We start from the raw sequence: 72,089 nt of genomic DNA on the forward strand, positions 1-72,089 counted from the left end.
TTATTTCTCTATTTGTGTGACATGGGAAATAAACAAAGGTTTTGATCTATATTAGTTAAATAAATAAAAGCCCTTGATAGTCATTGCCAAAAATAAGCACATAGTGATTCTTGTTAACACATGATTTTAGGAACAAACCATGGCAAATTGATTGTGAGTTAAAATTACACCTTAACACACTGTACTAAAGTGGGTAAATACCTTTTCAGGAAAATTACAATATGCCTGTATATTACTCATCTGAATTATGATAATGTATTCAACCTTATATAATATACTTTAAAACTGGTAGTCCCTTTGTGTTCTAATATCTTCAAGTTACAGTTGGAAATGTCTTTAAAATTTCCAAACCAAACTTGCATGTATTGTTTAATACCACATATTACCTGCCTTTAAGTTGTCCATAACTGATGAAGGTTCACAAATCTGTTAACCATTCAGGAAAGGTGGATATTTAAATGTTTAAATTTAAAAGGTAGATATTTAAATATTAATGTACATTGCCACTTACAAGGTGATGTCACCTTGCTAACAGTTTACATTCCTTTTCTTTCTTTTTTTTTAAGACCCAGTACTATAACTTTATATGTTCATAATTTTGTTATAACATAATGAATTTTCTGTCCTGCCCTTAAAGTAATACTTCGGCTTAAAGTGAATTTTGAGATTATTCTCAGTAATTTGATTATAACTATTGGAACTATTTCACATTCCACAATGTTTCAATATCACTTACTTTCAAACTGAGTTACTGTATTTAAAAGATATGGATTATCCCCCAGCTCCAGACTAATGTGAATAGACACCTAGAGATATACAAAGTATGTTTATTTATTAAGAATAATTAACTTTTGTCTAATCAAGGAATATTAAAAATAAAATCTACTTCATTGGGAATATTTTTCACCTTCTCAACCATCAAATTATAATAATTTCACTGTATGAAAATCTGATATCTTTTTGCTGTTAAGAGTATATTGGGGTATAATAACAGGAAATAAACAGCTAGTCTACCTTGATAGTTGATGGAACTACTTTTTGTAAGAATTGGTCTTTTTTTACTATGAAATGATACAGTTAGCATAAGCTGAGAGATTTGTTAAGAAATAGCCAACAAAATTCCATGTTATGCTTTCACAGGGAGTGTCCAAGAGCACCTATTACAGACATTTTGGGCCAATTTGTCTGTTTTTGTTTTATGTAATTTGTTACTCACAAGTGATTATATAGGACCTTGTACATTGAACAGCAAATGCCTACTGGTTAGTTTTAATTATATTATCTGAAAGGACACCTTAAAGGACACATGGTTAGTCATTTCAATTTTGTTTTAATTTTATTTTTTGGCAAGAAGAAGATATAAATAAACAAGATACTAAATCATCTAGTCAAGTACATTCATGTTCAAGGGATTTTTGTAGGTACAAATTTAAACCAAGATTTACTTTTATATTAGAAAGGAGAGTACTCTGTGACATTTAGGATTAGTCAAGAAATCATTCCTTATTGAAATTCTGGTTTAAGAAAGAGTTAAATATATCTTTCTCGTATTGAATCAGCATTCATTTCAGCACGTTTTGAAACAATTCAGAGCCTATTTTATATTTCATATCCTTCGTATTTGAAAATAAATATTAAAATATGTCTATATATATATATAAGGTAGAAAGAGATGAGATAAAAGGATTGAATTAATTCGGAATGTCTTGACCACTGATCTACTTTGGCACCAGGAGCAGATTCTGCTTCTTGTAGGCCTATCTAGTGAGTTGTTGGCACATTCAAATGTGTTCACACTCAATAATACCAGAGTGTGTTGGTATGACTATGATCACCAAAATATTAAAATGGTGTATTTGATTAATGACCAAAGAATTTATTATTTATGAAAACTTTTAAACGAGGTGTGTCTCTATAATAATATTTTTATTTTGTTTGCGGCATGTGGTTAGATATTTATGGAAATAAATAATTTTCTATCACCAAATAGATTTTCAAATATAATGACTTTCACTTAAAAACAAATTAAGTCTGAAGTTTGCCATATATATTCAAGGAAAGTTTGTTTTGACATCCCCAAATTATAGTACAATTGTATTCTGTCTTTTACGATCTCACTTTGTTATCCAGGGGTTAAATGCCAAAAACTTTTTTTTTTTTTTTTTGCTTTGTTTTAGATGTTAGTTTATGTGACTTGCTTAAGTCTGCAAAATTCAGAAGGAAATCTCTGCAGTACAGATTTTGTTAAAAGATTTCCAGTATTTCCTGCATCTGTCGGGTGGAAATAGTACTGTTTTACAACTATTTCAATAAAAAAAAACAGAGGTGCATAGAATATAAGTTTAAACAATGGAAAAAATGTTTGTTATTTTTAAAGTTAAAAAATGTGTTTTAAACTTGGTTCCTGACAAGGTGAAGCTGTTAGTTACTTCTTATCCTGTCTAAATTCCTACAGACCCTTAGTCCTTAAGTTGGAGGTAACTTCAAAGAAGGTTTAATTCATTATCATGTGTGCATTCATATAGATAGCTTAATTTCTAATAGTTTTTCACAGTATTTTTAATTCTTCTATTAATCTATAAAACCATGGTTAATTAGGGAAAATTCTATTTTATAGTATTAAGTTACATTACATCTCCACTGTCACTGAAAATAGCATCATTTAAAATTCCACTTGAAATTAACAGTTAACTTGCATAATTTTGTGTATCTATTTAAAACCCTCTAAAATCCATAGCAATAATAAAGAACACATAATAATAGAGGGGCTTTCCAGGTACCACCTGTGGTAAAGAATCCACCTGCCAATGCAGGAGAAATAAGAGACAGGGGTTTGATCCCTAGGTCGGGAAGATCCCCTCGAGAAGGAAATGACAACCCATTCCAGTATTCTTATCTGAATTCCATGAACAGAGGAACCTGGTGGGCTGTAGTTCACTGGGTCGCAAAGAGTCGGACAGGACTGAAGTGACTTAGCACTCAGGCACACATAACAATAGAGAGTCAGACTTCATTTTTGATGATTGATAACTGACAGATTTCAAGCCCCTTCTCCTGCCCCCTCCTTTTCTTTGCACCATCTAAGCAAGGTGATAACATTTACACAATTTTTTCTTTTAGTATCAGCAAGAATTTTAAGCCTTGCAACTCTCCAACTCAGGTTCTGGAACTTTTCCCTAGCCACAACTCCTAGCCACTATGAAAACTCAATCTACAGGTCCTATCTCATTCATCCCACTTGAACCCACTTATACCTCCGCTATTCCCTCCTTTAGATCGTCTCTTTGAAAAGACACAATACATTTTTACTTGGCTGCCCATGAAAGTATCTCAAATTCTGCCATAATACACAATATTTGCAAACAAGATCTTAACCACATCCAACTTTTTTCAAAAACACAAGTATGATATTACATTAATGACCTCAGCCCCACAGTTGGATTCACCCCTTATTTCTTTATACTAACCTCAGGCCTGCATGCGTATTTACTTCTCATGATGATAGCTACACAGCTGGATTCACCCCCAACGATGACCTCAAAAGTTGGATTCCTCCTGGGTATAATCATCTGCAACCTTGAGTCCCATTATAAAACCCATGAAATAAATATTTTCTGCCCCCTATATTCCCTTCTACTCCTCAACTTTCAGGAACCACATTTAAGCAAGACACTCTACTGAAGGCTCAGATGATGATTAGCATTTTTACCAATAAAATATTTTTAAAATTATGGTTTGTACTTTTTTTAGACATAATGCTATAACATGCTTGATAGACTACATTATAGCATAAACATGCTTTTATATGAACTGGCAACCAAAAAAAAAAAAAATGTCTGTGACTTGATTTTTCATGATATTCACTGTATTGCAGTGATCTGGAATTTGCCCCACAATATGTCTGAAATAAGCCTGTACCTAGATTTTGTTTTATCATATTTTGTCAGTTCTTTTGTTTCTGGATTCTGGCAACTGCCAATCTTTATTCTTTTCTTCTTACATCATATCTGAAAACACTGTCATATCCTCACTTTCTGTTTCTGATTTTGACTTTTTGCTCATCTCTGGTACAGCCTGGCTGTCTGCTTCCCTTGGCTTTTAGCTTCATCCATCCATTCTTTCTTCTGTGGACGTTTGCTCCCCAATCTGCATGGATTTCCTGTATCATGTTGCCTTTTCTCTTCTACACCCATCACCTACACAGTGCCTTCTTGACATACTAATTTCTAGTCTTAGTTCTTTTTCTTCGCCCAAACCTAATGTCACTGAAATTTATCACCTCTAACGTTTTCCTCTCTCAAATTCTGTCTCTGCCAGGAGTTAGGAAGCTTGGCTGTCTCTGGTGGTATCACGATGTGTAGTGTGTTCTTGTTATTTATACCTAACCAGCAGGTGTTCACTCTTATTTTCAAAAGCCCTATTTTTCTATGACATAACACCTAGTACAATCTTAATCCATGTAGTTTGGAGATGAGAAGGTGATTGTACCTCAATATCTTGGAAGACTAAATGGAGCCCCTTGGAGCTGACAAAATTTAAAGCTAGAACTTTTTTGGAAGTATAGGAATATAAATAAATTATTTTCTGGGGACTCTATAAGATTAGACCTAAGCTTAGAGATTCTTTGTAATGAACCCCTGGAAAGAGAGCACTCTCCTTGTCTCTTCACATTGTATACAGGGAGATCTGGACTCGATTTATAGATCTGTAAATCATTACCCAGTGTACTGTAGTATAAGCCAAAGATGTAAGTGAACTCCCTGAGGGACTTGACTATCTTCAGAGTCAGAAATTTCGCCAAATGGAACTTTGGAGGAGTGTCCAGTATTTCATGATTAGGTGGAGGGAGATAAACCCCTAGAAGAAAAGAGAATGGCCAAGATAATTAGGGAAAAACCTGAGAGAGATAGCTAAAATAAGGCAGAGAAATATTTTGAGAAATGAGATATGATCAACAGAATTAACATCTGCTGAGAGACCAAGCAAATTAAAACTGAAAACTGTCTGGTTTGTGGTGATTTTGGCAACAGATACTGCAATAAATTGATAAAAGAATGGGAAATGAGGAAAAGTTGATGGTAATACACCTAGTCTTTCATAAAGCTTGACTCTAAAGGGAGGAGAAAGGTAAGGGAGCACCCAAAGACTGAAAAAGTATCAGAGAGAGAGATTTTTTGAGGATGAAAAAGATTAATGTATGTTAAAACATTGACATAAAAAATAGGTGATGTGAGAGAGGAGAGAGAGAGAGATAGAAAGGAAATTGAGGATAGGAAGGAACAAAGGAAGAAAAAGTGAAAAAAAGTCTTATTTGCTGGAATGAAGTCTCTGAATATGCAGGCAGGAATAGATTTCAGACCACAGATGAAAAAAGAAGATTCTCCGTCTTCTCCACCCTGCATCCCCTGTCCCCACCCTGCTCCTAGGACTGAGATTTATGGCTAATCAATTTTATCTTAAAGTTATCTCCAATCCTGCATACACCAAATAGTTCCTTACCTTTTCTCTGAAAATCTATTTCCTATTGTATCTTATCTCGATACAACCATATATTTTGCATCTACTTCCCAAGTCAATAATCTTACATTCATTCTTGAAATTTTAATATACCTTATTCTTACTAGCTCATTAATCAGCAATATTTTTGTTTTAAGTCCTTATCCTTATTTACTGAATGGAATCAGTCTCTGTGTGTGCTGTCTCTTCATTCATGTCAGAATCTTTGCAACCACATGGACTGTAGCCTGCTTGGCTCCTCTGTCCATGGGATTCTCCAGGCAAGAATACTGGAATGGGTTGCTTTGCCTTCCTCCAGCAAGTCTTCCTGACCCAGGGATCAAACCCACATCTCCTGCATTGCAGGAGAATTCTTTACCCACTGAGACACCTGGGAAGAACAATCAAATCTCTAAGAAGCGTCAACATTCTCTTAAGAATCTCTAGTCTCCTTCATAGACCTTCACAGGCAATCCTTTCTCTATTCATTTATGTTTGAAGAAATTGATTTATGTTGTAGAATTGCTGTATATAAAATCTTAAAACAGGTCCCTTGGTATTTTCATCTCCTTTATATTTTCTTTTTCCAGATTTGTAGGCTCTTCATTGTGTCTCTAATACCTTTCATAGTCAACATCTGTCTATCTAGTAACCTTCTCTTCTTCTGGGAATGCTTCCCATTCTGTTTCTCTCCAACATTTTATGTGGTTGGTGTTAGAATTACCATGTTTTTATATGATGTTGATTTCTAGAAATAGTTAATCAGATCTGAAGTGCTCTAAGACCTATTACGATACAGGACTATTTGGACAAAATTGACAAATTGAAGGAAATGGTTTTTCTTTGATGGTGTCCTTTTAAGGATAGTTCATGGTCTGTAGAAGAATTTGGTATGTAGTCAGAGACCACACACACACACCACACACACACGCACAAATACACTCTCAGAAAGAGAGAGAGAGAAGGATAGAGAAGTTGGCATACACAGAAAGATAGACGAGATTTTGTGAACAATTTCAGGTTATTTACAAGTCTGTGATATTATCTGTTTGTAACACTCAGCTTTAACTGTATGCCTACTGTTACTAAGGTCATGCTCATTTATAATGACTATTTCAGGTGGTTTTTTGTTACTTGCAACAGAAAATCAAGTTTCAAGTTACTGTAGTTGCAAGTTACTTTCTGTTTACTTGCAACTAAAGGATTTTTGAATAACAATCTCAATTTACAACTTTTGGTTGAGAAATATGAAAAAATAAACCTGTTGTTCCTTCATAATTTGTGATAACAAAATATTTTGTGGTAACAAACAGAACTGTTACTATATAACAGTGACAAACGTTTATATCTCTCCTTTTATATATGAGTTGAGTGTCACAGTGGGTTTATTCCTCATGTGATCCAGACCAAAGAAATAGTTGTTATTTAGGATATACCATTCTCATGGCAGAGGGAAGAACAATTAATAGAACTATGAAATAACTCTAAAGCTTCTGTCATTCATGGCTTCATCTCTTATTCTATTGGCTAAACCAATCACTTGACAAATCTTGTCACTATGATGCAAAGTATTTTCATTCCATAGGGAAGTTCTGTAAGCTATACAGCAGTGAACATGATATATGACTCTTATAAGAAGGATGATGAATAATTGCTAATAAGAATACAAGCAACCAAACCTAGTTTTTCCCTACATATTCCATGTTCTAAATTTACATTTTCCATTCATCAAGCCAATTCATCAAAGAGAAAAATAAAAGTTTACTTCTCTTACCTGATCGCAGATATATATTAGAAAAAAATGATAGGATCTGTACTAAAGCCTTCCGAGAATTATTTCTGCTGTTAAAACAGAGGTTGGTTTAAAAAACACTGGAGTTGTTCAAATAATAAATAATAGAAGTAAGTGAAATATCTGTGTGAGGGAAATACATTTTGAGTTTATATCTGCTTATTTTATATATCTTATAACTAGTTAAAATATCTCCTATTTTCCCTTAAGCTCCATGAAAGAAGATATCGAGTTGGCCCAAAAATTCATTCGGGTTTTTCCATAAGATGTATTGGGAAGCCTTAACAAACTTGTTGACCAACCCAGTACAAGAAGCAGGAAGCATGGCATGGTAGTCATATGTCCCTTAGTTTGGAGTTAGACCACCTGGGTTGAAATTCTAGCTCCGCTCTTTGCTAGCTATGTGACCTAAGTTCTTTTTCCTCTCAGTACCTGAACTTCAACTGACTAATACCTTTCCATGGGGTTAATAATTAAGCAAGTCTAGAAAAGGCAAATAACTCAGAACAGCATCAAGCATGGATATAAATCTTTGTTACTGTTATTATTATAGAGACTAAATGTCTTGCTTACAATCACATTCCCAGGGCTTAGCATAATGTCTGTATATAGCAGGCATTGCAAATATTTATGTATTGAGTGGATGGAAGCCTGTATAAATGGATGGAAGCCTGTATAAATGAATGGATAATTATATCTTTATATATATTTTATGCATTTGAATGTACAACAATGTGTGTGTGTGTGTATATACACACACATACATGTAATTGTTTCATCTTTTTACGGTAATATATTAAGGCAAATACATTTAAAATGTAGAAGTAGTAAAAGTCTTACATTTTTAAAGCTACAGAATCATTAATTTTGCAAGATGTCAGAATGTGAAAGGAAATTATCAGTGAAAAGCCATGGAGATGTCTCTGTGTAATGGGGGACAAAAGGAAAGAGGAATGGCTTTTATTCTTCTTTCCTGTCACTTTGACTTTATGTCAGCTGCTTAAAAGGTAGCACTGAAGCGTGTGATTGGTTTCATAAGAGCCTTAAGAATGGTAAAAGAGTGCTCGCTTCGGCAGCACATATACTAAAAAAAAAAGAATGGTAAAAGAAAAATGACTCTTGCATATTAAAGCAAAGGTCCAGGAGACTGACCAGACTAAAGGAGAGGGAGGAACAGACATATCTACATTTTATTGTGGATACCAGTGCTTCTTTACATCCTGAAGCTGACAACCAAGTTAACCAAAAGTATTAGGCCATTGCTTGTGTACAGATGATTCTTTGTGTTAGACACATGTTTGTAGTTTTAGGGAGCTTCGGCAGTGATAGCCAGCTGGAAACTTCTCATAAACAGAATCATCAAATACTTATGCTAGAAGGAAACTCAGGTTGTCTGACTTCGGGTCCAGCAACCTGTCCTTGTTCTACAATTGCTTGGTCTGGTTCTATGGAGCCTGTTAGGCCAAAGAACAAAATATTTACCAAATGTGAAAAATGAAACTCAGCAGTTTGAGCATATAGTATTATTCAGTCAAATTCAGAGGATCTTTTCCTTTTACTGTATTTGGAAGTGAAAGTCATGTCTGACTCTTTGCTACCCCATGGACTCTACAGGCCATCAAATTCTCCAGGCCAGAAAACCGGAGTGGGTAGGCTTTCCCTTCTCTAAGGGATCTTCCCAATAGGGGATTGAACCAAAGTCTCCCACCTTGCAGGCGGATTCTTTACCAGCTGAGCCACAAGGGAAGCCCAAGAATACTGGAGTGGGTAGCCTATCCCTTCTCCAGCAGATCTTCCTGACCCAGGAATCGAACCAGGGTCTCCTGAATGGCAAGCAGATTCTTTATCAACTGAGCTACCAGGGAAGCCCTTGTTTTCCTGTCTGTGCATGTGCATGTTAGTCGCTCAGTCGTGTCTGCTCCTGGCGACCCCATGGACTATAGCCCACCAGGATTCTCTGTCCATGGAATTCTCCAGGCAAGAATACTGGAGTGGATTGCCATTTCTTCCTTCAGGGGATCTTCCTGATCCATGGATCTAACTCACGTCTCTTGTGTTCTTTACCACTGTGCCACCTGGGAAGCCCTTTAATAGTGATTAGAGATTTATTTAATAAACCTTCAGTAAACAGCTTAAGATTAACCACTGGAAAATGACTTTTCTTTTCTTTTTTTTTTTTTTGCTTCTTAAAAGATTATTTAAGCCAAATTTACACACAATAAAATCTCTCAGTTTAAAGCACCCAGTTCAGTGGGTTTGCTGTTCCTGCTTAGTTGTTCAGTCATGTCCGACTCTGTATGAGCCTATGGACTGCAGCCCACCAGACTCCTCCGAATACGGGATTCTCCAGGCAAGAATACTTGAGTGTGTTGCCATGCTGTCCTCCAGGGGACCTCCCTGATGCAGGGATCGAACCCAGGTCTCCTGAATTGCAGCCAGATTCTTTACTGCTGAGCCACCAGAAAAGCCTTCAGTGAGTTTACCTGTTGTTCAGTCGCTCAGTCGTGTCTGACTCTTTGTGACGCCATGGATTGCAGCATGCCACTCTTCCCCATCCATCACCATCTCCTGGAGCTTGCTCAAACTTATATCCATTGAGTCAGTGATGCCATCCAATCATCCCATCCACTATCGTCCCATTCTTTTCCTGTCTTCAATCTTTTCTAGTATCAGGGTGTTTTCTAATCAGTCAGCTGTTCACATCAGGTGGCCAAAGTATTGGAGTTTCAGCTTCAGCATCAGTCTTTCCAATGAATATTCCAGATTGATTTCCTTAGGATTGACTGGGTGATCTCATTGAAGTACAAGGGACTCTCAAGAGTTTTTTCCAAAACCACAGTTCAAAAGCATCAGTTCTTCAGAGTTCAGCTTTCTTTATGGTCCAGCACTCACATCCAACAAAGGTCCAAATTTGCCAACAAAGGTCTGTCTAGTCAAAACTGTGATTTTCCGATAGTCATGTATGGATGTAAGAGCTGGGCTCTGAAGAAAGCTGAGCACCGAAGAATTGATGCTTTTGAACTGTGGTGTTGGAGAAGACATTGAGAGTCCCTTGGACTACAAGGAGACCAAGCCAGTCAATCCTAAAGGAAATCAGTCCTGACTATACATTGGAAGGACTGATGCTGAACCTGAAACCGGCGGCCACCTGATGTGAAGAACTGACTCATTTGAAAAGACCCCGATGCTGGGAAAGATTGAAGGCAGGAGGAGAAGGGGATGACAGAGGATGAGATGGTTCGATGGAATCACCGACTCAATGGACATGAGTTTGAGCAGTCTCTGGGAGTTGGTGATGGACAGGGAAGCCTGGCATGCTGCAGTCCATGGGGTCATAAAGAGTTGGACCCGAATGAGCAACTGAACTGAACTCACATCTATAAATGACTAGTGGAAAAACCATAGCTTTGACTATACAGACCTTTGTTGGCAAAGCAATGTCTTGGCTTTTAATATGCTGTCTAGGTTTGTCATAACTTTTTTCCAAGGGGCAAGAGTCTTTTAATTTAATGACTACAGTCACCATCTGCAGTGATTTTGGAGCCCAAAAACTAACATCTGTCACTGTTTCCATTGTTTCACCATCTGTTTGCCATGTAGTAATGCGACCAGATGCCATGATCTTAGTTTTTTGAATGTTGAATTTTAAGCCAGTTTTTTCACTCTCCTCTTTCACCTTAATCTAGAGGCACTTTAGTTCCTCTTTGCTTTCTGCCATAAGGGTGGTATCATCTTCATATCTGAGATTACTGATATTTCTCCCAGCAATCTTGATTCCTTCTTGTGCTTTATCCAGCCCAGCATTTCTCATGGTGTATTCCGCATAAAATTTAAACATGCAGGGTGACAAAATACACCTTGACATACTCCTTTCCCAATTTTGAACCAGTGTGTTGTTCCATGTTCTATTCTAACTGTTGCTTCTTGACCTGCCTACAGGTTTCTCAGGAGGCAGGTATGGAGGTCTGGTACTCCCATCTCTTTCAGAATTTTCCACAGTTAATTGTGATCCACACAGTCAAAGGCTTTAGCGTAGTCAATGAAGCAGAAGTAGATGTTTTTCTGGAATTCTCTTCCTGTTTCTATGATCCATTTGGGTGTTGGCAATTTGATCTCTGGTTCCTTTGCCTTTTGTAAATCCAGCTTGAACATCTGGGAATTCTTGGCTCACATACTTTTGAAGCCTAGCTTGGAGGATTTTGAGCATTACTTTGCTACCATATGAAATGAGCCCGATTGTGCTGTTTTGAACATTCTTTGGCATTACCTTTCTTTGGCATTGAAAAAAAATTGTTCTTTTCCAGTCTTGTGGCCACTGCTGAGTTTTCCAAATTTGTTGGTGTATTGAGTGTAGCACTTTCACAGCATCATCTTTTAGGATTTGAAATTGCTCAGCTGGAATTCCATCACTTCCGCCAACTTTGTTCATAGTGATGCTACCTGAGGCCCACTTGACTTCACACTGGCTTCACAGGATGTCTGGCTCTAGGTGGGTGATCACATCATTGTGGTTATCTGTGTCATTTACTTCTTTTTTGTATAGTTCTGTGTATTCTTGCTAAATCTTCTTAATATGTTCTGATTCTGTTAGGTCCATACCACTTCTGCCCTTTATCGTGCCCATCTTTGCATGAAATGTTCCTTTGGTATCTCTAATTTTCTTGAAGAAATCTCTAGTCTTTCCCATTCTATTGTTTTTAGGCAAACAGTAAGAATCAGCCATCTACCATCAAGAACAGCATGTAGAATATTTCTTTTACCCCAGTAAATTTCCTCATGTCCTTTCCCCCAAGTTCCTTCCAGCAACCCAAAATCAGCGCTATTTTTGCTTATTCTTAAAGTTCATGGAATTTACATCATGCAGTATGAACTATTTTCTTTCTGTATTTACTCACTCAACATAATGTTTTGAGATTCCCCCCTGCCCAAATTTTTGCATGTATCAGTGGTTTATTGTTTTTAATTGCTTAGTGGGATTCTGTTATAAAGTGTTACACTTATTTTCTTTATTTTCCCATTGCTGGATACTTCATTGTTTTGCATTCATTATTTATTATGATTAAAGTTTCTATGAATGTTTTTATATTGGTATTTTGTGACTGTATTTCTCTTTATTCTTAGCAGTAAAATTGATGGGTCAGAGTGTAGGTATGTTTTTAATAAACTATCAGTTACTTTTCAGAATGCTGATAGCATTTTACACTCACACAAACAATATACGCAAATTACAATGGCTCCATATCCTCCATATGTTGGTATTACCAGTCCTTTAAATTTTAAAGATTTTGAGTATGAGACAGTATCTCATTATGCTCTTAATTAACATTTCTCTAGTTACTAATGATGATTAACATATTAACAGATATATATGTTTAGGTATTTTCATTTTTATGCATGGGTCTATATTACATCTCAATTTAACTTTTATATACTAAATAGAGATCAAAGTTTTTGTTTGGTTTGTTGGTTTCGTTTTTAAACATATGACTATTCAGTTGTTCCTGCACTATTTGTTGAACATGTATTCTTTCCTCAGTGAATTATGTTGGCATTCATATCAAAAAATGTAATTAGTCATACATGTGTGGGTTCATTTCTGTAAACATTGTTCTGTTTCATTTATCTATGACTGTATGCAAATCCTACATTATCTTGATAGTATGGCTTTATGTTGAGTTTTAAAATCAGGTAATATAGTTTCTCTAAATTTGATACTTTTCAAGACCATTTTGGCTATTTTAGGTCCTTAGTTTTTCTATCATTTTTAGAATCAGCTTATCAATTTCTATAAAAAACAGATTTCTTGAATGAGATCACACTGAATCTATAGATAAATTTATAGTGCATTAACATCTTAATAATAGGTCTTCAGATCCATGAACATGGTATATATCTCTATTTATTTAGGATTTCTTTAATGTCTATTATGTTGGAGAGATTTAGTATAGGGATCTTGAACAGAATTTTTAAGTACATTGCTAAATAAATTATGTTTTTTTTAATGTTACCGTAGGTTCTATTTTTTCTTAATTTCATTCTCAGTTGTTTATTGCTGGTATATAAAAATTAAATTGCTTTTGTATATTACATTCCTTAAATCTAACTGAAATCACTTTTGATTTTAGGAGCTTCTAAATGACTATCACTTGGGAATAGTAGTGTAACCACCATTGCAATCAAGTATGTTGTTAAATATGTGTGCAATCAACTAGGCCATAACCACAAATATTTACTTCATGCTACTCCTATATTTTCATAGCTATTCTCTATCCTCTAGCCATCCCTAATTCCTGCCAAACACTAATCCGTTTTCTACATCTATAATTTTGTAATTTGATAGACATTACATGAAGGAATCATATAGTATGTGATCTTTTGAGATTTTCTTTTTGACTCAGCATAATGCTTTTGCAATATATTCTAGTTGTTGTTTATATAAACAGTTACCTTTATTCTTGAGTAGTATTCCATGATATAGACATGGCATTGTATTTACCTGTTTACCTATTGAGAGACATTTTTATTGTTTTCAGTTTTTTTTTCCTACCCTAAATATAGCTGCTGTGAACATTCATACACAGGATTTTTCATTTATTTTGGAAAAATGCCCAGCAATGTGATTCTTGAGTCACATGATAAATGTAGTATAATGTTTCAAAGAGACTGCCAGACTGTTTTTCACAGTGGCTTATCCATTTTACATTCCTATCAGCAATGTATGAGGGACTCAATTTTATTGCATCTTTGCCAGAATTTTATGTAATCACTATTTTGCTATTTTAGTTCTCTAATATATGCTTTGTAAGATCACATCATGTTCGTATTTGCATTTTCCTAGTGACTACTGAAGTTTAAGATTTTTCATGTTCTTTCTTTTTTTTCCATTTATATACCCTCTTTGGTGAAATGTCTTCTCATGTACTTTGCTCACTTTTCAATTATATTGTTTGTTTTTTACAGTTATATTTTAAGGATGCTTTCAAAATCCTAGATACAAATTCTTTGTCATGTGTCATTGACAGATATTGTATAGTCTTTGTATCTACTTAACAGGGTCATTTGTAGGAAAAAGGTTTTTAATTTTAATGAAGTCCTTTTTATCAGTTTTTTTTCTTCTTTTATGCATCATGATTTGGGTTATTTCTAAAAATTCTTCCCCAAGCCTCAGCCCTTAAAGATTTTCTCACACATTTTATTATAGATGTTTCACTTTTAACTATGATCCATTTAGAGTTAAGCTTGTATCAGGTGTGAGGTTTAGCTAGAGAGTATTTTTTTTTAACCTATGTTATATCAGGCAAAAGACTATTTAAAGGCAATTTTCCCTCTTCCTTCATTGAATTGATTTTGCACTTTAGCAAAAAAAAAAGTGTTGATTATACTGGTATATACATCTGTATTTTAAATTCTGAATTCTTTATTCTGTTCCATTGATTATGTGCGTATTGCTCTGCCAGCACTACTGTTTTGATTAGACTAGCTATATAAAAATCTTAAAATTGTGCAGAGGGATGCTTTCAACTTTATTATTCTTTTCTTGTTAAAACATCTATTCTTTCTTTGCCTTTGTAAGATTTTAGAATAATTTTATTTAAATCTATAAAATACCTTGCTCCTTGCTCTAATTTTGGTAGAGATTATCTTGAACATATATCAATTTAAATAAATTTAGTATTTTTACAATGTTAAGTGTTCTAGTCCATGAACATGGTATGCATCTCCATACCATTTACATGGTATGCATCTCCATACCATTTCGATCCTCTTTGATTTTTTTCCAATAAATGTTTTATTTTTCAGCATGCAAGTCCTATACATCTTTTGCTTATTTATTTTTGCTGTTCAGTCACTCAGTCACAACCAACTCTTTGTGACCCCACAGAGTACAGCATGCCAGAGTTCCTTGTCCTTCACCATCTCCCCGAGCTTGCTCAAACTCACTGACTTAGTGATGCCATTCAACCATTTTGTCTTCTGTTGTCCCCTTCTCCTCCTGCCTTCTATTTTCCCAGCATCAGAGTCTTTTCCAATGAGTCAGCCCCTTGCATCAGATGGCCAAAGTATTGGAGCTTCAGCATGAGTCCTTCCAATGAATATTCAGAGTTGATTTCCATTAGCATTGACTGGTTTGATATACCTAAATAGTTATGTAGTTTACCTAGCATTATTTATTTAGAAATATCTAAGTATTTTAAACTTCATGCATCTATTTCTCTTACTATTCATCTACTCCATTCATCAATTTCTCTTACCCTCATTCCCTGCCTCTGACAACTACCAGTCTGAGCTCAGTTTTGTTTTATTTTGCTTTAGATTCCATTTGGTAAAGAAATCATGTGGCACTTGTCCTTATCTATCTGACTTATTTCACTTACTGTAATACTTCAAGATCTGTCCACATTGTCAAATAGTGAGGTTTTATTTTGTCTTTTTTGTGGCAGAATAATATTCCATTTGTATGTGTGTGTTTGTATATATTTTTTAATCCATTCAGTCATGGATGGACAGCTTTAGGTTGTTTCCATATTTTGGCTATTGTGCATAATGCTGCAATGAAAATAGGGTTACATATATCTTTTTGATTTAGTGTTTTCATTTTCTTCAGATAAATACTCAGACACGAAATTTGCTGGGTCATAAGGTTGTTTGATTTTTAATTTTTCGAGGAACCAACATAATGTTTTCTCATTTGGTTACCCAGTTTACTTTCCCACCAACAACTCACAAGAATTCTCTTTCATTTACATCCTCACTGACTTATTATTTGTTGTCTGTTTAATAAGTCATTCTGATAGGTGTAAGGTGATATCTCATTGTGGTTTTAATTTGCATTTCCCTTATGGTTAAGGATATTGAGCATCTTTTTATGTACCTGTTGGCATTCTGTATGTCTTCTTTGGAAAAATGTCTATTCGGATATTCTGCCCATTTTTTTTTTTAAAAAGGATTGCTTCTGTTTGATATTTAGTTCTATAAATTTTTCATATATTTTTAATATTACCCCCTTATTAGATACGTGACTTGCAAATATTTTCTCCAATTTAGTATGTTGGCTATTTATTTTGTTGCTGGGTTCCTTTGTTGTACAGAAGCTTTCTAGTATGGCATAGGCCCACTTATTTATTTTTATGCTTTTTACTTTATGGTCAGATTAAAAAAAATCACCACAGTGTGTGCTGCCTATATACTCTTCTAGAAGTTTCATGGTTTCAGGTATCGCGCTTAAGTCTTTCACACATTGTGTGTTGATTTTTGTGTATGGTGTAAAACAGTGATCCAGTTTCATTCTCTTGCATTTGGCTGCCCAATTTTCCCATCATTATTTTTGGATAGACTTTCATTTCCCTATTGAATAGCCTTGACTTGTTTGTCATCAATTAATTAACCATATACACATGGGTTTGTTTCTGGGTTCTCTACTGTGTTACATTTATCTATGGGTCTGCTTTTATATCAATTCCATACTACTTTAATTACTATAGATTTGCAACACAGTTTGAAATCAGGGAGCATGATGCTTTGTTTATTTTCACTATTTGTGTGGGGGAGTCCATACAAATTAGGGAATTATTCCATTTCTTTGAAAATCATTATTGAAATTTTCACTGGGATTGCATTGACTCTATATTCTTTTGGTAGTATGGAAATTTAACAAATATTGGATTTTTCTAATTCATAAGTTTGGAATACCTTTGATTTATTTGTGTCTTATTAAATTTCTTTCATTAATGTCTTATTTTCAGTATAGGTCTTTCATCTCTTTGATTAAATATATTTCTAGGTATTACTTTTTGATGCATTTGGAGATGATTTCTTTTTATAGTAGTTTATTATTTGTGCATAGAAATGCAACAGATTTTTGCATATTGATTTTGTAGCCTACAACTTTGTTGCATTTTTTTAGTTCTAACAGTTTTTTGTGGTTTTTTTTTTTTTTTTTGAGGATTCTTTAGGGATTTTATGTATAGTATCATGTTGCCTGCAAATAATGACATTTTTATTTCTTCCTTTACAACTTGGATGCTTTTTAAATTTATTTTTCTTGTTTCATTGATTTTTCTAGGATTTCCAATACTATGTTGAATGAAAGTATAGAGAATTAGCATCCTTGTCTTATTCTTGATGTTAGAGGAAAGATTTCATCTTTTCCCCATTGAGTATGATGTAAGCATTAGACTTGTCTTTTATGACCTTTATTAGATTTTAAATGGTTATAGATGGAATCATACTTTAAATTTTGGTTTCCATGTATTTGTTGGTCATTTTGGAAATAAAATTAATTTTGTTATTTTGATTTTGTATTTTGTGATCTTGATGAAATCAGGTATTCTTTCTAGGAGTGTTTTCATAGAGTTCTTAGGATTTTCTATAACAAGTGTGTCATCTGCAGATAAGGACAGTTCATGTCTTCTTTTATGATCATTATGCCTTTACTTCCTTTTATTTCCACCTTCTTGAATGGTCAAGAATCTCTAGTAGTATGTCAGATAAGACTAGATATTTTACCATATTCCAGATTTTAGGGGAAAAGCATTCAGTTTTTTACTACTACATATGATATAAGATGTAGTTTTTTTTGTAGTTTAGGAAATTTGCCTCTAATTTACTGTGAATTTCTATCATGGCCAGGTATTAAATATTGTCAAATGTTTTTTATACCAGTTTGTAATGATAATGTGATTTTTTTTCTCCTTTGACTTGTTAATATGGTAGATTATATTGATTGGTTTTCAAATATTAAGCCAGCTTTGCCTCCCTGGATTAATCTCATTTTTCATCAAGTATAATTCTTTTATACACTACTCAATTTCACTTGCTATTATTTGGTTAAGAAGCTTTGCAGCTATGCTCATGAGAAATATTAGCTTGTAGTTTTTCATGTTTTGGTACTGCCTTTGTTTCTTTTTGTTATTAGAGTAATACTGGCTTCATAAAACAAATTGAGAAATTACCCCTTTTGCATTTTCCTCAAGAGATTATGTATATTGGTGTTAATTCTTTAAACATTTGGTAGAAGTCTCCAATGAAATCATACAGGACTCACTTGGAGAATTTTAAGATTTTGAATTTATTTTCCCTGATATTTTTAGAGCTACTCGCACCTGGGCTACCAGATGCTATATGGTTTTTTAAAGAACTTCCTATTTCTGGGGGCTACAGTTTTCTTCCAGAAAGGGCGTTAATGAAAACAGAATAATAAGTCTGAAATCACTTTAATTTTCTCACTTCGTATCTAATGTTTTGTTATCCTTCTGTAGCAATAGTTTCCAAATATTTTTTTTTCATAAGATAGAAATGTTGAAGTCCAATGTAGAAAACAAATAAAAGATGTGATCAGGACTAGAAGAGTTCTGTCTTGTGTTTTCTCCTAAGGTGTCTCTGAAATGGACAGAACTCTGTGAGACACACTTGTTAATAACCCTTGTTTAGGAAAATACATTACTGTACAGTGAATCAGCAGGCTTGCCTTCCTGAATCATCTCTGCCATAAAATTTCTGACCTCAATTATGTCTCTTCATTTCTCTATATCTCAATACTCTACAGAAAAGAGCATTGAAATTGATCAGACATTCATACCTGGGATGCATGTAATGCATGAAGTTACATTTAATATTTTGCTTGCCTATGGATATATGTTTTTTTCTTGGTATAATATCTATAACTTTCATCAAGTTTCCAGTAAGTTCTATGACCTAAAAATGTTTAGGGAACCTGGAATTAGAAAATGTTCTCTGTTCCATTCTAGTGCTAAAAATCTGTGATTCTAAGTTCATTGTAAGTACAATAAAGCCAGGGTATAGAATAACTTGGAGTTTCTAAAATGCTATGGTTATAATTTGCTTTTATCCATATTCTTGTTTGATTTTTTTAACAGTCTGATAACATAGCAGGGCAATTTTTTAATCTAATCTATAGGAAAGAAAGAGCTAAGTCCAAAGAAGAGAGATTTTTATAGGGAAGCTGACAAATGAACACAGGCCTTCTAGCTTCAGATCCAAATTCTTTTTTTCCTATCTCATCCTGCTGCCCCATATACTCCATATAGGGAAATTTTGAAATGTTTTGAGGATAATTTTATGTTAAAGCAATCTATGTTAGTTTAATTTATTTAGTGTCATGTGAGGTTCACTAAAATTCTGATCCTGTTTTCCCAGTATCTTCTATCTAATAAAATAAAAGACATAACATTAAAATTACTCAACATCACTCATTATCAGAGAAATGCAAATCAAAACCACAATGAGGTACCATAACACACCGGTCAGGATGGCTGCTATCCAAAAGTCTACAAGCAATAAATGCTGGAGAGGGTGTGGAGAAAAGGGAACCCTCTTACACTGTTGGTGGGAATGCAAACTAGTACAGCCACTATGGAGAACAGTGTGGAGATTTCTTAAAAAACTGGAAATAGAACTGCCATATGACCCAGCAATCCCACTCCTGGGCATACATACCGAGGAAACCAGATCTGAAAGAGACACGTGCACGCCAATGTTCATCGCAGCACTGTTTATAATAGCCAGGACATGGAAGCAACCTAGATGCCCATCAGCAGACGAATGGATAAGGAAGCTGTGGTACATATACACCATGGAATATTACTCAGCCATTAAAAAGAATTCATTTGAATCAGTTCTAATGAGATGGATGAAACTGGAGCCCATTATACAGTAAGTAAGTAAGCCAGAAAGATAAAGACCAATACAGTATACTAACACATATATATGGAATTTAGAAAGATGGTAATGATAACCCTATATGCAAAACAGAAAGAGACACAGATGTACAGAACAGACTTTTGGACTCTGTGGGAGAAGGCGAGGGTGGGATGTTTTGAGAGAACAGCATCGAAACATGTATATTATCTATGGTGAGACAGATCACCAGCCCAGGTTGGATGCATGAGACAAGTGCTCGGGCCTGGTGCACTGGGAAGACCCAGAGGGATCGGGTGGAGAGGGAGGTGGGAGGGGGGGATCAGGATGGGGAATACATGTAAATCCATGGCTGATTCATGTCAATGTATGACAAAAACCACTACAATATTGTAAAGTAATTAGCCTCCAACTAATAAAAATAAATGAAAAAAAAAATTACCTGTAAGTTAACCAACAAGGACCTACTGTATAGCACAGTGAACCCAGTTCAATGTTCTATAATAACCTAAATGGGAAGAGAATTTGAAAAATATGGGTACTTGTGTGGGTATTACTGTGGAGAAGGAAATGGCAACCCACTCCAGTGTTCTTGCCTGGAGAATCCCAGGGACGGGGGAGCCTGGTGGGCTGCCGTCTGTGGGGTCGCACAGGGTCAGACACGACTGAAGCGACTTAGCAGCAGCAGCAGCAGTGGGTATTATTGAATCACTTTGCCATACACTTGTAACTAACACATGTGTTAATTAAGTCTACTCCAATATAAAATAAAAATAATTTTAATGCCTAATCTGATAGACTTTTAAAAATAGTAAAATAAATAAAGTTGAAACCACTCTGCCATCTAGAGTGTAGGTAAAATCAGATGCAGGAAAAAGCATCTAAAAACTGTACTTAAAACCTTTTGATTTATTATAAGGAAAATGATTTTTAAAAACTTCTTTTGTATTTGTTTAATTTTATACTCTTAGGAAACATTTTAATCACTTTGTTATAAATACAAATATTAAATTTCCTATTTCCAGCTACTTGCTTCTAAAAACTCAGAGAACATTACTTCTTAGAATAATGACAGAGAATTATTGCAAATTATAAGTATTAACAGGAATTCAGAAGATAAACTGAAGGTCCAAGGGAGGTGATGCAGAAACATTTCACTGCTTTGATATCCCTGTTTCTGAAATGAGTTAAATCTATTCTTAAAAGTTGTCAAGAAAAAAGCTATGTAGTTTAATATTCTAACAGCTTGTACCAGATTCCTAAAAGTTGTTTGTGGAAAGAATTTTGCTGACAAGAATACTTTTTCTCTCTTTTTAAAATTTTAACTCAGAACTCTATCCTGCTGAGTAGACTTTAACAGGAACATAGAAACACAAATTCAGACTTATTTAAAAAAAAAAAAAAAAAAGACTATTCAGAAGATATACTCTGTGAAGCGAATCAAAGAATAGAGTTACTAAATATACTAAAAGGTTTTTAATGGGCTTTTCTCTTTCTACCTCAGAAAATATCTACGCTTCATAATTAGAAGTTAATGGAGAAGGTTATATAACTGCCTTCACAATGACAGCCTGAAATGATTAATTGGATATTCATGACCACCTATCTTGGTCTTGCACATAAAATTTCTGAAATAATATTCATCTTTTAATATTCTGTGCATATTTCTGATAAAGCTATTTGTATTATTCCTGCTTTGAAATAAATTTGTTTTTATACTTTTAGAAGAATTGTGATCTCAAGTTAACTACTTGAGATAATCAGATTTGAATATATACAACTATCCCATATAAAGAAATTATCATAGTTTACAGAGAGCCATTTCCTTTGAGCTTCATTGCTGATAAAGAAAATTTAGAGGGAGTTGCCTTTAAGCTTAAAAAAAAAAAAAAAAGGAGAGAGAAATCCCATGCTTGGGCTGACATCTGGTAAGTAGGAAACTCATCTGCCCTTTGAGCAATGGAATCTGAACTTCAGTGAGTAGAGGTTACAGTGAGTCCAAATCTTTTAAAATTCTCTTTGCCTCATTCAGTATTCAGAAATCCATCACAGTGGGGCTATTGTTGTTGGTATTGCTCAAAAGCTTCAATAAATATGCATGCCAATATTTGTGGGAAAGGTTAGTAATCTTCCTATTTCAGAAGAAACAGGAATACATTTCTTCAAACTGGTGGAAAAATACCCGAAGCTGTTATTTATTTTTATTGTGGTTAAAAACACATCACATTAAAAAAATCTACAATCTTAACCATTTTTTAAGAGTATAGTTTGGTAGCATAAAGTATATTCACTTTATTGTGAATGATATCTCCAGAACTTTTTCATCTTGTAAATTTGAAATTCTCTACTCATTAAGCAACATTTTCTCCTTTCGCCGTCTCCCCAGGCCCTAGCAACCTCCATTCTACTTTCTCTTTCTGTGAGTGTGATTACTTTGTTCCCTGTGTAAGAGGAATCATATAATATTTGTGCCTATGGCTTATTTCATTCAGCATAATATCCTCAAGGATCATCCACATTGCACCATGTGGCAAGATTCCCTTTTTTTTTAAAGGTTAAATGATATTTTATGTTGTGTATACATCACATTTTGTTTATACATTCATCTGTCAGTGGACATTTGAGCTGCTTTCACCTCTTGGCCTTTATGAATAGTGGTGCTCCAAAGCTTTTATTTTCTTTTACTTTTCAAATTTAATCTAATTGTTTGGCTTATGACAAAGCAGATGTGGGAGAATATATTTTTTCAGTTGACTAGGAGTTTTGTTTTCCTGTAGAGTGACCCAGATAAGTAAATATGTATAAATGAATGTTAATAAATGAGTCAGGTACAGTTTTTCTAAGAGCAAAATTAAAGAGGGAAATACTCTAGTAGAGACTATGGGAATTGGAGGGAAAATGGAAATTGGGCCTAGTTGGGAAGGGAGATGAGAAGCAGGGTTGATTTGCTTGCCTCAATAATGTGGTTCCCCATGCAGGCCTAGGAGATGACTCCTCTGGTCCATGAAAGTTAGGAATTTTAAACATGGGGCCTTCACTTAAAGTGGGAGGCCATTTCATCAATGAAATGGCAGACAAAATAAGTCCACATACCTGTTTAGGAAGATAATAAGGAAGGCTTTTGCTCTGGTTAGAAAGGTCAAGTGTCCTCTAGGAATGTGTAACATTTTTGCCTCTTATGTCAGTTTGATATTTGAATTTACACAACTAAGCTGAGAAAATGACACAAAAGGGAGCCCCCCACACACTAAATATTGACAAAGACATAGAGGAACTCTAATTCTCATACACTGCTAGTGGGAATATAAAATAGTATAACCTATGTGGCAAGTAATTTGGCAGTTTCATAAAAACGTAAAACACCTACCATATAACCCAGGCATTCCACTCCCAGGTGTTTATCCAAGAGTATTTAAACATTTCTTCCCATAGAGATTTGTATATAACTGTTCATAGCAGATTATGTGTAGTAACTTAAACTGAAAACCATTCAAATATCCATTGGTAAGTGAATGTATAAACAAACTATGATATGTCCATGCAATGGAATACCACTCAGAAATAAAAGGGAATAAAATATTGATGTGCTCGATAGCCTGGATGAATATCAAACTGTGACATTTTCAATATCAAATATCAAAGCCATTCTGCTAACTTTTAGAAGCTATGCCAACAATAGTACCTACTGTATGATTTCATTTATATAAAATTCTAGAAAATGAAAGCTAATACAAATATAGTTCCTCCTCTGCGAAATTACAGATTAATGGAAAAGGAAGATCTATTTAATAAATATATACAAAAATAATTTTCAGATGGATTAGAGACCAAAGCACAAACATTTGCAACTCTTTAAAACAAAATAAGAGTATATTACAATGACCTTAGAGAAGGAGAATTTTCGTAAATAAGACATTAAGTGTATAAATCAGAGCCAAATAGAAGCATTAAATTTTAACTCTTTTGTTTAACAAGGTTACCATAAACACTGTTCATGGGATTCTCAAGGCAAGAATACTGAAATGGTTTGCATTCCCTCCTCCAGGGGACCGTATTTCATCATATATGTGTATGTATCCCAAATGTATATAAATATGTGTGTGTGTTTGTATATATATTCCCAACAAAGAATTTGGGTCTGTGAAATGTGAAGAAACCTATAAATGATTATGAAAACAAGAACATAATGAAAAGCAAAAATAAAACAATTTACAAAAGAAGAAACCTAAATAGCCAGTGGACATGTAAAAAGTTGTTTAATTTTATGAGCAATCATAGACATGCAAATTAATATATATACATATATTTTGTTTCCTAATAGTTTTTTAACCATTTTTTATTAAAATACAGTTAAGTTGCTATGTCATCTTAGTCTTAGATGTACAGAAAAGTGATCCAGTTATATATATAAGAATCTGAAAAAATATATGTATATAATATATAAAATATATATTCTTCTTTTCAGATTCTTTTCCATTATAGGTTATTATAAGATATTGAATATAGTTCTAATATAGTTCCCTGTACTGTACGGTAGGTCCTTATTTATCTATTATATATATATATATATATAAATGTTTATATGTTAATAATACACTCCTAATTTGTCTCCCCCCTCCTCCCACTCTTCCCTATGGTAACTATAAATTTGCTTTCTATGTCTGTGAGTCTATTTCCATCCTATAAAAAAGTTCATTTATATAATTTTTTAGATTCCACATATAAGTAATATTATACAATATTTTTCTTTTCTCTGACTTCACTTAGTATGATAATCTCTAGGTCCATCCATGTTGCTGCAAATGGCATTATTTTATTATTATGGCTGAGTAATATTCCATTACTCAGTAAAGAATCTGCCTGCATTGCAGCAGGTGAAAGAGATGATCCTTGGTTCTGGAAGATCCCCTGGAGAAGGAAATGGCAACCTACTCCAGTTTTCTTGCCAGGAAGAATCACATGGATGGAGGAGCCTGGTGGACCCCAGTCCATGGGGTGGCAAAGAGTCAGACACGACTAGCATGTAGCACACACTGACCACATACACACAGACACACCCCAACAACATCTTCTTTGCCCATTTATCTGTCTGTGAACATTTAGGTTTCTTCCATGTCTTGGCTATTGTAAATAGTGCTGCTGTGAACACTGGGCTGCATACATCTCTTCAAATTATAGTTTCCCCTGGATATATGCCCAAGAGTGGGATTGCAAAATACTATGGTAACTCTAGTTTTTCAAGGAAGCTACATACTGTTCTCTGTAGTGATTGCTGCACCGGCTTATATTCCCACCAACAGTGTAGGAGGGTCCCCTTTTCTCCACATCCTCTTCAGAATTTATTAGTTGTAGACTTTTTGCATGATGGCTTTTCTGACTGGTGTGAGGTGATAACCACATTGCAATTTTGATTAGTGTTTCTGTAATAATTAGTGATATTGAGCATCTTTCCATGTGCTTTTTGGCCATCTGTATATTTGCTTTGGAGAAATGTATACTTAAGTCTTCTGACCATTTTTTTAATGAAAAAAATAAAAATTACAAACAGACTATTAAAAAAGTTTTAAATATGCAAAACAGAATGGTAGCATAGAATACTTGCATACAGTACTCATGGTGCGAGGATAAATTGGTGCAGCCACTTCAAAGAGGAACTTTAAAACATCCTTTAAATTTTAAGATTTGTATATATCTTAAAATCCAGAATTTCAACTTCTTGCCTTATACACTATGGAAACTCTTAAAAATATACCTTCTAAAACACATACGTATTTTCTTTTAGCATCATATGTAAGAGTAAAATCAGAAACATCCTACATGTCTAGCTAAACTATAAATAAAGGAATTATAGCTTATTTGTTGCCATCAAGTAAAACATGAGCCAGAAAATTTTTCAATAAAGGTAAAACTAAAAAAATATAGGTCCATTAAAAATAGCAATTCAAAACACTATCTAAACATTTTGACCAATACCATGTATTTTTTACCTAAGAGAAGTATGGTAAAAATATAAGATGAACAGTCATGCACTTGATAAAACACTACATTCACTCTGATGGTTACATTTCGAGATGGGAGACTGGAAAATTGCATTAGAAGATGTATAGATGTTTTCAGCTATGTCTGTATTGTTTTATTTCTTAAGAATAAATTTAAACTATCTCAATTCAACACAACATAAAAGTTTAGATTGACTAGAGTTGGGAACAAACTTTGAAAACATGCTTAAACAATAGCAAGAGAAGCTAGAAGTTATCTGTATGACAATATGATTTTAAAATATTTGGTGTTTCCATCACCTGCTTCTGGATTCATTTGAGTCATTGCCTTACAGTGGAAAAGGAAAATGAGCAGTGCAGGCAGCTTGGGTAGTTATGGTTCGAGGATACCCAAGCCCACTCAGCCTTTTATCCTAGCTGACTTTCTTTTGCATGTACTAATCAATTACTTGAAATAGTCATGCAGACTTAGGTTACTCTGGGAAATGAATTTTGCAGGTTATGATCCCAAAGGAAAATTTGTGACACATTTGAAGATTTTCTTGTTTTTCTAATTCATTGTCTAGTAATTGGGGTGGCAAAGTTAAAGAGCATTTAACCAGGACTCAAGAAACTGTTCTTAGCTACTTTTTTGATTAGCTGCTCAATCGTGTTCAATTCTTTAGCAACCCCATTAACTGTAGCCCGCCAGCCTCCTTCGTCCATGGATTTTCCTGGCAAGATTACTGGAGTGGGTTGCCATTTCCTCCTCCAGGGGATCCTTCTGACCCAGGGATCCAACCCACATCTCCACATCTCCTGCATTGCAGGGAGATTCTTTACCTCTATTTTTTTTTTTTTTTTACCTAGTGAAAATTTCTTAAGTTCTCCACACTTACCTTTTTTTTTTTAATGCAGACTTTGGACTAGCTCACCAATAACCATCTTTCTAGTACTAAATGTTTCAAATTTCCATTTTAACATTAATTCATACTATTAGTCCTAAGAGAATTATTGTAATTCTATCTACTGTGTTGACACAGTCTCTTTGTGACAAAACTTTAAGATGCCTAGTTTGAGGTCTCAGATGTTATTGCTAACATTAATTCTCTGAAGACATAATTATATTTAATTTATCAACTAAAGGTATGTTCAGAGAATTTTTATCAGACTACAGTTTAAAGTGTACACATATATTCTTATAAATTAAAGATTCATGTCTAAAGATTTCATTATGAATCAGTCAATTTTCAAGCTGTTCAGGGAATTTAAATACTTCTAGGAAAAGCATTAAATTTTGGTCACAGCATGAGTCTTCCTTCTCCAGACTATATTTCATTGACACACCAAAATTAATTGGTTTTTAAAAAAAATGTTCTCTTCGCATTTATCAAACTGGCAAGAAATTGATCTAATTCATTATTTAACTTTTTAACTTGAAATAGCTTTTACAGAAATTTTTAAATATTTCTTTGTCATATGATTTATAATGTCCTCAAAAATACAAATAGTTCAAGAATATTTGGGGTATGAGAGTTGACTATTCTTTAGCCTAGTATAAATAGGAAAGCTTACATTTTGTAATATTTGTTTAATGAGGTATGTATTACATTAACTTGTAATGAGATGATTTCAAAGATAGAGTTGCAAATACCAAACAATCTGCTACACATTAAAACTAATCCCTTCCAAATGGTTGGAAACTCTGTTATACACTCTAATCATCACTACCACCCCACAAAAATAATTCTGGGATTTACACAATAACACACTTTTTTAAAATTTAAAAATGATACTATAACTTTAAACCTTGTTAAGTGTGTAACTAACTGTATTAAAATGTATCTAAAAGAAACCTTTCCATAATTTCCTGAAGTTTTAGTCCTTATCATACCAATGTAAGTAAAAGGATTTCTGGGAGAAATCTGTTCGCAAGGAAGTCTTTCTCGTTACTAATTGGGGTTTTAAATGAATTAATTCATAACATATGAATCTAAAAGAACAATGTAGGGAGTTTTACACAATATAAAGCATAATATTCTTGTACTGATCTCTTGCCTAATACTTGTGTAGCAAAATCTGTGTTTTTAACGACTGGCAGACTGGCAGAATTCCTGTTTAGGTACAAATGAGCTATGTGTTAATTTTCACTGATTTTTCAGAAAATTATTCATATCATAAGATTAATTTATAAATATAACTTATTGAAAACTAATTATTTTAAATATTTAGGTGTATCAGTATTTCATCATGTATCTATGATTCTTCTGAATATATTTGTTAATGATTCACCACTCAGTCTCAATTTTCCAACTAAATTTAAAGCCTCAGCTATCTTCTGAGGTTCTCAAAAAATAAAAGAAACAAATATGTTCACAATAGTTTTAAAACAGACAAATTTATTATTTTGAAAAAACTTATTTTTCACAAATTCATATAAAAAGCCTGAAAGAATCTTGATGATGACAAAATATAGGTTTTAACTTTTTTGCTTGTGACTGAGTATAAAATTTAATTCCCCAAATTCTAAATTTAATAACAAAGAAATTTTGGGATTGTTCTCAGTTTATTTACCTAGAGGTTAAATGGTCAGTGGAGTTGGGAAAGAATGTATTAGCATAAGCTTCACAATGTTGTGTCCAAATCTGTTATGGCAACTGTATTTGCTATCACAACTGTATGATTTAATTAATGTCACAGTAAACCAATTATTATCACAAAAAAGGCTAATGAGAAATAGTGACAAATGGAACAAAGTTGTTATTTCTATGAAAACTCAGTTAAAAATTTGGAAATATTGCCAATATTAAGGTGAGTTGCTAAAAAATGTTAAATTGACTTTGATCAGAGAACTATACAGTTTAGAGGAAAATATTGTAAAAATCTTAAAACAGCCTACATCCAGAGGGCTTCACAAGTGTCTATATTTAATTGCTTGTTCGTCTTTAACAGTCTGGTAATCACAGATGGTGTTTTATGAGTGTGACTTATGCACAAAGACTGGGAACTCCAATCGTTGGATCTTCACCCAAAGACTCACCCATGCATTAAAGGAAGATGAATGAATGTACCTGTTTTACATATATGTGTGTGTGTGTGTGTTTGTGTATGTATATAATATGTGTGTTTCCAATCTTGATAAACTTAAAAATTAATCTACCAAGGACTGTTTCTAGTCATTTGAGAACAGAGGGTATCTATTTTAAATGCCAGGCAAATTATGGACATAGAGAATGGGATGGTGGAGAAAGTCCTGCACCTTTACACATCACTTTCTGTATTTGTCCTGACAACCTCTTAGGTGCTGTTTTAAATTCTTTAAATATATGAATATGCTAAATACCCACAACATCCCTATTAGACATATGAATAAGAAAGTTGCCTAAAGTAACACTGCTGATAAGTGGCAGGGCTAGTGTTTGTATTAAGGGAGTCTGCCTACAGAGCCTGAAATCTTTTCATTTTGTAAGGGAGATTTTTTTTTTCTTTTTTTTTTTTACATTTGTGTTGAGGTACAAAGTGCATAAAGTATCCATAAAGAAGATATACAGATAACAAATAAGTCCAGGAATATATGTTCAAAATCATTACAGAAATTCACATAAAAATTATAAGATATCACCCCTATCAGAATGGGTAAGAGGAAAAAATAATGATAACTCCAAATGCTGAATAGAATTCAGAAAAAGTGGATCACTCACACATTGCTGGTGGGAATTAAGATGGTTCAGATCTCTAAGGAATAGTTTGGGAAATCTTTCAAAACTGAAAATGAATTTAAAATAAAACTCAGAAATTGCACTGTTGGGCATTTATCTCAGAGAAATGAAAACTTATTTTTAATCATGTTTGTAGCAGCTTTATTCATAATAGCCAGAACTAGAAACTACCCAAGTTTCACTCAGCGGTAAATGGTTAAACAAACTGTGGTATATTCATGCATGGAATACTACTCAGAGATAAAAAAGGAGCAAACAATTAATATGCATATCAACTTGAGTGAAACTTAAGGAATGCTGAGTTGTTAAAAAAAAACAATCTCAATACATACTACATGATTCCATTCAGTTGTATTCATAAAATAATATAATTAGAAAGATGGAAAGCAGATTAGTAGTTGTCAGGGGTTAAGGATGGGGGGGAGGGGGGAGAGAAAGGAGAATGTGGCTGTTAAAGGCTAGGGCAAGGTAATCGAGTTGAGTATCTTGATTATGATGGTAGTTTCATAAGGCTACACCTTACTAAAATTGCACTGACATGTACAAAAAAGAGTGTTTGTGTAACCTATGACATTTGAATAAGTTCTGTCATTTGTAGTCATCTCAATGTCTTGCTTTTGGTATTCTAATATAGTTGTGTAACATGTTCACTTTGAGAGAGGCTGGGTAAAGGAGGCATATGATTTCCATTTTTTGCAACTTGTGAATCTATATTTAGTTCCAAATAAAATGTTTTTTTAAATATAGAAAGCAAAGTACAAAAGTGTGCCATTACCAATATACAGTTTAATGACATTTCACATGTAAACATGTCCTTTTACCAACCATCATACAAATTAAAAAATAGAGTAATCCTAGCACCCTATGAGGATTCCATGTTCCCCTTCCTAATCAATACCCAGTCGCTCAGACTTCTATCACTATTCTGACTTACATTACCACTGACAAGTTTTTGTTGATCTTGGAACGTTGTAGAAATGGAATCCAATAGTATACTCTTATGCATCTGGCTTTCATCCATGCTGTTGAATGCATCAGCTATTGTTCTTTCCCATGGCTATGTGGAAGTCCATTGTGTAAATACACCACATATTTTTTTACTTTGCTATTGATAGATACTTGGGTTGCTTTTCCGTCTTTGGCCATTTTGAATAAAACAGCTATGATTGTTCTTACACATGTGTTTTGGTACACATATATATTTTTTTTCCTTGGGAATGTGCCTTGAAGTAGAATTGCTTTAGTACATACAGCCAAATAATTTTGGATCAATTACATTTCCACTTCCACCTGCAAAATGTGAGTGATCCAATTGTTTTACAGCTTTACTAGCATATAGAAACTGCTATCATAACCTGAGTGCTATACATAGGAGTAAGGAAAAGATGTGAAATAAGCACAAAAGAGAGAAGAAAACATAATTTACTTGGAAAGTATAGTAGGATTGATGATATCTGTAAATGTCCATTTGAAATCTATTGATACTAGTTTTAAAGGAAAATGAGTAGTCCTGATTTTGTGGTTCACTCCATAAAAATTTATCTACTTGAGTGCTAGTGTTGCTCATTGAATTCAACCAACATGTTTCAGGAAAAGCAAGTTGAACAAACTGGAGGCCTTTGAAGTTTGTTTTTGTAGCTAGAAGGTTTGTATTTGGTGACAACAAGGACAAGTGATGCATGCTTGAAAAATTGGGAGTTGCTATCTTTTGGGATACTGTATATTTCTTGCTTAAAAACTTCAATATCTTCTCTATATCTTCTTAAAGTTTTTAATACATCTTTTACAGAGTGTGCAAATCTATGGTATTGATAAGAAAATAAAGAATCATGGCAGATGAAATTGCAGTAATATATCATTGTTTACCCATTAGTATCACCCATTTTGCTTGTATGTTGCTTGTGCTTTTTACTTGTAAAGCCCATTGTTTGATATTCTCTATAGAACCTCACATCGTTTACAGTTTATATATCCTATAGTACATCCATTATGTTCTCTTTCAAAGCTTTTAGAAACATAAAAGGAGACAGCATTGTTATCACAAATCTCTGATTCCAGTTCTCCACATGTTTTTTAAATCTGTTCTATAATCCTGCCATTTGGAAGGTTTCTTTGAGAATTCCATCCAGAGATGCCATTGCCTTTTCATATTTTACCCACTAAGGAGACTTAGCCAAGAAATTTCTTTCAGGGGTAAAAAAATAACCAAGATAGTCTTAATTAATTTTTTACCAATATAATTATTGATAAAGGTATTTCAATTTTCCAGAAAGTCAGCTATTATTTCTTCATCATCATCTTGGGTTTTCATAGTCTTTTGCAAACAAAATTATCTCTACATGTGGATGTGTTTACAATTATGCACTGAAAAAATTTCATGAGTCTTTTGACTGGGCCATCCCTTTAATAACATAATTTTGTTTCATGATACAGAATTCTTGACCAAGAACTTTGACTGGAGTAACTTAAATGTATTTTATTATGCTTTTTCTCATTTATATATAGAGCTCATTTTTAAATTTTGACTACATAGTAAATTGAATTTTTCCAATGCTATTTCAAAAATTTCTAGAAAATACCTTTCTGTAGCTCATGACAACTTAAAATGTAGAATAATTCCTCATATTAGAACAGACCTATCCATTGTACTGGGAGGTATTATGATTTTTAGTGGTTTTAGTAACAATTTGTGCAAAAATACCATGTGCTTCAATCTGTGTATGCCACATGATTTTGAATGTAGTTGGAATAACCTTGTAGGTAAAATATGTCAGCTCAATAGTAAGTTAGTTTTTCTTTGTTGTTGTTGCTCTGTTGCTAAGTCATGTCTAACTCTTCAGTTAGACATGGACTAAAGCCTGGCAGGCTCCTCTGTCTATGGGGTTTCCCAAGCAAGAATACTGAATTGGGTTGCCATTTTCTTCTCCAGAGGATATTTCTGACTCAGGGATTGAACCAATGTCTCCTGCATTGGCAGGTGGGTTCTTTACCACTGAGCCATCTGGGAAGCCCAATGGGAGTACTTCAGTTCAGTTCAGTCACTCAGTCCTGTCTGACTCTTTGTGACCCCGTGAATCGCAGCACACCAGGCCTCCCTGTCCATCACCAACTCCCGGAGTTTACTCAAACTCATGCCCATCGAGTCGGTGATGCCATCCAGCCATCTCATCCTCTGTCGTCCACTTCTCCTCCTGCCCCTCCAGCATCAGGGTCTTTTCCAATGAGTCAACTCTTCTCATGAGGTGGCCAAAGTATTGGAGTTTCAGCTTCAGCATCAGTCCTTCCAGTGAACACCCAGGACTGATCTCCTTTAGGATGGACTGGTTGGGTCTACTTGCAGTCCAAGGGACTCTCAAGAGTCTTCTCCAACACCACGGTTCAAAAGCATCAATTTTTCAGCGCTCAGCTTTCTTCACAGTCCAACTCTCACATCCATACATGACCACTGGAAAAACCATAGCCTTGACTAGATGGACCTTTGTTGGCAAAGTAATGTCTCTGCTTTTTAATATGCTGTCTAGGTTGGTCATGACTTTCCTTCCAAGGAGTAAGTGTCTTTTAATTTCATGGTTGCAATCACCATCTGCAGTGATTTTGGAGCCCAAAAAAATAAAGTCTGACACTGTTTCCACTGTTTCCCCATCTATTTCCCATGAAGTGATGGGACCAGATGCCATGATCTTAGTTTTCTGAATGTTGAGCTTTAAGCCAACTTTTTCACTCTCCTCTTTCACTTTCATCAAGAGGCTTTTAAGTTCATCTTCACTTTCTGCCATAAGGGTGGTGTCATCTGCACATCTGAAGTTATTGATACCAGACCACCTGACCTGCCTCTTGAGAAACCTGTATGCAGGTGAGGAAGCAACAGTTAGAAGTGGACATGGAACAACAGACTGGTTCCAAATAGGAAAAGGAGTAGGTCAAGGCTATATATTGTCACCCTGCTTATTTAACTTATATGCAGAGTACATCATGAGAAACTCTGGGCTGGAAAAAGCACAAGCTGGAATCAAGATTGCCGGGAGAAATATCAATAACCTCAGATATGCAGATGCGAGTAGTTAGAGGTAGTCAAATCTGGAATATATTTCAGATATAGAGCTGATGAGATTGTCTCGTGAACAATATATGGGGGTATAAGAAAGACATCAAGAATGATAGCAAGATATATTGACCTGAGGACTGAACTGGTTGCTAATTAAGATCGGAAAGACTATAAGAGTAATTTACATGGTTTGGTACATATTAAGCTCAGGTTATTATCAGATGGTCAAATGATGATATCAAGCAGGCAGTTGGAAATATAGGAGAGGATTCAGACATATTATTGGTAACATGGCCAAGTCTTTATATACAACTTGAGTACAAAGATTAGTGATTTAGACATCAAGTTACTTTATAGTAACACTACAGTTAATTATACTTTTCCTATTCTTAGTATACATGCTCTAGAATCACCATGTACTAACAGAATGTTTAGCCTTTTAATTTTTTTGACACATGATCCAAGTATCTAACTCAGGTAAGACATTCAGATATATTACAAAAAACTATGTTTTGAACCAGTTTTCTTAAAATTTTATCAAAGAAAATTTTATCTTCCTAATTGTATTTATGCTCAGTTGTTTCTGACTCTCTGCAGTCACATGGACTCATGGGGTCCCATGGAGCTCACCAAGCTTCTCTGTCCATAGGATGTTTCAGGCAAAAATTCTGAAGTGGGTTGCCATTTTCTACTCCAGGGGATCTTGCCAACCCATGAATCAAACCATGTCTCCTGCTTTGGCAGGAGGATTCTTTACCACTGAGACACCTGAGAAATCCATCTTCTTAATTAAGTAGTTTTAACTATTGGTTGAAATGGCACTTTCCATGTTGATAACTACTTTGGCAAATCTGAACTCTCTAAACACATTTTTTAAACCAATTAACACTCAGTAAATTGGTCCAAGGTACAGTTTCATGGTCAGTTCTCTTCATTTAGATTCCATAGTTGTTTTCCTATGTGCTTTGCCCCTTGGAAAAAAAGCCCATCCAATATTGTCTATATGTGTTGCTTTCCAACATGGTCACATTCTCTTAGGTGAAAAGTGGGAGGGCTGGATCTTCTTTGAAATTCTCCGGCTGAAGCAATAGGATTTTCTCTTCCACTCTGTTCTTGGCCTGGAATCCTTAGTGATGCAGCTTCATCCTGGGGAAGATGCGCTCAATGGCTCTGTGGTACTCTTTGAGCTCTGCTTAAGAAGAATATCCACAAAGATGGTGACTGATTTTTATTTTAGTTTGCCCTGTTGTCACACTGATCCTGTTCCTGATGCCAATTGTCTTGCTGTTCACACTGTTCACTGAACCTAGGGTAGGCAAGGCACTAGCTAAGAGGCTCAAAGGAGACTTGAGGAGCCATAGGAACAACAGACATGCTTATTCTCTCCTGGCTGACACAGCCTCTCTCTCCTGTCTGATGCAACGCTGGTAGCAGCAGCCACAACATAGCCGTAATGGAGCCATAACATGACCTCACAAAGCATAGCCACGATGCCGCTCCAATGTAGCCCCATTGCAGCACCAGCTCGGACTTTCATGCTGAAGCTCATACAGGCATAAAGCACAAAGTGCTCTGTGACCAAGTGAGCACCTCATGATGCACACATGCAGTGCTACAAGTGATCTCAGCTGTTACACAACCATGCAGAGTCACTGTTTACAGAACATGGGGTGAGAGGGCATGAGACAGTGGGGCAAGAGAGGCTGACGGGAATGATTTTGTTAATTTCCCCATACCTGCCATTCATCCAGCCATCTTCATGAACTCATTTGCCAGGATGGAACGTCTTCTGAACTTTGCTGTGTACCCTTCACTGTCTCCTCTTCAGAAGTACAACAGCCAGTAGTCCTTCCTCCAAGGAAATAAAAATATGTTCATATTACTACAGTATCATTTGCTACTTCTGTTGAGAACATTTACAGTAGCGATTTTTAGAAAGGACAAATGTTGTATAGATTTCAAAATTCCAATTACAAGGAGAGGCATTTTTCAACTCCCTCCTAATTTTAAAACCATAGACCTTATCTTATTCTCTTACTATGTTGAGAGAACTTGTCTGGCAATAAAGATATTATTGTTATTCGATGCTGTAGAAATTGTTCTTCAATGCTGTAGCTTTTTGTATGTAAAACTGCCAATTTGATAGTTTTTAAAATGTTTTTTGAAAAGAAATCTTAGATGGCAAGTTTGAAACAGAATCCGTTCTCAGCATTTGCATTGTCTACCTTATGATTGGCTATCAGAGGCAGAAACTGATTCTGACTTGCTTATATGAAAATAAAGAATTATTAAATGGATAGGAAGGGCCACAGATTTAATGGGAATCTGGGAACCATGCCGGACACTACAAGAGGGGCTTAGAACCAAAAAACTAGAAACAAAATGACTATCTTTTAACAGAAAGAGTAAAGCTAGATCTTCTGAGGCTCTTTCTTCTGAAGAAGAAAGATTTCTTCTTCTTTCTCATTTTGTATGCCATTCACTCAAGAGAGAAAGGCCTACTGGGGCATCTGATCAGCTTTTGCAAAGTGGCACACATTTGTGTTGCTTGCCAGAGTAGAGCAAAAGTGCTTGCCTTTCTGGTACTGGTATTAGGAAACAGATCGTTGCCCTTCAGTAAGGTGACACATGCAATAGGGAACTCCTGCCAAATAGAAAAGAAGGATGAAAGCTCATCAATCAAAAGATGGTCCCAAACTTACAGATGAGCTCTTCCCCCTTAAAAAATTAAATCTATACATATATACATGTATAAATGTACATATATGTATACAATGTATTACACATTTTAGAAGAAATAACATTCCTTGGAAAAAAGAGATCAATAAGTACATTTTGCAAGACTCTTTCCCTCCTTTTCCCCTTCTGAGTCATAATATTTTAATCTAGAGAAAGCGTATTCTCACTGCTGATTTCCTCAATTGTATGCAACACATTAGTGTGTTAACAATGTGAATAAAATACATATAAATATTTTCCAGTGATATAGTCCTCTATAATCCGCAGGGAAAAAATGTACAATTGTCCCATTATTTCACTTTCCAAATGACAAGAGTGAGGAGAAATTCCAAGTTGCTTATTTTAATAAGGAGGAGACACGTGATGCTGTCACAGGTGCTACATGACCCTGTTGCCCCGAGAAGGCTCCCTGACATGCTTCCATCAACCCTCCCTTCATCAGGGGTCTGCACATTCTGAGGAGACTCTGCAGACAGAGCTAACCTTCCCCAGCTGTGCCCCGGTCTCCCCCTCCTTTCACTCACTACCTTGCCAGGAAGAGGCTCGAGGGTTCCGGCAGTTCCAGCCACAGGGGGTCTGGCTAATTAGATTTCTACTCTAAATGGATTTTTCAAATAATACAGTTTAAAGTTCTGACTTTTGAAAAAGTGCAATTTCTTGTGCTAATGCTACATCTCATATGGGAACCAGAATCTTTAGTCTGGAAGTTTGTGATTAGAGATGAGGCAAAGTAGAGCACTATATGATATCAGATTATTAACCAGGAGATAGACAGCTAGGCAGATAGATGAACAGATAATCACTTGAAGATAATCATACTCCATACTTATAAAATGTCTTTGAGGAAAAATAGTGCTTCCATTTTCTTGTCCTTATATTTAACTAAAATACACATTTTAGAAAACAATATATAGCTATATTTATGATTTCAGAGTCCTATCTGAAGCTCTGTTACTTACAAGGTAAAGAGTAACATAAATGGACTGAATTTGGATTCCAACAGTACACAGTTGAGAAAATAATTCTCTGTTAAGTTTGTCCCTGTGTGTAGGGCCACTCTTAAATTCATTCTTTCCATGACAATGACCCACAATTTTTAACAAGAAACAATTCATTTACAACTTTTAGATATTTTTCCTTTGGACTTTCTTGATATTTATATTTTCTATTAAAATACAAAAGAATAAATTTCAGCCCACTCCTAATATGGAAAGGGTGACCCTTCTAAAATATTTTTTGGCATATTTAAGTTGTGGTGCAACAATACAACATTTTCTAGTGTTTAGAGATGATGTATGGAAGAAAAATATTAGAGAGCAGAGTTGGCTTAAATCCTTCACAGATGTAGTCGGCACAACTTTAAAACTAAAGTAGAAAACAAATACATCCGATGTGATCTAGGTATATCTCAGCTGTAATCGAAGCCTGTCTTTTCTTTCCCTTTGGAAACACTGAGTCTTCCCAGAAGTGGATTAAAAGACAGGCCACCTGCTTCTCATTTGCGAGTTGACAGGTCATCAAACATTAGTGGTTCTTGCTTAGTTCTTAACATTCTTTTCCCTGTTCTGATTTTATTTTCATTCTCTGCATTTCACTGTGAATTAATTTTCATTCCAAATAGCCAAACTCATTCTTTCTTTACGAACCAGCTTGTCCCTTACCTTCCTACCATCATCTTTTCCTTGTTTTGTTGAGTCATTTCTTTATTCCTCCTCTTTAGTGAGTCACTTACACTCAGATAATCCCCACTGAGCCACCCTGACAAACACAAAGTCACTTTATAGCAACTACTCTTAACTACCAACAGGAAAAATAAAATTTAAAGCAAACCTTGTTCTTTGTAAATGGAGGTGTGAAAGGAAAACTGCGCCTTTGTTTTCATAGCCACATTCTCTCGGCTTTTCTTTTTCCAGTTTAGGAGTAGAATGTGAGTGTATCTGACACAGAAGCATATTTTATATCCCCAACCTGAGGAAGAATAGCAGGAAATAGTTTTAACCTAGTGATAGAATGACCAACTTTTGCCTATTGTGGTAGTACATGGTGAAAATATTCACATTGCCGAGAAAAGAACCCTTTCTAGAGGATTTTTGCAAATCAAATATATTTCATCCTCACTAATGCCTTTCCCCTCTCCCTATTAAGTTTCTAAAACTTCATTAAAATGATTAGACTAAGGTTGAGAAGAATCCACTTTCTCTAGATGTTTCAAAGAGGAGCTATTTTTCCTGTTTATTTTTTTTAATTGCTGAACATTTTTTCCCTTTTTTCCTCCTTTGCTTTCACATCATTGAGTCCCAGAGAGGTTAAGTTACTTTGAGTACTTTTTGAAAACTGACAAATGAAAGTTAACCACAGTAGTGGATGTTTGTTCAGACTTAATTAAAGCAATAGAAATTTGATTTAAGACTCTTTACCATTCCAGTTTGAGCTTGCTTCAGTTTGAGCTTGCTTCTAGCAGTACCGAAATGACTTCTTTATAACTAACAGTTTTTGCTCATTGATGTGGCTATGTGAGGCAGGGTCACTTCATGGCTTGGGTGAGCTGGGTGGGGATTTCTGGGTGAACAGGACTGACTGTCATCTCCAGACCAAAAGACTTCGGTTTCTGCAGCCTCAACCACATCAAAACTTGCCTTGGGGCTGAGGGAATGGACACTGAAGCCATTCTCCAGACTCTAGTGGAAGGGAGGTTGGTCCCCTTTACCAAAATTTATTGGGAAAAGAATTTCAGAGAAATTTGCACTCTGATTGCAATGAACACAATGGGCCTCCATGGAGACAGCAAGAAATGTGTAAGGGACCCTTAGTTTAAAATGATGGTATGGTTGACAAAATAATGGTGTCCTTATGATGCCCATATGCTAATCCCTGTGAATATGTTAGGTTAAAGGTCAAAAATACATTAAGGTAGCAGATGGAATTAAGCAGTTGTTCATCATTAACTGATCTCAAAATGGATTATTGTGGATTTTTCCAAGTGGTCCCAATGTAATCACAAGGGCCCTTAAAAGTGGAAGAGGGATATAAAAGAGAAGGTCAGAGTGATACAGTATGTGAAGAACATGTGTTGTTTCAACATTCATGGAGATGACACAGACAGCAATTCCCCTGAAGAACTTCTGGGCCATTTTAACTTTCATCTCCACTTTATATCAGCTACAGTACCAGGAGAAAATCCATGAACTTAACCATCACCTGTAAATGGTCCACCTTAAAAATCATGACTATGACTTACCACGCTTTGACCACATTCTTCCATTCTTAAGTCTCATCCTAACTCTCCTAATATGCCCAATTTTCAAACTAAGAGAACCGCCTACTCCCTAGTTTTTCTCCTGAGCCTATCAGTCCTCTTCACTGCTAATCATCTCCTTCTTTCTCTCCCTCTTTTCCTGCCCCCTTCTTCTTGACACCGATAATCCCAACTCTGCTGCCTTTGACTCCTATGCACAGAGAATAGAAAATCACTTGGCTTTACATGCCTCTCCTGCAAATCCTCATCTATAATCCTGAAAGTAACCTTTTAATTATCCTTGGTTCATTAGTGATAATAGGCTTGCTTATGCTGCCATAGCAAATCCCCAAATCTCAATGGCTTAATACATCAGAGCTTATTTTTTGTTCCTGTTATACTCTGATAATACTTGATAGTCCTTCTTCAATTTATAGCTTTTCTATTGGAAACTCTCAGCCTTTAAGATTTTCATAGCTAGAGGAAAGAATATGGAGCAGGTATAATCTAAACTGTCTTAGACTGAACAACACTCTGCTCACATGAGCCCTGCTAGATATATGAATGTTCGGGAAATATAGAGGACAAAGTGGATATTTCCTGAACACTAAATGATGTCTGGCATATCATTAGCTCCAACTCTATTTTCCTAAATAAATGTTTTAACATTTTAATCACTCTCCTTAAGATCTTAAATCATTTTCTGTCTCCTCCTTCCCCACCTCCCTCACTTCTCTTACCATTTTCAATAGATTGCCCTTTTCCTTCTTTCATGAGAACTTTGGGTACTTTATGTTTGATTTCCTTGTATTTTTCATCCGTCATCATTTCTCTTTCACTCTCATGCCAGTGAATCTACCCTAACCCTTCCTCATCAAGACCATGCATCCTCAATTCCTTTCTATTCTATATCTTTAGACAACCTCTTTTATCCTTGGATCTTTTCGTCAACCCATAAGCCTAGATTTTAAAAAAAAATCTATCCTAAATGCTTTTTCAATATCATTTGCTTTTTTCCCCTGTCCTCAAAATATATCAGAGTTCTGGTTTTTTACCTCTCATACACTCATGATGCCATTGTAATCTAGCTTTTGCACTTACTAGCTTTTTGAAATTTCACCTTACAAGCCCTAAATACAAAGGATATTTCTAGTCTTTATCCCACTAGACTCATCTACTGCATATGACTCTGCTAATCAGCATCTAGTTCTGAAAACTTTATTTCTTTTTAAAAAAGAACACAACCTTTTGAGTCTTTTCCTATCTTTTCTTTTTTTCACTTAATGAATTTTTCTCCACCAGTCTTTTCAACACTGGTATTCTTGGAGGCTTCATCCTTGGCAGCTCTTCTTTTCATTTTGCACTCGCTATGGGAGAAATTGTTCAATTACATGTTTTCAGAGATTGGCTATATATAAGAAATAACTCTAAAGTCCATGTCTCTAGCTAAGTTCACTTACATGACTTCAAGACCTTCTATCCAATTGCCTATTTTACCACTCCCACTGACTGTTCTAAAGATGCTTAAAAAAAAAAAAAATTAGAGAGTAAACTCATTTTCTCAGCACCGTCATTCAGTTGACACTTCTTCCTAAAGTCTATTTCAGTTGGTGATGACATATTCCTCTGTGATAACAAAGTGACATTCTGGTCAACACCTTCCATAGCACAGTTAGAAGCCTTGACCTCCTCTCTCAATCTTCACAATGACCAACCAATGATGAGGACGGTCACTATCACTTGGCATGTATTTCCAAAGTCACTGTAACCATTCCTAGTCCCACTGCTATAGTTGAGATACTTTTCAACTTTCAACTATATTATAGCAATAGGCTCCTCCATGATATTTCCCCTTGTAGTCCTGTTTTTCCCAGTCTATCTTGCATATCCATAACCTAAGGTAATATCAGTCTACTGCTTAAAATTCTTGTTTGATTTCTCACTACCTACAGGATAAATTCCAACTCCGTTAGCAGGACACATAAAGACCTTTTCCATCTGACCCTGTCTTGACAGCCCATCTTCACCTCTTTACCCATTTTGTATGTTACACTCTCACATTATTAAGCTGTTAGAAGACCAGGAGCACACCATACTCTTTCTCCATATTCCTTAAATCATGATGTCGCCTTTGCCTGGAATGTTTCTTCTCCCCTCTGCTTTTGGCTGGATCTTTCTCTTCTCCCCATTTTTCACAACTGTGGACCAACAGTAGATATATACACATGAATATACACGAGGATTTATTTTAAGGGATTATCTCAACTGATTATGGAAGTTGGCAAGTAGAAAATCGGCAGAACCAATGTTCTTGTTTTAGTTTAAAGTCTGGTGGGTTGCTGAGGTGCCAAGAAGAGTCAGTGTTTCCACTTGAAGAGTTGCCAGTGCTTTTGTGGCTCAGTGGTGGGTCAGCCTTTGTGATATATAGGACTTCAACTGATTGACTGAGGCCCACCCACATTATGGTGAGCAATCTGCTTTTACTGTATCTACTGATTTTTAAATGTTAATCACATTCAAAATAGCCTTTCTTGTAAATCAGCTATGCTTTAATAAAAGACCCAGCCTCCCAGAAACACCTAGAATAACATTTGACCAAATATCTGTTCACCCCATGGCCCTAATTATACTACCTAATACTATTCTAATGTATTTTGTGCCTGAACCCTTTTAAAGATGACCTTATCATACTTATGTGCAATTAAAATATATCTATATTAAAATTTAAAAATTTTTCTAGCCATCATGTTCTGTGAAAAATTTTCCTCTAGATTAAGATATTATTATCACTATTTCTATAAAATGGATGAAAATAGCTTAAATATGTTTTTCATAGATTGTTAAACATAAAATTTAAATTTTTACTAGGAATTCCTGTTTTAATTACATAGATAGCTGCTTTCCCTTCAGATAGTTTCCAGGTATTTGGATGAATTGTACTTAATACAAGACTGAGAATGGGTTCAGCATCAATTTTATTCCTTTTGTTCATTTTTATCAATGTGAATGATAGCGAATCTTGTTGTGATATAGCAGTGTCACTTGACTCTGTCATATGCCAAAAATCACACAGTGATCTGTGATTTACCAAAAACAAAAGTCATCTTTTGGTTGACAGCTTGATTAAGTCCTCTAAGTCTGAATCAAAGAGTCAGAAGCCACCCCAGTGTGATAACATGACCTTTCTTAGATTGTGACAGGTAACACTGTATAAAATAACCACACACATGTACCCCCTTTCCTAGTGGTTTGTGAGCCTCATGAGCACAGGGAGAATGTGATATCTATCTTTGTTCCCACAGTGATACATCATATCTGTCACATAGTAGGTGCAACTTAAAATTAAATTTATACATTGTGGTTTGCTTTATAGTAATTTTTATTATCTCTGAAGGTAAATAAATTTAATAATAGGTTTCACATGAGGCATAAGTCAATTAGATAGTTGCCTATATATAAAAATACTGATAATTTTTTTTTAAGAAAAATCCTCTCATTCAGAGATGGAAGCAGTAATTCCTGCATTATTTTACTAGGAGTATCATATTGAAGTACCACAGACTGGGTGGCTTAAATAACAGTTGTTTATTTTCTCAGAATTCTGGAAACCAGAAGCAGGAGAGTAAAGTGTTGACAGGATTGATTTTTTTCTGAGACCTCTCTTTGGCTTGCAGATGACTGTCTCTTCCTGAGTGTTCACATGGTCTTTCCTTTGTGCAAGTCTGCATCCTAATTGCATCTTCTTATAAGCAGGCTAGCCATACTGAATCAAGCCCCATCTTACTGATACCATTTTAAATTAATTACTACTTTAAACGCTTTATCCCCTGATACACTCAGTCATCTCTGACTCTTTGAGATCCTGGAGACTGTAGCTCACCAGATTCCTCTGTCCATGGAATTCTCCAGACAAGAATACTGAGGTGGGTAGCTATTCCCTTCTCCAGGGGATCTTCCCAAATGAGGGTTAGAACCAGGGTCTCCCACACTGCAGGCAGATTTTTTATTGTCTGAGCCACAAAGGAAGCCTTTAATTTCCTCTTTATAGGCTTTATCCCCAAATAGAGTCAAATCCTGAGGTACTGGGGGGTTGGAGCTTCAACTTATAAATTTGAAGGGGCCACAATTGAGCCCATAATAATGCCTAATTAATAAAATGTATGAATTTTACCTTAATTTTATCTTTCTTTTTACTTTTTGATTGAAATCTTATCCACCCCTCCCCACCTCTGTCCTCACTCCAACTACTGAGTTATTTTATGCTAGGGCCAATTCTTAATTGTTTCAGACTGCAAAGGAAATATCTTATTCACCTTCCTGTGCCCTTGTTCTATGCCTGTAGATCTAATTACTAAATGTTATCAAAATTGCTCTTGTCAATGGGAAGCCTTTCTATTTCTAGGTGTATATAAACACTGATCAAAATAAATATAAGTATATAGTTTTATAAAGAACCTGCTAGAAAACTTTACCATGGAACAGATTGTATTCATTGTTTTGTTATTTTTATGTGCTCATCTGCTATCCTAGTTTATAAGTTACTGGAGGTCGGGAACCTATCTAATTCAACAGACTGAGAACCAAACATAGTGCTTATAATATGCATAGTGGCATCTCTATAAGTCTTGAATGAAGAATGATCAGTTAAAAATCATGTCCAAGGTTTTACTGCATTTCAACTGATTATGTGTTGAAATTCCTTTTAGTTGGTGTAAATCTCCTCCAGACTTTTGGTGAGCATAAACGAATTGAATAGTAATTCAATTTTATTTTTGTGTTTAGTAAAGAATGTTCTCAACATCCAGATGGGAGAAAATAATGGGATAAAAGCGTAAAGTTTGAGCCTTTTGAGTTTTCTGTCCTTTCATGTTCAAAGCAACTGATGCTTTAAATCTATTTCCTCAATTTCAGTCATTGTAAGTAAATGTCAGTGTTTCAGGGGAGGAAGCATCTTGTTCTATTTAGAACTTCTTTTCCTGTGTAGGAAGCTGCTTTTTTCCCCTTTATTCCCTCTTCCCAGAGAATTGTGTTGTATACCAACAGACCTGTGTCTTGTCTTTTTCTATTTGCTGATTCATCTAACCAACTATCTACCTTTAAACTTTAGAATCAGCTGGGAAATCACAATAGCTGGCTGTGATACTGAAAAAGCTTGTCTGTTTCAAATTTCTAAGCCAGTTCCTGTAGCTATCTTCCTCATTTGATCAGACATACCCACTGGAGGTGACAGGGCCATAGTGATCAGTACTGCTCTCATTGTGACAATTAGCTTCATTTTTATTGTCCTTCAAGCGTGAGTTATGTGTTCATGGATAAAAAGAGGAAAAATCATTTTACATATATATATATCAAATAATATTAATGCTAAAAAATTTAGAATATAAAGTTAGCTAAATAGACTCCATTCTATGTGGTTATCTGTAAATATTCCCTAGTCCAGCAAGAACTGATAAGTGAAAACATTAGTCTTAATTTACTGGAGATTGTTATCAAAAAGGCAGCAATATAAGAACAAATGTAATTAAATAAACATCTAAGTGCATCAATAATTTTAGAGGCATTCCACAAAGAAGGAATAAAAATCAATTATAAATTAAAGCCAAAATGCTATATGAACACAAAACATGTACAGTAGGCTAGCATAACACAATAATAAAATTCAGATAATTTTCTAACTATAACCAAGAAATGTTAAAAGTTCAATCTTTATCTTCCATGTACAAGATTGCCTATATTTACTGATGTATTTTGGTTGATAACCACCAAACATGTTCTCAATGAAGTGTAGAGAAATAAATCCAAGAGATATATTCTTAAATGTAGGCAAAGTATATTTATCTTTTTGCTCATGAACTCGGCCCAGGAAATTTATGGTTCCAAGCTTTTATAAAAAGTTATCTAAAATAAAATTAATCTATAAAGACTTGGGAGCAAAAGAAATAAGCCTGGTTAAATCATAAAGCTTTGATTAAAAGTAAACAATTGTGTATTTATGTCACCTATAGAAAATATCAGTATTGCTGTTTGTGTAACTATCTTACATTTATAAACTCATTTCCTAAATATTTATTTTAATAATCATGACAGCCCTATTAGCTAGATGTACTATTCCTAATTTCTGTGTGAAAAAAAAATTGAGTTTTACAGCAGTAAGTCAGTAGCCCAAGATCACACAGTTAGAACAAAACTTGAATTTCCATTTGCTGAATTTAGTGCATCCCAGCTTTCTCCCATGTTGCTGTTGTTCAGTCATTCAGTTGTGTCCGACTCTTTAAGACTCCATCCTTCACCATTTCCTGGAGCTTGCTCAAACTCATGTACATTGAGTTGGTGATGCCATCCAACCATCTGGTCTTCTGTCATCCCTTTCTCCTCCTGCCTTCAATCTTTCCCAATTTCCGGGTCTTTTCCAATGAGTTGATTCTTCGCATCACGTGGCCAAAGTATTGGAGCTTCAGCTTCAGCATCAGTTCTCCCAATGAATATTCAGGACTGATTTCCTTTAGGATTAACTGGTTTAATTTCATTGCAGTCCAAGGAACTCTTGAGAGTCTTCTCCAACACTACAGTTCAGAAGCATCAATTCTTCTGTGCTCAGCCTTCTCTGCATTTCAGCTCTCACATCCATGCATGCCTACTGGAAAAACCATAGCTTTGACTAGATGGACCTTTGTTGGCAAAGTGATATCTCAGCTTTTTAATATGCTGTCTAGGTTTGTCATAACTTTTTTTGTTTTTTCCCCACAAGGAGCAAGCATCTTTTAATTTTATGGCTGTGGTCACCATCTGCAGTGATTTTGGAGCCTGAGAAAATAAAGTCTGTGACTGTTTCCATTGTTTCTCCATCTATTTTTCATGAAGTGATAGGACCAGATGTCATGATCTTGGTTTTTTGATGCTGAGTTTTAAGCCAGCTTTTTCACTCTCCTCTTTCACCTTCATCAAGAGTCTCTTTGGTTCTTCTTTGCTTTCTGACACAATGGTAGTGTCATCTACATATCTGAGGTTATTGATTTTCTTTCATGAGTGGCAGCTAAAATGTTTTTTTTTTTTTTTTCCAGTGGGTTTTGTCATACATTGATATGAATCAGCCATGGATTTACATGTATTCCCAATCCCGATCCTCCCTCCCACCTCCCTCTCCACCCGATTCCTCTGGGTCTTCCCAGTGCACCAGGCCGGAGCACTTGTCTCATGCATCCCACCTGGGCTGGTGATCTGTTTCACCATAGATAGTATACATGCTGTTCTTTTGGAATATCCCACCCTCACATTCTCCCACAAAGTTCAAAAGTCTGTTCTGTATTTCTGTGTCTCTTTTTCTGTTTTGCATATAGGGTTATCGTTATCACCTTTCTAAATTCCATATATATGTGTTAGTATGCTGTAATGTTCTTTATCTTTCTGGCTTACTTCACTCTGTATAATGGGCTCCAGCTTCATCTATCTCATTAGGACTGGTTCAAATGAATTCTTTTTAATGGCTGAGTAATAGTCCATGGTGTATATGTACCACAGCTTCCTTATCCACTCATCTGCTGATGGGCATCTAGGTTGCTTCCATGTCCTGGCTATTATAAACAGTGCTGCGATGAACATTGGGGTGCACGTGTCTCTTTCAGATCTGGTTTCCTCAGTGTGTATGCCCAGAAGTGGGATTGCTGGGTCATATGGCAGTTCTATTTCCAGTTTTTTAAGAAATCTCCACACTGTTTTCCATAGCGGCTGTACTAGTTTGCATTCCCACCAACAGTGTAAGAGGGTTCCCTTTTCTCCACACCCTCTCCAGCATTTATTGCTTGTAGACTTTTGGATAGCAGCCATCCTGACTGGCGTGTAATGGTACCTCATTGTGGTTTTGATTTGCATTTCTCTAATAATGAGTGATGTGGAGCATCTTTTCATGTGTTTGTTAGCCATCTGTATGTCTTCTTTGGAGAAATGTCTGTTTAGTTCTTTAGCCCCTTTTTTGATTGGGTCATTTATTTTTCTGGAATTGAGCTGCAGGAGTTGCTTGTATATTTTTGAGATTAATCCTTTGTCCGTTTCTTCATTTGCTATTATTTTCTCCCAATCTGAGGGCTGTCTTTTCACCTTGCTTATAGTTTCCTTTGTAGTGCAAAAGCTTTTAAGTTTCATTAGGTCCCATTTGTTTAGTTTTGCTTTTATTTCCAATATTCTGGGAGGTGGGTCATAGAGGATCTTGCTGTGATTTATGTCGGAGAGTGTTTTGCCTATGTTCTCCTCTAGGAGTTTTATATTTTCTGGTCTTACATTTAGATCTTTAATCCATTTTGAGTTTATTTTTGTGTATGGTGTTAGAAAGTGTTCTAGTTTCATTCTTTTACAAGTGGTTGACCAGTTTTCCCAGCACCACTTGTTAAAGAGCAAGACTCATTAAGAAACAAAGAGAGAAAAACCAAATTAACAAAATTAGAAATGAAAATGGAGAGATCACAACAGACAACACTGAAATACAAAGGATCATAAGAGACTACTACCAGCAGCTCTATGCCAATAAAATGGACAACTTGGATGAAATGGACAAATTCTTAGAAAAGTATAACTTTCCAAAACTGAACCAGGAAGAAATAGAAGATCTTAACAGACCCATCACAAGCAAGGAAATCGAAACTGTCATCAAAAATCTTCCAGCAAACAAAAGCCCAGGACCAGATGGCTTCACAGCGGAATTCTACCAAAAATTTAGAGAAGAGCTAACACCTATCTTACTCAAACTCTTCCAGAAAATTGCAGATGAAGGTAAGCTTCCAAACTCATTCTATGAGGCCACCATCACCCTAATTCCAAAACCAGACAAAGATGCCACAAAAAAAGAAAACTACAGGCCAATATCACTGATGAACATAGATGCAAAAATCCTTAACAAAATTCTAGCAAACAGAATCCAACAACATATTAAAAAAATCATACACCATGACCAAGTGGGCTTTATCCCAGGAATGCAAGGATTCTTTAATATCCGTAAATCAATCAATGTAATACACCACATTAACAAATTGAAAGATAAAAACCATATGATTATCTCAATAGATGCAGAGAAAGCCTTTGACAAAATTCAACACTCATTTATGATTAAAACTCTCCAAAAAGCAGGAATAGAAGGAACATACCTCAACATAATAAAAGCTATATATGACAAACCCACAGCAAGCATCACCCTCAATGGTGAAAAATTGAAGGCATTTCCCCTGAAATCAGGAACAAGACAAGGGTGCCCACTCTCACCACTACTATTCAACATAGTGTTGGAAGTTCTGGCCACAGCAATCAGAGCAGAAAAAGAAGTAAAAGGAATCCAGATAGGAAAAGAAGAAGTAAAACTCTCACTGTTTGCAGATGACATGATCCTCTATATAGAAAACCCTAAAGACTCTACCAGAAAATTACTAGAGCTAATCAATGAATATAGTAAAGTTGCAGGATATAAAATTAACACACAGAAATCCCTTGCATTCCTATATACTAACAATGAAAAAACAGAAAGAGAAATTAAGGAAACAATACCATTCACCATTGCAACAAAAAGAATAAAATACTTAGGAGTATATCTACCTAAAGAAACAAAGGACCTATACATAGAAAACTATAAAACACTGATGAAAGAAATCAAAGAGGACACAAACAGATGGAGAAACATACCGTGTTCATGGATTGGAAGAATCAATATTGTCAAAATGGCTATTCTACCCAAAGCAGTCTATAGATTCAATGCAATCCCTATCAAGCTACCAAGGGTATTTTTCACAGAACTAGAACAAATAATTTCACAATTTGTATGGAAATACAAAAAACCTCGAATAGCCAAAGTAATCTTGAGAAAGAAGAATGGAACTGGAGGAATCAACCTGCCTGACTTCAGACTCTACTACAAAGCCACAGTCATCAAGACAGTATGGTACTGGCACAAAGACAGAAATATAGATCAATGGAACAGAATAGAAAGCCCAGAGATAAATCCACGAACCTATGGACACCTTATCTTTGACAAAGGAGGCAAGGATATACAATGTAAAATGTTTTTTTAGTTTATTTTTGAAAATCACCCTTAACAATGTGATAACGCCAAATGTCCCTTAAATATTTCCTTCCCCCATTTATTTGCCCTACTCATCATTTCATAAAATCATAGCACTGAAAGAGACCCACATATTTCCTTTTGTTTATGAGAAAGAAACTAAGAAAAACAAATATATGTGTCCTAGATAGTCCAAATAATTGTTGGAAAATTTCAAATAGGATTTAGCTTTTCCAATCCCCACTAGGAACTCTCAATGAGTTCCTAGTGAAACATATAATCATTCAGACGTATTTATTGAAATTCTGCTTACTGACGTGGTAAAAAACTTTGTCATTTTTTCTGACATCTAAATGCCTTATAAATCAGCTGGACAGATATAAAATATGAAATAATTAATAAAGTGATTGCCACTGACCATATGCTCACTGATACACTTCAGAGAAAGCGAATAACAGTTTAGGATTTGGTGGTAAAGGAGCCCTAAGTGAGGAGGCTGGCCTTAACTAAACACTTCAAAATAGAATGATTTCTGATGGAATGTGGGGAAAAAGAGAATATTTTAGGGGAGGATAAACAGTCTGACAACCTGTATGCTATGAAATTTTTATAGATATTCCATCAATTTGTGAACAATTTGTTAAATTTATTGTTATTACAAAATGCAGGCTCTGGTCTCCGGTGATGGCTGTCAGATGGGATGTTGAGCTGAGCAGGGGTAAAGTGGACAAGTAGCTGATCAGTGTATGAAGGACGTACAATGTATGGTTCAATGTTTAGCTAACAGCAAAGAGAGGTTTTTTTTCTCTTATATCTGGGAGAACTTTGTTTTGTGAAAATAGACAAGGGAATTTATCAAGGAGGTAAATGGTGCCATTCCAACAGTTGTAGCACAAGACAATTAAATAATAGATGGAATAGCTAATTTTCCAGAGATGTACTAAGCCAAGAGTGATTATGTAGTCAGTATGACTGATTTGTTTGGTGGTTCCTATAAGAACAGACCCAAAATACTAATTTTAAAAAATAGGTTGCCAAAACGGAAATTTGTTGGTCTCATAGGAATGTCTACAATGACTGTCAGGAGTCAGTAAAGATATGAAGGAGATTCAGTCTGGAATATGGCCTGAATTGATGTGGGAAAGGAAACTGGGCTGCCAGTCAAATGGAGGAGAAACTGACAAGCATATTCTCTAGATTTCATTGGAATTTCTGTTGTTGGTTTCAGTAGGGTTTAAGTTACAATGGAATTCAGTCTTCTTGTTGTCCCTAAGTTTCCTTTAGAGAAAACAATAAAAAGTACTTATTTTGGTCAAGCAAACCAAAAATAAATCACAATATCTGAAACTTAAAGAGATGGAATAGTCTTCCCAGCCTGCCCTAGAACTGAAACTTGTTACATTGTCCATCCAATATATTAAATAACATGATCTCCATCAACAGGAATTGGATCACCTTAAATATATGTATAATGAACAGTCTTTTTCTTATTCTTGACATGGTTTGCAGATAAAAGAGCCTATGAACCTACAAGGAGTGAAATTTAAACATTAAAATGAAAACAATGATAGCAATAGGAAGGCCCTAAAGGGTTTTAGTTTTATTAGAATCATGATAGACTAATGAGTTAAGAGAAGCCAATTGCAAACAAAAAGCAGAGAATAAGTTAAGATGCATTTAGTAAAAGAGCCAGGGTCTTACAAAGAAAATAAATGCATTTAAAATAAAATCAAAGATTATTATAAAATGTTACACAACTATATCCCCCTAAAATATTAGGAAATAAAGGAAAAAAGATACTAACAGGGTGAAATTGGAAAGTTAATATGATTACATTAATAACTAAATTGCTGCCGCTGCTGCTAAGTCGCTTCAGTCGTGTCCGACTCTGTGCAACCCCACAGAGGCAGCCCACCAGGCTCCCCCGTCCCTGGGGTTCTCCAGGCAAGAACACTGCCATTTTCTTCTCCAACGCGTGAAAGTGAAAGTGAAAGTGAAGTCGCTCAGTGTGTCCGACCCTTAGCGACCCCATGGACTGCAGCTTACCAGGCTCTTCCGTCCATGGGATTTTCCAGGCAAGAGTACTGGAGTGGGTTGCCATTGCCTTCTTCGCTAACTAAATTGATACTTATTTAAAATAGCCATTACAAATCCTCAGACAATACTAGAGTTTGCAATACAGTGACTTTTTAGTCTATTTTTTAAAAGTATGAGCAGCAGATAAATATATCTTGACAGGGTAAAATAATAAAATTTCTAAGAATATTTAGAACATGCTATAACTAATTATTGGACTTCCCTGGTGGCTCAGATGGTAAAGCGTCTGCCTACAATGCTGGAGACCCGAGATCGATCCCTGGGTCGGGAAGATCTCCTGGCAAAGGAAATAGCAACCCACTCTAGTACTCTTGCCTGGGAAATACCATGGACGGAGGAGCCTGGTAGGCTACAGTCCATGGGGTCGCAAAGAGTCGGACACGACTGAGCGATGTCAATGGCATGTCATGTCATAACTAATTATTAGTTCTTGCTGAGTGCATTTTGCTAAAAATGCTCTTAGAAAAATACTTAGATGGTAACAGGCTCAATATTGCAATCTTTTCAATAAACTAAGGAAAGACTTGCATTTTAAAATAGAATGGAGAACTCACATGACAAGAATGTTGTTTCAAAGAGCTGGTCATCATGATTTTGAGGGGAAAAGTTAATGAGTTTTCACCCTGGCTACAGTCTGGCAAAACTAAATCACAAAAATTTATGAATACACAAAATTAAAATGTAAAACTAAAGTTATAATAGAAAAGTAGCAAGAAGAAATGTAAAGATGGAGAGAAAAAGAATGCTAAACTTTTATTCCTAAATATTTCAGGAACTCATTAGGAAGCAAATATTGGGAAGTATTGAAGATTTTAAAGCAAAAGTAGTAAATAGAACATGAGAATAAAGAACACCACTGTTGGTGGTGGGCTATGTCTATATTGTTGGTAGTGGGATGTGGATGTGTGTGTGTGTGTATGTGCGTGCACGTGCATGTGAGAGAGAGAGAGAAAAAAACTCAGTACCCAAATGATAACAACCAACAGGGTTTTGTGGCTAGATTTAAAATAACCACAAGTTGATCTGTTAAGCTTGGTGGTAAGACAACCATGTAGCTTTAAAAGAACACTCATCCACTGTAGGGTCATGAACTTTCTTTCAGGTATTAACATGCATAATTGTGGATTAGTAGTGTTCTTAAGATTTGGCATTGCATGGCTCATTATAACAGAATCATCAAATCATGGATCAAATCACACATCTAGTTTAATAAGTCTAATATTTATATTGTGTGATATATAAAATGTAGCTGCACTTTGGGATACTAGGATATCCAGAGACACCTTTCAAACTACATTAAGAAAACACACTGCACCATAGTTTTATAAATCTTACATGCTCACTTAGAATAGTGAGACTAAAAAGGAATTTGAAAATAGAGGAAAAAATTTAAAAACCCTTTGGATTCAATAAAGCAATTATGATGTAAGGAAATAATTTAAAAAGTGGGATTGAAAGGGAGGATATGTATATGGGAGGTAGACACCCAAGAACACTGAAAGGACAGATTTTTAAGTGTGCAACCATGGAATATTTGTAATGAGCCTGAAATATCACCATGAGCATAGAATGGGCCTATGGATTCAAGTGGATCTTAGAGAACATAGAAAACAATACGCTATCCTGTATCAGCATCATTCATGCATTTCTTAAGATTCATTGATCTCTGTCTCTTTGCTTGCTAATTGTGAAAAAAGAAGATGCAGAAACAGATGAAAAAGAGTTCCAAGAAAGTATGATTACTCATTTCCCTTCTTTTTTTTGCCTCTTACATTATGGATGGCTTAAAGATGACCAACTAAGTGAGAGACTGGAGAAGCAGCAGGGTGCAAAACTGTATCTGTTATAAAGGAAAAACAAAGAAAAGGAAACGTGTCTCAACTATTGGTGAAGCAACTATTGCTTCAAAATATAATTAAATTTTATGATAGAAGAGAAAATTTGAACTTTGACTCCTTGAGACACTTTTCAAAGGATTACTCTTGACTTTTGCCTGTACCTGTATAGACTCAAGTACTCCAAGCAATGCCTCAGGCTGCCTGAGATCATTCCTGCCGATGAATAAGGAGCACTGAAACAGCAGCCTTTACTGATATCCTACTTCTACCATGTTAATGTAGTTACAAACAAGAGAAAATACTCAAGGTCAGTATTTTGACAAGTTGTAGAAAACCAGGCACACCTCAGTCTAGACAAGTAACTACTATATCTTCCAAATCAGTGGAGTATCAGGTTGTCTGTGATGAAGTGGTGTTGCTAGGCAACAAGCGTAGTCCCTGCTGCTCTTGGTCAGAAGGAGCTGCTGCTGTGGAAAATCATTCACCAAACCTGTATTTGTCTATAAATAGCTAGTACCTACCACTGTCCAACTCAATGGACATGAATGTGAACAAATGCTGGGAGATAGTGAAGGACAGGGAATCCTGGCATGCTGCAGCCCAGGGGATTGCAAAGAGTAGGACACAACTTAGTGATTAAACAACAGCCACCACTGTCTTCCTGCTGAGAGTCACAAATGATAGCAAAACCTATTAATAATATTTAACAAACAAATATTGGCTTTCAGGAAAATTATTCTGAGGAGTCAGTCAAGGGCTTCACAAATTACAAAGGAGTCCATCCAACCAAAAAAAAAAAAATTAATCATTCCTGACTAGAGACAATAAAGAATTATATAAAATCAGAATTTGATTAGGAAGGTCAGAAAAATTACCTGTCTATATAGATATCATCTCTATCATGAAATGTTGAGGTTTAACCAATTTAAAAATACTAATGTGATGAGAATTCTCCATCTATCTATATTAGGGAACACGTGCAAGGTCAAATCAAAAGTCAAATTCTAGGTGATGTCTGCTTGTGTTTTAGCATTTTCTGCAAGTGTTTTCCTAACACTAAGTACTGGATTCCTTCATACCATTTCAGACATGCCTGTCATCATATACTGTCTTCAAATATTTTTCTATATTATTGGGTTATCAGATCAAACACTAATATCTCATTACTTCTCATTTTGCTATCCCTGCTGCATTTTACACTTGCCAATATTAATGATCTTTCTCTTTTGGATATGCTCATGATAATCTTAAGGGAATATTATAAAAATTAAATTGAATATCTTTAATTTATTTAAATATACTTTGTTTTGCTTTTTGTCTTATGACAAAAGCAAATATTATTTCTATATAATGTAGGTAATTATAGTCCTCAGTTCATGACAAACTAGAATCATTGGTCTGTTTTATGTGAGGTTATCAATTTTCCATTCTAGCCCCTGCTTCCAGCCTCTATCACCAATAGGAACCCAATCTAATGTGTTTAATATCTGACTTCTGTATGGGGATACTATATGTGATTACAGTATGTTAGTTTAGAAAACTGAGACTGTGTTATATTCTTGTTTTCTTTCCCACATTTTTCTATGTAAAATCATATCTTTAGAACCTATTCATCCTGATCTATAACACATGCACAATGACTTGAGTGATTTTGATCGCCATGTAGTGTACTGCTCTATGCTTCTACCATATGAGCTTCCCACCCTCCACAAATTACCATGATTAACAGTCATATCCATGGACCTGTGGGAGAGAGTCCCTGTGGACACACTCAGAAGTGGTATTGCTAGGTCAGAAGGAATAGGTTTCTGTGTTATTTTTCAGAAAGGTTGCAATTGTCAAAACAGAGTAATTTATTAAGGTTTTATTTCCCCATGTATTTTTTATTAAACTTAGTATTATTGAGCATATAAAAAAACTTACTAGTTTTTATGGAAAAAGGTAGAACCCCACAGGCATTTCTCTGATCATACTATCAGTTGATCATATTATTCTTACATCAAAGCTACATAGGATCTCCTTTTGTGATATATGCCTATACATATATTTGGACCATTTTTATGTTGTGTTTCCTATAGTTTCTTTGATAACTAATGAGAATTCCTGGTAATGTTAGATATATTATTCATGTTTCTGGTTTAGGCCTCCAGTGGGTTCCCCTTTAGAAGGTTAGTCTGTTGTAGTCTTCATTGAATAGAAACTTTTAATTTTGATATAGCTGTTATACTATTTTTTTATGCCTTTGGTTTGTGTTTCTGCATTTTATTGAAGAAATTTCCATCCCAAGATCACAAATATATTCTCATATATTTTTACTATTTACCTTATAGTTTGACCTTTCCACTTAGATACTTAATTAATCTGGATTTTATTCTTCTATGTTATTTGAAAGAGGAGTTGCATTTTAGTTTTTCCTGTCAGAGAGCTAGTAGTACAAACTTAATCAATTAAAAATGGTCTACTTATTCTCTCACTGATCCCTGATGTCACAGCGATCACATAACACTACCCTCTTTTTGTTCAGTCAATAAGTTGTGTCCGACACTTTGCAACCCCATGGACTGCAGCACACCTGGCTTCCCTGTCCTTCACCATCTCTTGGAGTTTGCTCAAATTCATGTCCATTGAGTCAGTGATGCCATCCAACCACCTCATCCTCTGTTATCCCCTTTTTCTCCTGCCTTCAATCTTCCCCAGCATCAGAGTCTATTCCAATGAGCTGGCTCTTCACATCAGGTGGCCAAAGTATTGGAGCTTCAGTTTCAGCATCAATCCTTCCAATGAACATGCAGGGTTGGTTACCTTTAGTATTGACTGGTTTGATCTCCTTGCAGTACAAGGGACTCTCAAGAGTCTTCTCTAGCACCACAGTTCGAAAGCATCAGTTCTTCAGTGTTGCTTCTGGGCATTATTTTTTCCCTGATTTTATATGGCTGTTCCTGTACCAGTACCATGCTTTTTATTGCTGTGGTATAGTATGCATTAAAAAGAATACATTAAAATTTTTCTTCTACTTTCTCAGAAATTTCTAGGAGGACAAAATGTTTATTGGCTGTGTTTTTCCATCAATATAAAATTTGCTATATTCAAGCATGCAGAAAAACAACCCATTAAAAAAAACTTTATTGCCCACTTTATGGCGTGTCAATGTATAATTGTGCTCTGCATTGGAACCACTCACCCCTGGTATTTGGTATGTTAGTGTAGGAACTGGCAGCAGTATTTTAATATTTGATTTAGAAAAAAATATGAGTATTGAAGCTCAGCCAGCCCCATATTCCTCCACAGTCTATGTTGTCCATCACGTCTCAAGAACTTAATGTGAGATAGTTCATTAGCTCTTAACCAAAATCCTTTATAATACTCTATTTTTTCTTTGCCAATCCTACTCCTTTTTTTTACCTCTACTAGCAAAAAGTATATGAAAGGCTTTGATAAATGTGAAGGTTCTTATCTATTACATTGTCAATATAAAGAGTGGTGTTTGGGGGACTTCCTTCATGATCCAGTAGTTAAGACTCTGCTCTTCCAATACAGGTGACTCAGGTTTGATCCCTGACTAAAAACTAAGATCCCACATGCCTTACAGCACAGGCCCTCCCCACCAAAAAACAGAGTAATGTTTTATACATAATAATAGCAATAAAGCTTTATGTTTATATAATGCTTTATAAGTTTATGCAGTACGAATATATTCCTCCTTTACTGATGAGAACGCTGACTCAAAAATTTTTCTTATCCTAAATTGTAAACAAGGAATCTGAGTCTTAGTGTGGGTCTCTTACTCTTTTGAGATACTAGAGCTGAGTGAAAGGCAGAATAAGAACTGGACCTCAGATCTCTCCTCCTTTAGCATGCTGATGCCATTTCATTGTTTGTACTGGCAGAGAAGCCTTGTCTACTCCAGCAAACCACAGAGAGACCCCTATAATCCACTATAGGTTGCTTTAAACTAGTACCTCTGGGTAAGGAAGATAACCATGCATAATGTTTTTATGCCTGATTTATAAAAGAATATAGTATATCTGTCAGGCAAACCAGATTGTGGTAACAAGAGCATTAATAATCCTCTATTGGTAATATTGTTCTAATATTACCAAGTATTCACTCTCCTTCTTAAATTCTTTTTTCTCCCTGGCTCAGCTTATGTCATATGTTTTCTGGATTTGCACACTTATGCCAGATAAAAGCTTTCCCTCACAGACAAAAGTTGGCAAACACACGTATCAAGACAAATGCAAGAGGTACTATGGCATTTGTGAGGCTCAGAATATTAGGAACATATGATCACTGGTGATAAAGAAAAACTAAAAATGTGCACATTACGCCCCAATTTTCTGAAACTATGATGTGGGAAGATGGGAAATCTTTGATTTGTTGCCTCTAAGAACTTTCTCACCAAAATGAAGATAACAAAATAATTTAAATACGTCTAAATATATTAAATATTCATGAGGAAATGAATGATAAGATAAAATCTATTTTTCATGTTCTTCATTACATCATATATATACAGTGCATTTTGTATATATATACATATATATATATATATTTCCTAGGGACAAGGCTGAGCCCCTGCACCTTTGTAATAATCTCTATTACCACTATCTTTACCTCAATAATTCTTTCCCAGGAGTACTTCTGGGCCCTATGAAAATGACAAATAATGTAGCCTCTTAACACACATCTCATAACACTGCTATCGATTTTATATGTTACTTTCACATTAATTCTTATGTCAAACAATTCCATTGAAGATTTTCCTTCCCTAATCAAGATTTGTGAGCCTGTGAACTGCCCAAGGACAGATTTTGATGACCTAGGCACATTTACCATGCCACTCTGCCTGTTTTTTTATGACTATACCTCTGTTACATACGGTCGGCTTTTAATTGCTCCAGAGCCTTCAGATAACATGCCAGCAGAGTACGTTTCTAACAGGTTTCTCCAGCAACCACATTGGTTCAACATCAGATGCTTTATGTGTGTCCCAAGCAAGATCCATTTATATCCACCCTAGTCAAAATTCATTTGCTTCAACTGTTATTATATTTAAAAGTTTGACATCAGAGCATGACTCAAGGTATAATGATGGAAAAAGGAATTTACAAGCATTCCTTTGCACAGTTCTGATAGACACAAATATCAGTTGCCATGATTTAGTAAGTCTCGTCTACCAACACCACTTCAAATTTCAACCATCAATGTATTAGCTGTAAGTACTTAGTGTTATTATTAGCTGTGAGTACATAGCTGTGAGTACTTATTGGGTGTGAACTTGGAAGCTAGCTCTCACTGCACAAATCACTACATACATAACAGATGCCTTTAGATGAGGGACCAATCACATCACTTCTTTCTAAGTCTGTCAGTGATGGGTCACTGCATATCTGTTAATTCAGTTCACCCACAGACAGCAAAAGGTACAGTTCATTTATTTCCTTGTCTCCCAGTGATAAAACCCATGTGACATTTTACAAAAATGGACATTCAGAAGAGGAATCGAAGTGTAGCAAACAAATGATGAATGATAATACTGGAAGTAAAATATGAATTGGACAAAAATGGATGTGTAAAGAAATGGCTGACCTGGGCATGTTGACATGACCCTAGATGGAGACAGTCTATGTAAGAGCCAGGACTTAGCAAAGGGGAACTTTATATAAATGAAGAAAGTTGTTGTGACAAAAAGGATAAAGACTCTCCAGAGGAACAATGCAGGCAAAACACTTCACATGAAAGCAATTCCTGGAGTTATTTCACAACACTGAAATCACAAAGGATAAAATGTCAGAAGCATATTCAAAGTTGGGAAGAAGCATGATGGTTCTCCAAGACTTGGGGAAAAAAATGGTAGCTCCCTATCCCATTATGTGACAAGAAGAAGGCCAGCACTGTTCAAACAACCACTTGATAGGTTTTTTAAATGTAAAATAAAGCACTGTAATTCTCATTTTTTCAAGTAGTTGAAATTACAGTATAAATATATAATAATTTTCCATTAAAATGTATTAATGTTTTAAACTAACATTAAGAGAATTTTTAATGTTCCAACAAAATTTTTGAAAGTCACAGAACAATTGGAATTTTCCTTTTTGATTGTTGTTATGATCAATTTACACAGTTTCAGTTTATATGTTCATTTTTGCAGTCCCATACTGTGCAAAATGAGGAATACACACACACACACAAACACACACACACGTGAATGTGTGTATCTGTGAGGTGGTGGTGTGTGTGTATTTTGGGATATAAAAATGACAAGTCTTTTCAAGTAAAATTTAGATGTAAAGTTTATAAAATATAAAATGACTAAGCCCACGTATATTTTATATTCAAGTTATAGATTACTAAAAAAGTCATGAAAAGCAATATTTTTATTGACATGATTATATTTATAAAACCTTAATTGGAGCTTCTCAAAGTTTATCTTTCAATTCAAATGTTTTCAATAGAGTTTTAAAATGGTCATATAACCAAGTATTGAGCTCATATCTCTTTGCCAAATATACCAACCTCACTGGCGAGTGCACCTATATGGCAGTATAGCAGCGCACTTTTTGAGCCCTCTTGCCGAAAGGAACAGTAAGTGGTTTCAACAGTGAATTTCAGCCACTCATATTGAATACAATGCTGCAATCCTTTGCCTTCTAGAAACAGGATCTTTAACACATTTTGCCTGCTGTGATTCTGTGACTTAGTTATCATACAGATACGAACAAGCCATACTGAAAAATGGAATGTATATTGCAATCCATTGTGCAAATAAAATGTCACATTTTCCTTGATATTGAAGTTTTGTAGAGCAAGATATGACCAATCTCTATTTTCAGGGTTAAGGCTATCAAAAGTTGTTCATTTGGATACATATTTGCTACTTTAAAAAGCACACACACCAAAAACAACACAAAACCCTCTTGTGGTACTGAAATCTTGTCCACATGTACAGTGAATGCTGCTTAATCAAGAGACTGGAGAATGGAAAGTTCAAACCACTCTAATATTCTTAATAACCCACAGTTACTCTACATTAGTCTTCAAATATTAATGCTTTGCAAAAATAGGCACCAATAAAATTGCTTTTAATATAGTTCTTAATGAATTAGAAGAATTTTAAGATATTCTTAATGAAGAATAACTGTTGTAGACCTCCCATTAACAATGATGGTTAATGGGAATTTCTGCCTGAAGGGAGAAAAATTGCAAGGTTTTAGGATGCACTATTTATAAATAAAAATATAAATATATATGTGCTATTCCAAAGGAGTCCTGTGGTTTAGAAGATTTTGACCAACTGTCCTAAGGAAAAGCAAAAATTACCCAATTGGGTCAAACTCATCCTTAGGCCATGGGGCTCCAGTGTGTTCTGAGTTTTCCTCTCTAAAAAACTGAACTGAACTGAATATCTACCTTACTCCAATAACTCTCTCCTAACCTGTCATCTCTAAAGTTATTAGCTGAACATGGTTGAATTTCAGTCTGTATTGACCCCTTGACAGCAAGATGATCCATATAGTCTTTACGCTGTAAAATGCATTCTCATAATTTCTACTTGTCTCTTAAGGTTTTATGGGTAGGCTTTGAGTTTTATGGTTCAGACTTAATGAAGGAACTGTCTGCTTTTTTTCAAATCCTTCATGCCCTCATAAGCAGCAATCAAATCCCATGTGGCACTTAAGTTAAAAACAGGCAATTTACTAAATTTGTGGCTTGGATATTGAAACTTATCACCATTTACAATTTAAATGCATAACTCTAAAAGGCCTTAGAAATGTGAACTTGCAGAGAGGTAGTTAAGAGGTTACAGTATAAGAAATGGAATCAGCAATCCTGAGTCCACTGCATGATATTTAGAGTCACACAAACTCTATTCTCAGTTTTTTCATCTATTGTGTGTGTGTGTGTGTGTGTGTGTGTGTGTGTTAGTTGCTCAGTTATGTCTGACTCTTTGTGACTCTATGGACTGTAGCCTGCCAGGTTCCTTTGTCAGAGTTCTCCATGCAAGAATATTGGAGAAGGTTGCCATTCCTTTCTCCAAGGGATCTTCCCAACCCAGGGATTGAACCTGGGTCTCCTGCATTGCAGGCAGATTCTTTACCATCTGAGTCACCAGGGAACCCCTTTTTATCTATTAAATTGGTATGATATAATTTATGCTGCATAGTGTTGTTAAGAGGATTAAATGAGATGATACATATATTTTTAGTTAATGGCAGATAATAAGCACCAAAGTATTTTCAGCTATTGCTAGAACTCAATAATTTATAACCAAACCTATAAGTTTTGCCTGGGACAAATGCTAAACCAGACAGTATATGGGGCTTAAAATAGAATCACCTCAGGAAAATCAGCTCAGTTCAGTGGCTCAGTCATGTCTGAGTCTTTGTGACCCCATGGACGGCAGCACTCCAGGCTTCTCTGTCCATCACCAGCTCCTAAAGCTTGCTCAAGCTCATGTCCATCGAATTGGTGATGCCATCCAACCATCTCATCCTCTGTCGTCCCCTTCTCCTCCTGCCCTCAATCTTTCCCAGCATTAGGGTCTTTTCCAGTGAGTCAGCTTTCTCATCAGGTGGCCAAATTATTGGAGCTTCAGCTTCAGCATCAGTCCTTCCAATGAATATTCAGGGTTGATTTCCTTTAGGATGGACTGGTTTGATCTCCTTGCAGTCCAAGGGACTCTTAAGAGTCTCCTCTAATACCACAGTTCAAATGCATCAATTCTTCAGCACTCGGCTTTCTTTATGGTCCAACTCTCACATCCATACATGACTACTGAAAAAACCATAACTTTGACTAGATGGACTTTTCTTGTCAAAGTGATGTCTCTGCTTTTTAATATGCTGTCTAGGTTTGTCTTAACCTTCCTTCCAAGGAGCAAGCGTCTTTTAATTTCATGGCTGCAGTCACCATCTGCAGGATTTTGGAGCCCAAGAAAATAGTCTGTCATTGTTTCCATTGTTTCCCCATCTATTTTTCATGAAGTGATGGGACAAGATGCCATGATCTTAGTTTATTGAATGCTGAGTTTTAAGTCAGATTTTTCACTCTCCTCTTTCACTTTCATCAAGAGGCTCTTTAGTTCCTCTTCACTTTCTGCCATATGGGTGGTATCATCTGCACAATCCTAGTTATTATTATGTGGTTTTTAAATTAGTTTTATTTATGGAAACTGCAATTAACCTTCCTACCCACCCATTCTTAAATCTTTTTGTGTATCTCAACCTATCCAAAATGGCAGATATGCAAATTATATGATGATATTAGCAAATGGTACACCATATCCAAAATCTCTGTGGCCATTCAATTGATTGCTGGAGTGGGTCAGCCCCAAGTATGGTTGGTATACGTGATAATGACAGTAACTCAATTCATCACAGCCAGCACAAATGTGGACAACCCAGTCTCTAGATCTGAGTCCTGTATAGCAACCTTCCTAACTTCTTCAAAGCCTTCATTGCTATTACTTTCTACTAGTGTTAATTTGATTTGCATAAATTTAGGGCTATGAAAGTTCAGTTGTGATTCATATTATTATATGAATTTCAGTTGATAGTTATGTGCTTTTCAGCTAAACTCAATGGTTCTTGTGTAAGTAATCCTTGAGAGTTAAATAATTCTTACCCATGAACCTCATTTTACTCTTCAGATAAAACATTTTCTTACTTTTATAGCTACAAACTCTAGAAACATGATAGTATTTTTCTTCCCAGAGCTAGAAAGATGTAATAAGAAACCAAGCACATTTATGCAACCATGGTGCTAGCAGCTGGATAGTGTCAAAATTCCTTCATTTATTACTTTAGATTTACCAACAATTATGGGCATATTTTAAAGCAACTTTCAGAGTTTGAACATACTTTACTTCTATAATCAAAGTGTACTCCAAACAGATGGATTAAGAAAATGTGATCATTGACCTGTGAACTGACAGTTGGGGGCAATTGTGGGAGAATATGCAAAGTATGAGGGTTGCTGGAAATTTCCTCCTTATACACCAAGTTTAGGAGTTGAAGAAGCGTAACTAATGCTTTTCTGACTAGTGGTGGCAAGCATATTCGTTAGTTGTACGTTTAGTGCCAGACTAGGATAAAGGAAACCTGGGTGTCAGCCTAGTATTTTCACTTAACCTATGGAGTTCAGTGTTTTCTTCTTAATATAAGAGAATTGACGTAGATCGTCTTTAAGATGTGTGCTCTATCTGTAATTCAGTGCTTCTAGGACTTTCTTGACAATTTAGGAGAAACTAATCCTACTTCTGGGATAATAGATCTTATAATTGCATGATGCAACAGAGAAAATTGAAGGAAGAGAGATAAACTCTCTAACAAGATTCAGAACCAAGCCCCTTGATGTTGTCCCCATGCTTGAAAATGTTTGCAGAAGGGACTGTAGGCATTTTTACCTAAGATCAAGGTCAACAGTTGCCACAGTTGTCCTGAGTTACTCTTGGTACTAAGCAGTCATTTGTGTGTGCCTGAAAATCCTTCACATCTCAGCATCTTGGCATTCCTTGGAACCACTTGATACTTCTGCCTCAGTTTCTCAAGATCAGTCATGACACAGTAAGCCATACAGGAAGGTGCACTTGGCATATAGTCAGTCCGTCATTCACTGCAGGATGACCAGTTGAGCTTTAGTGGAAGAATTGATGAAGCTGAATTCCACCAAAATGGAATAAAGTTGGACTATCTGGAAGTTACATGGGAAAGAGAAGTTCTTTTTCTATGTGGGAAAGAGAATTAAAAGAGATTTTAATGTACCCTTTCCTTCAAAACTCTGATTACAGAGTCTAAGCCTTCATTTTATTGTTGTATACTGTCTTCCTTTCTTTTGCTTTTTCATGTAAATGTCATCTTTCTGACCTTTCAGAATCACTAATTGTGTGGCACTTACCCTGAACATATTTTTGAGTTGTATTTAAATGGTATGATAATAGAATTTCTTATTACTCTGCCTCTAAGCTTTGGCCAAACATCCTCAGATGGCTGATAACCACAATCAGAGATCTATTCTTTAGAAATTTGGCCTCACGTATGTGAATCACAAGAGGAGAAAGTAGTCATGACCTCATCCCCAGACACCTATCAAAGGTGAAGAAAAACAGGACCAAGTCATACTGACATCCACGCTGAAGACATTGAAGAGGAGGTTACTCAGTGTCTGCCAAGACCATAGACATGCTTCATCATATGTCCCACTAGGAACACTGAAAGTTCAAACTGAAGGAAATTTTAATATGATTGTAGCTACAGAACAAATATTTTATACCTCCAAGAATAATATGCTTTTTTGGTGAGTTGACATTTCCTGGCCTGCTTTCCTGCATGAAGAAGCTCAAGTTTCAGTACATTAAATTTATGATGCCACTCAGGCCTGCCAAGGGAACTTAAACAGATACTTGATGTCCTGAACTGAAATCGTATTTTTAAAACCAACTCTATTTTGTGTAAAACTGAGCCATGTACTTAAAAAAAAAAAAGCAGTAACTACTCTGCATTTACCCCATTTCCAGATCAGAATGCTGGAGTCTTTTTATAATTGGTTAAGAAAATGTAATTTTAGCCACTGAAAGTTGGACTTCAAATTTTATACCCAATTAGAGGTTTCATTAAGCTTCATGTCATGTGAATTTGATTCCATGTCTATTTCTTTAATTCTTGCCAACTACAGCAGCCTTGAAATACTTGCCTACTATAAAAGTGTCCTTTGCATAGCAATTCCCAAAAGAAATCAAATTTAAACTTTGTCAGTTGGGGTTTTTTGTTTTGTTTTGTCTTTTAATCTCTCTCCTTATTAAGACTATTCTCACCTTGGTAAAAATAATCAATTTCATATGGGTCCTGGTGCCAATGTGCAGCTCCCAGACTGGGAAACTTTTCTTGGTGGATCTGAAACAAATACTGCCAGACTTCCTGGGATCCCTAGTCATTGCGGAATGTCTTTTGTTTCTCATTGTGCAATCTCAGGAGCCCTGAGGGAATATAATTTTTATGTACTGGAAAGTCTTAAGAGCTACAGAGTATTGCTTTAGCGCAAGTCACTAGGCCTGGTGGAAAGAATGGTGACTTGGGAAAAGCTCTAAGTAAAATATCATTTTGTTTTTTGTCTTTTTCTGAATATTCGGGGGGATTATGTTAGAAATACCAACCCAGTAGGAAAATATTTATGCATCAAGGCACAACACATCAGATTAAAGAGAACTGAGTTATTTGAGTTCTCAGGTATTTTCTCAAGGGTCTGAATGCCTTGGAGTTCTCTTCTGTGGGGTCGAGGGTGGGAAACACCTTACTCTTGCAACAAGTAAGTTTTTTTTTTTTTTTACTGTTAAGTGAGGACCTAGCGTAGTTTTTGATTCAATAGTAAGTGGTTGTTATATTTCCTTGATATGTTGTGACTTTAAACAGTTAAAAATATTCTTTTTGTCCATTATGATGTTTTTCACTTTAAATTCTATTTGGTCTTATGTTAAAAATGTTACACTGGCATTTTTATCCTGTATTTTTTATATACATGGTCATTCTTTGATTTTCACACTTTCTACATACACTCTTTTTCATTTTTCTTGTTAATATGATACCTTGGGATCTTCTTTTTAAACAGATATTAAAGCCTCTATCTTTTGATTGTGTTTATCCACTTACATTTGACCCTTACCCATTTATTAGCTCTAATTACTCTTGTATTTTCTTGTACATGTGTGTCTGTGTGTGTATGTGTGTGTGAGACTTTTAGTGCCCCGAGTTCCATGGCCAGCTGGCTAATATCAGTAGAACTTTATTACTATGGTAGACAAGGTGACACCTTTCTCAGGCTACCCAATGGCAGCTTTCTGGTTTAACCCAACTCAGTGCAATGTGAGACGAGAACACAACACAAACAGAATGCTCTCCAACTCAGTCTGCATTAGTTGGATATTTTCTTCCTCTCAGGGCTCTTGTTCCCTTTCTGATCTTTCTTAAATAGTTTGAAGTTTTCCTGTGAATGTCTTAGGACCAATGCTTCTCTACCCTCACTGCACATTATTACCATCTAGGGAGTATTTAGGAAGTATCAATGGTATAGTGTCACCTTAAGGAATTCCAGTTTAATCGGTGTAGAATGAGATCTGGGAATTGGTAGTTTTGTTTTTGTTTTTTTGGTTTTTTTTTTTTTAGTGTATAGTTGATTTATAGTGCTGTGTTAGTTTCAGGCTTACAGCAATGTGAATCAGTTATACACACACAAACACACACACACACCTGCGCACACACTATTTTAAGATTCTTTTCCCATATAAGCCATTATAGAGTACTGAGTAGAGTTCCATGTGCTAAACAATACGTCCTTTTTAGTTACCTATTTTTTATAGTGTGTATCTGTGAATGACAATCTCCCAATTTATCTGCCCCCCACTCTTATCCCTGGTAACATAAGTTCATTTTCTGCCTCTGTAATTCTGTTTCTGTTTTTAGATAAGTTCATCTGTACTCTATTTTTAGATTCCATATGTCAGTGATACCATATGATATCTTTCTTTCTCTGACTTACTTAACTCAGTATGACAGTCTCTAGGTTCATCCATGTTGCTGCAAAATGCATTGTTTCATTCTTTTTTATTACTGAGTAATATTCCATTGTATGTGTGTACCACATCTTTATCCATTCTTCCATTGATGGACATTTAGGTTGCTTCCATGTCCTGGCTATTGTAAATAGTGCTTCAATGAATATTGGGGTACATGTACATTTCTGAGTCATGGTTCTCTCTAGATATATGCCCAGGAGTAGGATTGCTAGATCATATGGTAGCTCTATTTTCAGGTTTTAAAGGAGTCCTAGTACTATTTTCCCTAATGGTTACATCAGTTTACATTCCCACCAACATTGTAGGAGGGTTCCGTTTTCCCCACACCGTCTCCAGCATTAATTGTAGATTTTTTTTATGATGGCCATTCTAACTTCTATGAGGTGATACCTCACTGTAGTTTTGATTTGCACTTCTCTAATAATCAGTAATGTTGAGCATTTTTTCATGTACCTATTAGCCATCTTTATGTTTTCTTTGGAGAATTGACTTTAGATCTTCCACCCACTTTTCGATTGGGTAATTGGTAGTTATTCAAAAATTCTTACCACCCCTGGGGATTCTAATTTGCAGTCAGGATGGAGAACCCCACCACATTACAAATATCATCTTTCATGATTCATAATGTTTTCCTGGTACAAAGAACAAAAGCCTAGTACTGAGTGGCTGCTCTTCCTGGAGGCTTTTGGAAGCTTCATATATGTGGGGAGGTGTTTGTAGAGCTGTAAATACCTTGAGTTCTAGATCTATCTAAGAAACCTTGAAAACATTTGTGATGCCATAGACAGAGTGCGACCCTGCTCAGACCATCTGTTAGGAGCTTCTAGGTTGTCCTCAGCTGGTGCAATACAGAGGGAAGGGGTTCAAAACCAGGCCCAAGGAGAACTTTCTTCCTCTTCTTGTATCCCATATTCACTTTCCCTAGCCCTATCCCACTCCAGGCTTCTGTTTTCTCCCAACCCAAGGACTTAACCTCCTTTTTCCAACAGTCTCTCATAGGATTTTTGATTGGATGGCCTGTGAGGCTTTAGGTTCTGTCAGCTTCTTCTGTGTTCTTTCTGGTGTTGAATGCTTGGTGTGAAATGAGCATTTTCCCTCAGTTCTTTTTTTCATCTCTCACTGACTTTGTTCACAGGTTTTCGTGTCTAAATGCCTTCTAGACTGATGAGACAATAACCTTTTTGAGGGTCAGAGCCTTTGTCACTAGTAGTCACTATTGTTTACTCTGTGCCAAGAGTGGTGTTTGATTTGGTGCATAAAAGTATCTTTATTCATTCCTGTTATCTTCAAACAGGTTGTCCATCCTAAACAGCTTTGATTTATGTTTCAATAAAAATATTTATTAATATTCAGATATAAAACATACATTAATTTAAACAATTTATAGAATTTATTCTACTCATTTCAATGGAGGTAAGCCTATAATTTCAATTTTGTTATGGCATCTAAATAAAAATGAACTTGTAAATTTCAAACTATTCTTAGCATGCTACAATGTTACTATTGACACAAATCAATCTGATGTGTTTATTCTGGAAAAAAATCACATTTTATGAAAGACGTAGTCCTCTAAGATATTTTAGTTTCCTGGCTTATTGCTGCATGCTGCTTTTTATAATACCTAAAGTCCTGACAGCAAATAGAACCTTATAGAGAAAGAAAAATAATTGAAGGTGTTTTATTACACCTTGGGATAGAAGAAAGAGAAAAACAAGGCCAAGCTTTGGAGGGAATAAACCAAGTATAGAGCATACCAGGAGCCTCAGGAAACAGAATCTGATGCCTTCAATTAGTCACAGAAGAGGAAGAGGGAAGGCGTAGATCACAGTGAACCAGCTACACGCTTGCAACAGGCTTTAGAGCAAACCTACAGTCAATTACTTGCCTGAAGACGTGGAGGTGGTCCTTATGAAAAAATTAACCTGAGATAAGAGTCTATCTCTGCCAGGAGAAAGGGGAAGAAGAAAGACATAATATTGAACTTATAAAAAATTTAGTGAAGAAATAAACTATAGAGAATGAAGGTGGGATAGAGAATTCACAGAGCAAGAGAGAGAGAGTCAGAAGTACTTTCCATAACTAAATGATCTGTTGAGTTTTATGTTTTCCTTTTGAGAAAACAATCCAGTTTAAGTGGAATATAATGTTTCTAAAGCTTGTTCACTTTCCTTTGATTATGGCCACCATACTTACCAAAGATAGTTAACTCAGTAAAATTTTTCCTTCTATGGTTATCAGCTTAGTTACTATCTGAAAATAGCCATAAATATAAAATGTTTTAAATTTATACCATCAGTATGAGATAATAATCTCAAATTTCCTTTAAAAAGAGTACTAAAACAACAGCATAAAAATAACAGTATATGCATCACTATGTCAAAGAAAACAATAGAATGGGAAAGACTGGAGATCCCTTCAAGAAAATTGGAGATACCAAGAGAACATTTCATGCAAAGATGGGCACAATAAAGGACAGAAATGGCAAGGACCTAACAGAAGCAGAAGAAATTAAGAAGTGGCAAGAACACACAGAAGAACTGTACAAAAAAGATATTAATGACCCAGATAACAACAATGGTGTGATCACTTACCTAGAACCAGGCATCCTGGAATGTGGAGTCATGTGGGCCTTAGGAAGCATCACTACGAACAAAACTAGTGGAGATGAGGAATTCCAGATGAGCTATTTTAAATCCTAAAAGATAGTGCTCTTAAAGTGCTGCACTCAATATATCAGCAAATTTGGGAAACAGCAATGGCCACAGGACTGGAAAAGATCAGTTATCATTCCAAAACCAAAGAAAGGCAAAAGCAAAGAATATTCAAACTACCACACAATTGTGCTCATTTCACATGGTAGCAAGGTAATGCTCAAAATTCTTCAAGCTAGACTTCCACAGTACCCAGGGAACCAAGAACTTCCAGATGTACAAACTGGATTTAGAAAAGTCATAGGAATGAGAGATCAAATTGCCAACATGTCTGGGATCACAGAGAAAGCAAGGGAATTCCAGAAACAAAAAAACACCTATTACTGCTTCATTGACTATGCTAAGGTCTTTGACTGTGTGAATCACAACAAAGTATAGAAAGTTCTTATAGAGATGGGAATAACAGACCACCTTACCTGACTCCAGAGAAACTTATATGCAGGTCAAGAAGCAAGAGTTAGAACCAGACATGGAACATTCAGTTCAGTTCAGTTGCTCAGTTGTGTCCAACTCTTTGCGACCCCATGAACCGCAGCATACCAGGCCTCCCTGTCCATAACCAACTCCCGGAGTTTACCCAAACTCATGTCCATAGAGTCGGTGATGCCATCCAGCCATCTCATCCTCTGTCGTCCCCTTCTCCTCCTGCCCTCGATCCCTCCCAGCATCAGGGTCTTTTCCAATGAGTCAGCTCTTTGCATCAGGTGGCCAAAGTATTGGAGTTTCAACTTCAACATCAGTCTTTCCAATGGATACCTAGGACTGATCTTTAGGATGGACTGGTTGATCTCCTTGCAGTCCAAGGGACTCTCAAGAGTCTTCTCCAACACCACAGTTAAAAGCATCAGTTCTTCAGTGTTCAGCTTTCTTTATAGTCCAACTCTCACATTCATACATGACTACTGGGAAAACCATAGCCTTGATTAGATGGACATTTGCTAACAAAGTAATGTTTCTTCTTTTTAATATGCTATCTAGGTTAGTCATAACTTTCCTTCCAAGGAGTAAGTGTCTTTTAATTTCATGGCTGCAGTCACCATCTGCAGTGATTTTGGAGCCCAGAAAAATAAAGTCTGACACTGTTTCCCCATCTATTTGCCATGAAGTGATGCGATCGGATGCCATGATCTTAGTTTTCTGAATGGTGAGCTTTAAGCCAACTTTTTCACTCTCCTCTTTCACTCTGATCAAGAGGCTCTTTGGTTCTTCTTCACTTTCTGCCATAAGGGTGGTGTCATCTACATATCTGAGGTTATTGATATTTCTCCTGGTAATCTTGATTCCAGCTTGTGCTTCCTCCAGCCCAGCGTTTCTCATGATGTACTCTGCATAGAAGTTAAATGAGCAGGGTGACAATATACAGCCTTGACATACTCCTTTTCCTATTGGGAACCAGTCTGTTGTTCCATGTCCAATTCTAACTGTTGCTTCCTGACCTGCATACAGGTTTCTCAAGAGGCAGGTCAGGTGGTATGGTATGCCCATCTCTTGAATAATTTTCCACACTTTATTGTGATCCACACAGTCACAGGCTTTGGCATAGCCAATAAAGCAGAAGTAGATGTTTTTCTGGAACTCTCTTGCTTTTTGATGATCCAGCGGATGTTGGCAATTTGATCTCTGGTTCCTCTGCCTTTTCTGAAACCAGCTTGAACATCTGTAAGTTCTTGGTTCCTGTATTGCTAAAGCCTGGCTTGTAGAATTTTGAGTATTACTTTACTAGCTCATGAGATTAGTACAATTGTGCAGCAGCTTCAGCATTCTTTGGCATTGCCTTTCTTTGGGATTGGAATGAAAACTGACCTTTTCCAGTCCTGTGGCCACTGCTGAGTTTTCCAAATTTGCTGGCATATTGAGTGCAGCACTTTCACAGGAGATACCCCACGTCCTTGGAACATTGGACTAGTAAAAATTGGGAAAGGAGTACAACAAGCCTGTATATTGTCACCCTGCTTATTTAACTCATATACAGAGTACATCATGCAAAATGCCGTCTGGATGACTCACAAGCTGGAATCATGATTTCCAGGAGAAATATCAACAACCTCAGATATGCAGATACCACTCTAATGGCAGAAAGCAATGAAGAACTAAAGAGCCTCTTAATGAAGGTAAAGAGCACAGTGGAAAAGCTAGCTTAAAACTCAACATACAAAAAGCGAATATCATGGCATCT

General features: G+C 35.6%; 1 long non-coding RNA gene across 2 annotated transcripts; it reads right to left on the reverse strand.

The window, feature by feature from the left end:
• Nucleotides 1–33,633: 33,633 nt before the first annotated feature.
• On the reverse strand, nucleotides 33,634–38,368 carry LOC122685603. Of its 2 annotated transcripts, none has more exons than XR_006338461.1 (3): nucleotides 38,257–38,368; nucleotides 35,424–35,539; nucleotides 33,634–34,993 (listed from the first exon to the last, which is right to left on the reverse strand). It is a non-coding gene; the product is annotated as an uncharacterized LOC122685603 (long non-coding RNA). The 2 variants fall into 2 exon arrangements; XR_006338462.1 differs by having other exon boundaries at nucleotides 35,424–35,535; nucleotides 38,257–38,330.
• Between the last annotated feature and the right edge of the window lie 33,721 nt (nucleotides 38,369–72,089).

This window comes from Cervus elaphus, chromosome 28 (genome assembly GCF_910594005.1).
Source record: "Cervus elaphus chromosome 28, mCerEla1.1, whole genome shotgun sequence".
Taxonomy (NCBI): domain Eukaryota; kingdom Metazoa; phylum Chordata; class Mammalia; order Artiodactyla; family Cervidae; genus Cervus; species Cervus elaphus.